At 43.8% G+C, this 72,089-nt stretch overlaps 1 protein-coding gene across 1 annotated transcript; it reads right to left on the minus strand.

Annotated features, from left to right (window-relative positions):
- Positions 1-15,834: 15,834 nt before the first annotated feature.
- On the minus strand, positions 15,835-36,424 carry KCTD18 (potassium channel tetramerization domain containing 18). Its single transcript, XM_082261390.1, has 7 exons — positions 36,418-36,424; positions 32,120-32,286; positions 27,703-27,914; positions 21,777-21,970; positions 17,442-17,536; positions 17,225-17,327; positions 15,835-16,346 (listed from the first exon to the last, which is right to left on the minus strand). The coding sequence occupies exons 2-7, from the start codon at positions 32,274-32,276 to the stop codon at positions 15,884-15,886; spliced, it is 1,224 nt and encodes a 407-aa protein (XP_082117516.1). The 5' UTR covers positions 32,277-32,286; positions 36,418-36,424; the 3' UTR covers positions 15,835-15,883.
- Positions 36,425-72,089: the final 35,665 nt, after the last annotated feature.

The following is a 72,089-nucleotide window of genomic DNA, read 5'->3' on the forward strand; positions in this document are numbered from 1 at the left end:
CACCTGAAATGCTGATCAGTGCTGCCCAACCAGGTGGAAGACAGCAACTGCCTACACTGTTCTGCAGACATAGAGGAAGGACATGGACAGCACACCTCTGCCCCCAGCTAGAAGGTTGAGCACTGGCCAAAGAAAACCACTGTGGGAGCAAGGGTAGCCACTCGCTTCTCACGGAGCACAAACCAGGAAGGGGAGAGCACCACAAGGCATGACGTCATGTGGCAGCATCTGCCCCGCACAGCACTACCCAAGTGGGAGGGCGCCCCAGCACACATCCGCCACTAGCCCAAAGACACAGCCTGGGCACCATCACCTGCCCAGTAGACCACAGTTCCCAACCTAAATTATCAGCCTGCCCGTCTGCACACCCGTGGGCGGCCCCACGCAATCCACACAATGCATCCCTACAGCCACTGGGCCCAAATACATCCCTGGGGGTGGGAGAGAGGCCTACCTAAGGAAAGAGCCAACCCCCCCCCCCCCCAAGTAATCTGGCTGCCACAGCCCATGAGGAGGGTGCAGGGCAAACATGGTCAGCAGGAGCCCAGTAGATGAGGGAAGGGGTTGCAACAAGTCCCCTGACCAGCCATATGCTCTGCGGTCCTATTGGGAGAGACGGCAATAGCTCAAGGGGGAGGGTGTCCAGCAGGGACCAACCAGCCCTGTACCCATAACCACCCAGGGGGAGGCATTCAGGGAGCCCAAGGTCCCCCAAAACGTGGAGGGGATCCCGCAGGGCCAACTACCCCAGGGAGTACCCCCGCCCCACACTGCACCCAGGTAGGGAAAGGGGAGACATCTACTCCTCAACACCAAAGTGGGGGGCTTTCGGCCAGGATAGCCCTGTGGCACTGACGTCAGGTCATATGTGCTCCCGCAAGACATTTAACTTGCTGGTCGCCCTGGTTTAGGATAGGGTTTATCACAGCCAACCCAGGCCAGATTAGGGCAAACACTGGATCTAGTTTATCCAGCCTATCGCCCAGCAATTGAAGATCTCTGCAGGAAAATTTAAATAAATCTATGGAACCAAAGGTTCCAGGAGGGAAATAGGTTCCTAGTCATGAAACACTAAGCAGAAATAACTGGCTTGCCTAGAGCAGAAAGGGGGTTTATAGCAGAAAGGACTGCCCATAGGCGGTGCTGTGTTCTTTTTGTGCCTATTGTCCTACTCCTGTAGGTGGTGCTATAAACCCAATGGTCAAAATTGAACAGAAGTTGTGTCCTTCAATGACAGACATTCAAAGACAAAATAGCTTTTTTCAAGTAGTTATTTGTATAAACATTGCCATGCTCTCCACGTCCCGATGCCTGGGCTACTGAACAAGTTACTCAAGAATTGTATAGCCTGGGCTACTGAACAAGTTACTCAAGAATTGTATAGTGGGGAAAGAGTTAGGTTATGACTAATCTATAATACACACTTGAATGGATGTGCCTTTTTTTCCCTGCAGAAACTAGGGGAGGGGGCACAGACTATTTTTCAAGCCATGGTGCATTTATAAAAAACAAAAGATGCTGCACAAAATTGTAACATTACAGTGCTGTTGTTTTACATGCCACTTACACATAACAACAATACATGAAATTGCGTACATTATTAACAATGTGAACATCAGTGACAACTCTTATCCTCAGCCCATTCAAGCTCCAATTTCTAGACTGTGGGTACACAGCGCTTCCAAGATATATTGTATTCAGCATCCTTCTGTTGCAAGAACTCCAGAAAGCATATACAGTTAGGTCCATATATATTTGGACACAGGCACAATTTTGGAAGAAAAAGTATTCACAATAGTGATACCTCTAGCGCTTGCTAATCCCTAGTGGAAAATTACAATATGTGCTAAAAATTCATAGTGGATATAATTAATAAATAAACATGAAAATAAATCACTTCAAAAATAACTTAAAAATAATAGTCCATCCAATATGTAGTGATAAGTCAATCAACATTAATAATACACCATAAAATTGATAAAGTCCAAATCCAATAATTTTGTAATAAAGTGCTGGTGCTTCTTCCTTAATAACTGGTGCTTCCTTTCCCGTGATAAATAAATAAATAAATTGCCCACTCACCAGATGTTGTGGGTTCTATATGTCTTATGACATTAGAACCTAACTTGCTTCAATAGAAAATCCTTTCCAGGTTCGGGTTCCCTCTCCCTGGGTATGGACAGGCCGTTCGGTTAATACTCCACCATGGGATGAGTCTCCTCCAACCACGGGCCAAAGTATGAGATGTATTCCCTGCAAATCACCAGATGTTGTGGGTTCTATATGTCTTATGACATTAGAACCTAACTTGCTTCAATAGAAAATCCTTTCCAGGTTCGGGTTCCCTCTCCCTGGGTATGGACAGGCCGTTCGGTTAATACTCCACCATGGGATGAGTCTCCTCCAACCACGGGCCAAAGTATGAGATGTATTCCCTGCAAATCACCTCCAATCACAAGCCGTGATGGGGGAATAAATGGATAGTGTGGTATTGCTTTTCAAAGTTTTATTGCACACACCAAAAAACAATATTGCACACTCAACGGTCAAATCCGTAAACTCCAAAAGTGATAAAAGCAGGTGTCATACACTTCCACATCTTCAAAAACAATATTCAGCAAAGTGAAATAGAAGAAAAACCGTGCTCAATCCAAAAAAATGGCAGACAAACAGGACAGGATCGTCATACACGTGTGCTGGAGAGTGGAGAGCGGTAGTTCCGGCTTGCGTTCCACTCAACAACGTACGACGTCACGGCGTGCGTTCCACCTAACGCGTTTCGTCATTGGTTCAGACGTCTTCAGAGGTGGAGTCACACGTCTAGCTCAACCCTTATATGCCGGAGCTGCCGCTCTGCACTGCGCACGACTCCGCCCAGTTAATTACTCTGTCGGAAACAGGAAATTACTCCCGTGTCCCCGCAATAACATTGTGCTATGTAAACCAAGAAAATCATAACAAAATATCTTTGTGCTATTTCAAAATGTAATTGTTAAACCGGCTCTCATTTTCCCCTAGATTAATAGCGCTTGACATTCATAGTGTATGTGTACTATTTTATTTATTATTTCACAATAATACTTTTATTAATATTAAAAATTATCTATAAAAATTATTTTTTAAACTTTATTTGTAAACCTAAAATAACATTATGACCAATCTTTATGAGGTTTTGTGGCATGTAATTACCTTTATAAATGTATAGAGTTTTTTTAAAACTTTCTTTTATTTAAAAGAATATAATTTATTAAATCAATACTTTTACTAATATGTTATGTGGATATATTTAAACATTATATTCTATTATATATTACATATTTGTTGTATAAATTACGTAGATCCAGAAAAGTATATATAAGTATGATTAAAAATTATATTAAAAAATATTTAAAATATTATTATAAAGATTTTTAAAATTTACAAAAATTGAGCGGAAATATAAATATTAAGAGAATCTATGGATTTTATATAAAACAGTTAATATCCATGTCAACGTTCATACCATTGGGTTGCAAGGTGGAAAGTTCATAAATCCACCGAGATTCATTTTGGGAGACAGCAATTCGCATGTTACTGCCCCTCCAGTTCTGCTCAATCTTGTCGATGCCCAGAATAGTAAGAAAGGTGGGGTCCCTATTATGTACCAATCTAAAATGTAGGGAAAGGCTGTGCTTTTTAAATCCTTTCTTAATGTTGGCGATGTGTTCGCCCATACGCACCCTAAGTTCTCTTGTGGTGCGACCAACGTATTGAAGCCCACATGGGCAAGTGAGGAGGTAAGTGACATGGGTACTACGGCATGTGATTAATTTCTTTATATTATATTTATTTTTAGTCACATTTGATTGAAATTCAAGTACTTGTCGTTTTCGGGTTTTCACAGTTCTGCATGATTTGCACCTTCCGCATGAATAAAATCCTTTGTAATCTAAAAAAGTTAAAAGTTTCTTAGGGGATCCGGAACATTTTTCACCAGTTTGTCTCTGAGGTTGGGTCCTCTTCGATAAACAAACTTCGGGCGAGTTGGGATAACCCCCCTCAACTTTTCATCTCTCAAAAGAAGGTGCCAATGCTTTTTTATGATGTCTTCCACTTCCTTAAATCTTACGTTGTATTGTGTGATGAAGTTCAGAGAGTAATCCGAATTTTCTTTTTTCTTATCTTTTAGAAGTGTTTCTCTGTTCATACCTCTTACATCTTCTCTAACTCTTTCCAATATATTTCTTTTGTATCCTTTTTCTTGGAACCTATCCAGTATCATATTCGATTGGGTAATGTAATCCTGTTCATTGCTGCAATTCCTCCTTAGGCGCATCAGTTGTCCCTTAGGGATTCCTTTTATCCAGTTAGGGTGGTGTCCACTATGAGTAGGGATATATCCATTCCTATCTGTTGCTTTAAAGTGCGTCTTAGTGCAGAGTCCATTTTCTCCTTTAAATATGGTAAGGTCCAGGTAGTGTATTTCATTTTTATCCCATGTTCCACTAAATTTTATTTTGTAACGGTGGATGTTCAAATCTTCTATATATTGCCTCAGAGTTTCTTCCGATCCTTTCTAAACGATGATCACATCATCTATATACCTTCGGTACATTACCAGTTCATCTCGTTTTTTACCCCAGATTTCTTCTTTTTCCCACTTACTAAGAAAAAGATTGGCTACACTCGGTGCGTAGCGGACGCCCATAGCAACTCCTTTGTGTTGGCGATAGTATTCACCCTGGTGCCAGAAATAATTCCTCTTCATTGTCATCTTTAGAAGTTTCAAAATGAATTCTTTTTGTTCCGATTCCAACTCTAATTGGTCTTCTATGGCCCATTTTGTGGCTGATAGGGCATCCTCTTGTTCAATGTTCGTGTATAACGATTCCACATCTACTGTGGCTAAGATGATGTCTTCGTTCTCCCACGTGTGTGAATCGATAAGATTGATAAGATGTTTGCTATCTCTGAGGTGTGATGGATATTTTGTAACCAGAGGTTTCAGATAGGTGTCTAGGTACTCTCCTATGCGTGAGAAAAGGGAGTCTATCCCGCTGATTATGGGCCTGCCTGGCGGTTTTTCAGGATTCTTATGGACCTTAGGGAGTTGATAAATGACAGGCGTCCGAGGGGCTTCGGGAAGTAGATACCGATATTCTTTGTTGGTAAGTATTCCCTTTTTGTGTGCCCTCTTCAGGTATTTTTTACATTTCTTTCTATATATATTTAAAGGATTACTCGTGAGTTTTGTGTAGGTTTCTTCATCATGCACTAATTTATTAAGTTCTTCATAGTAGTCCTCTTTCCTTAGGATTACTATGCCCCCACCTTTGTCCGCGGGGCGAATGACAACGTTTTTCCTTTGTTCCAATTCACGTATACCCATATTAATGTTTTCTTTAGGTTTATGCCACTTTTTATTCATCGATTTCAAATCTTGCTCGACCATTGATTTAAACGTATCCACAAAGTGATTATTGGTACATTTTGGGTTAAACGTTGATTTATTCTTTAATCCGCTATTCACATATTTGTTATCATTGGTTAAAATTTTAAAATCAGGTTTATTTAAAAAATGTTTCTTTATATTAATTTTTCTGGTAAATTTCTGAATATCCACAAAAACTTTAAAAGGATCTAGAAGTTGGTCAGGGGCATACTTAAGACCCATATCTAGTACTTGTAGTTCTTTTTCTGAGAATTCAACCCCGCTTAGGTTGAAAATTCCCAGGCCTATTGGGCCCTTTTTCTTTTTGCCCCTGCCCCCTCTGCATCCTCTGCGTCTCTTCCCCCCTCTTGGTCTTTCCGAGGTGGGGGGTGTTGGTTGGGTGGATTCTGGTAGTAAGGTTGGTACCCTTGTTGGGGCGGTGGGGGTTGGGGCTGCCAATGTCCTCCTCTGCCCCCCCTTCCTCTCCCATAATAGGGTTGGTTCCAACCTCTGTTCCAACCTCTGTAACCCCGAGTTGGTCGTTGGTAATATGGTGCCTGATTCACATACCCATTCCACACAGGAGGTTCCCGGTTCTCCCATCCGTGAAAATCCCGATATTGGGGCTTATCAGGGGTGTAATAACCTTGTTGATTGTTCTCAAGAGGTTGGAATGAGTTGTGTGTGGGTAGATTGTATTTTACAGTAGGGTTGGATGATGGTCCAGACCTATGTTTTTCCCTTTGGGTAAATGGTGTCCTTTGTGGTTTTGGACCCCCTGTGGATCTAGGGGTTGGAAGTTGAAAAATTCGTTCCTCTTGCGGGGTAGGGGTTGGAGCCCCTTGAATTACTTCAATATCTCTATCAATAGACGAGGATCTCGATGTAGTGGTATTTTCTATTTTTATCTCTTGACACTTATATACCAGATTCTTATTGTAGTCTCCTATATCTCTTTGATATTTCTTTATTTTCTTTTGTTGCGTATCCCTATCCAGTTTGTCCAAAAAGTCTTTCAGATGTTTATGCTTATCTTTATATTCATTAGAATTATTATATGGCTCTAAATCCTCCTTTAGATTTTTAATATTTTCATTTATTTTATTTAATTTTGCTTTTCTTCTCTTTACAATAAGTTCTAAAAGACTGTGTTCACATCCCTGGAAGAATAAATACCATTCATCCTCCAGGTCTGCGTCCACCATACCATCATTAGGAGCTAATTCCCATCTCAATCTCCTGGGCGTCATTTTATCCTTTATATATTTTTCTAGTGTCAAAATGTCCCACCAGGTACGTATTTGTTTATCCATATTACTGTTTAGGGATTTAAAAAGCTGATCCATAGTTTTATCTATCTTTAGTGGGGCTAATCCTGAAAAAATGCTATCCACATCCACTTTCTTGTTATTAACATAGTTGAAGATATCAAAAGTCTCCATGGCTGCGCAGTATTGTGGTAGAAGTGGCAAAAAAATATACTATGTATATTAGCGCGCCAGAGAGGCAGTGACCGTAGCCTGGTTAAGATTTATGTAAATAAGTAAATTAATTGTGATAATTAAGTGCAGCTGCTAGTAAAGTGCGGGTGCAAATTGGAAGAAAAAGTATTCACAATAGTGATACCTCTAGCGCTTGCTAATCCCTAGTGGAAAATTACAATATGTGCTAAAAATTCATAGTGGATATAATTAATAAATAAACATGAAAATAAATCACTTCAAAAATAACTTAAAAATAATAGTCCATCCAATATGTAGTGATAAGTCAATCAACATTAATAATAAACCATAAAATTGATAAAGTCCAAATCCAATAATTTTGTAATAAAGTGCTGGTGCTTCTTCCTTAATAACTGGTGCTTCCTTTCCCGTGATAAATAAATAAATAAATTGCCCACTCACCAGATGTTGTGGGTTCTATATGTCTTATGACATTAGAACCTAACTTGCTTCAATAGAAAATCCTTTCCAGGTTCGGGTTCCCTCTCCCTGGGTATGGACAGGCCGTTCGGTTAATACTCCACCATGGGATGAGTCTCCTCCAACCACGGGCCAAAGTATGAGATGTATTCCCTGCAAATCACCAGATGTTGTGGGTTCTATATGTCTTATGACATTAGAACCTAACTTGCTTCAATAGAAAATCCTTTCCAGGTTCGGGTTCCCTCTCCCTGGTTCCCTCTCTCTGGTATGCCACCAGAATAAAATTAAAATGACACAATCCAAATGAATTTAAAGTGCAGACTTTCAGCTTTAATTCAAGGGGTTGAACATAAATATCAACTACAAAGTTTAGGAACTGCAACTATTTTTATACACAATCCCCCCATTTTCAGGGGCTCAAATGTAATTGGACAAATGAATATAATCATAAATAAAATGTTCATTTTTAATATTTTGTTAAGAATTCTTTACCGGCAATGACTGCCTTATGTCTGGAACCCGTGGACATTACCAAAGACTGGGTCCTCCTTTCTGATGCTTTACCAGGCTCTTACTGCAGCTGTCTTCAGTTGTTCTTTATGGGTCTTTATGCCTTTAGTTTTGCCTTCAGCAAATAAAATGCATTCTCAATTGCGGTGAGATAAGGTGATTGACACGGCCATTGCAGAATATTCCTCTTTTCCTTCAAAAGCTTCTGGGTTGCTTTTGCAGTGTGTTTTGGGTCATTTCCCATCTATACTGTGAAGCACCATCCAATCAACTTTGCTGCATTTGGCTGAATCTGGGCTGACAGGATCTCTCTAAACACTGCAGAATTAATCCAGCTGCTTCTGTCTTTTTTCACATCATCAATAAACACCAATGACCCAGTGCCACTGGAAGCCATGCAAGCCCATGCCATCACACTGCCTCCACCATGTTTTACAAATGACGTTGTGTGCTTTGGATCATGAGCTGTTCCAAGCCTTTTCCACACTTTTTTCTTCCCATCATTCTGGTACAGATTATTCTTAGTTTCATCCATCCAAAGAATGCTTTTCCGGAACTGGTCTGGCCTTTTTAGATCTGGCTTTTATATTCTTCAGGCTTATGCAGGGTTTGCACCTTGTGATGAACCCTCTGTATTTGCTCTCACAAAGTCTTCTCTTAAATTAAGACTTTGACAATGATGTTGAGAATGGGTTTTTCTTTACCATAGAGAGGATCCTGCGATCATCCACCACGGTTGTCTTCCCTGGACGTCCAGGCCTTTTTTATGTTGCTGAGCTCACCAGTGCGTTCTTCTTTCCCCAGAATGTGCCAAACTGTTGATTTGGCCACTCATAATGTTGCTGCTAAAGGCCCGTACACACGTACCGATCGTCGGCATACAAACGTCGGTGGACGAAGGATCTGCCGATTGTACGCGTGTTAGTATGGTGCCTCCGACAGATGTCTGCGCACAATCCGCGGACAAAAGTCTTTCGTGCAAACATGAAAATATTTGTATGCCGACACCAGAACGGACGATTGTTCGCCTGTCAGTACACAATTCGGCCGACAGACCGCAGATTTGCAAGACTGGGCATGCTCAGAAAATAGAAAACACAGGGAAAGTTAACCATTACATGACATCACTTCTGCAGTCGGCGGACAAAATTCTTGTGCTGTCCTTGTGCTGTCTTTGCACTTTTCAGCAGACACCGACATCCCGGGGAGAAAAGAGGAACATTTGTAAGCCGACCATCGGTACGTGTGTACGGGGCTTAACTCTCAGATGGATTTGTTTTGTTTTTGAAGCCTTATAATGGCCTGTTTCACTTGCATAGACAGCTCCTTTGAACGCATAATGTAGGTTCACAGCAATAGATTGCAAATGCAAATACCACACTTAGAATCAACTCCAGACCTTTTACCTGCTTAATTGATGAAGAAATGATGAAGGAGTAGCCCACACCTGACCATGAAACAGCTTTTGATTCAACTGTCCAATTACTTTTGGTTCCTTCGAAAAATGGGGGATGTCTATTCTTAAGACCTGTAATTCCCAAACCCTTGCATCCAATTTATATATAGATACCCTCAAATAAACCTAAGAGTGTGCACTTTTAGCCCAAATCCATTATATAACTATAGCTTGAATATGTTTTGGTAAATACCTGAAAAAAAACAAAAATTGTGTCCAAATATGTATTGACTTAACTGTACATTTGTGCCAAATGCAAATGTGTGTAAGGACCACCAGCAACTATGTGCAAACCACACCTTGATGCTCACAATCAAGTAGTATATTCAAGGGGCTCCCTGGGGTCATGGGCGGCATTTCTTGGATGCATGGGGAGTGTTCTCCCCTTGCCGTCTAATGCTCAATGGCTTCGCCTACATCTGCGCTGTCAAATGTCCGGATTTCCGGCTGTGTCCTGCGCATGAGCGGCGCACGACGAGGTGGAGCCGCAAGATCAGTCAGGCCGAGTGACATCAGGCGCTGATTCTGGCGTTAGCAAATCACTTGGTCGAGGTGTATCTAAGCCAGACCGGCCCCAGAGCCGGTCTGCCAACTCTAGCGGGGGCTTATTGCCTCAATGTGAGGACCCCTGAGAGTAACCATTCACAAGAAGAGGAAAGCCTGTGGCATGCTACTGCAACTAGGACTCAATCATTAACAGGTAAAAATGGAGGAGGCTACCCTTGAAAACATATTTAACTCTGCATATGATGTTGTTACTCTAACGGCCATAATATTTATTTATTTTTATCCATGAAAGATTTCATAATAATCAGCTTGGTCTCAATCTTGTATTCACTAATGTGATATAAGCTCAACAAGGTAGGACTTAATATGGTCTCTATAGATAAGTTAGTGAATAGTAAAATTAACCAATAACACATGATTATCCACATGTAGGATTAATAGATGGATTGTTATTACAAGTTTACTAAAGCATAGAGTACTAGATCTATTAAGCAACCTACCCTAAAGGATAACACCACATCTATATCCTGGCATCAATAAAGTTGATGGTAAGAACTTTCATATGGGATGATTATACCGTACCCACACCATGTATGTTGCAATTTCTATTTACACATTAATACTCCTTAACCTTTTAGCTATTAAATATCCTGGTAACACGTGGCCATATATTATACAATAATATATTATTACTCTTAGATGCACACCCACCTCCACACTTTTGGGATGAACTCAGCCTTCCACCCGCTCAGCTGAAATAATCTTTTATAAAATACTCTTTTATAAAATATTTTTTATCCCTGTAGAAATAAGACTGTGACTACTGGTAGGTAGAGTGTTAATTGATGAAGTGAAGATAACGTTTATCTAGACAAAAAGTATTGTGTATAAGATTATATTTACTCTTGTTTACCTCTATAGAAAATTGACTAGCCCACTTGACAAATTCCTGAAGAAGCGCAAAAGCGTGAAACATGTAGAATCCAGTGTCATCTATTGAATCCACCTCACCACTATTGGATACAGGTTTCCATCTGTACAACACCCCACCCTTTGGGGTTGGGGTTAGGTACTCGGTAGGTTGTTTCCCAACACCGGGTAGAAAGGTGGTGTTCAGGGTCATTTATATCTTAGAGGATTTTTTGTATATTATGCACACCCTTTAGTGTCCTGTTACTTCACTCAGGAGACCGGGCTGCAGCTACCGCACATTTCATCTGGAGATCCCCGCAAGACCATAACTTGATGCCTATATGTCGTGATTCACATGTGAGTGTAAAATCTACTTCTTATTAAAGTAATATCTTGAACGTATTACACCATGCAAGGTCTCTTTTTCCTACATGTGACTAGACATATGCCGGTTTTCGGTAATTCGATATATCGCGGTATTGCATAGCCACGGTATTGTTATTGTGGCATTTTTAAAATACCGAGTTTCTCTGTCAAGTCTGCCTGACTTGTGAATTGATACATTTCAGTGAGCTGGATGACTCATTCACTCACACAGCTAACCCCTTTCAGCATTAAGTCTCCTAACTATAAACAAAAATGATTACATTTGTATCTTTTCCTTCCCTCTGCCAGGGAGAAAGGAAGTTTAACCTCTTAAAGACTGGATCTTTTTCTGACACTTGTTGCTTGCAAGTTAAAATCAGTTTTTTTTTTGCTAGAAAAGTACTTAGAACCCCCAAACATTTTATATATATTTTTTAGCAGAGACCCTACAGACTAAAATGGCGATTGTTGTAATATTTTATGTCACACTGTATTTGCGCAGCAGTCTTTCAAACGCAATGATTAGACTTTAATGAATAAAAAAAAAAAAAAAAAAAAAAAACGTAACAGTAAAGTTATCCCAATTTTTTTTTTTTGTTACACAGAGAATCGTGATCTTTATTCCAAGCTAAAAAATCGTGATTCTCATTTTGGCCAGAATCGTGCAGCTCTTTATATATATATATATATATATATATATAAAGAGCTGCACGATTCTGGCCAAAATGAGAATCACGATTTTTTAGCTTGGAATAAAGATCACGATTCTCTGTGTAACAAAAAAAAAAATTGGGATAACTTTACTGTTACGTTTTTTTTTTTTTTTTTTATATAATATATATATATATATATATATATATATATATATATATATATACATACACACACACACACACGCATAGCAGCCCACATTACATTATATAGCCATCAAGCAGTGTCTGGCCTACCTGGTGATGACTGGTCCTGGCGCTCTGATCCGATGGCCTGGTCTTTAAAGGGGCAAATCCTTGCGATCCAGAAGTGGTTAAACCTGCAGGAGGACCGGTGTTTTTATCTATTAATGACTTTACTATTGCTTTAGGCCTGGTTCACATGTATGCGGGTTGGGGGCCCACATTTGCACAGGCATAGCAGCCCATTGATGTGAATGGGCTTGAGCTGCTATGCCTGCGTTTTCAGCTGAAAAAAGGTGCATGCAGAATTTAAAAAAATGCAGTGGCCATGAAATCCATCCTTCTTTTGCACCATGCGACTTACCTGCCGTTGCTGCACACGCAAACTGTTTTTAAATGCCGTGCCCACGTATACAAAAAATGCAGAAAGCTTGCCAGAGCAGGAACTGCAGGTTAGTCGCATGGTGCAAAAGCAGGATGGATTTCAAGGCCACTGAATTTTAAAAAAATGCTGCATGCACCTTTTTTCTGCGGAAAATGAGGGCATAGCAGCCCGTTCAAATCAATGGGCTGCTATGCCTGTGTAAATGTGGGCCGCCAACCCGCATACATGTGAACCACCAACCCGCATACATGTGAACCAGGCCTAAAGCAATAGTAAAGTCATTTATAAACAACACCTCCTTCAGGTTTAACCACTTCTTGACCACAAGGATTTGCCCTCTTAATGACCAGGCCATCGGATCGGAGCCGAGCGCCAGGACCAGTTATCACCAGTTAGGCCAGACACTGCTTGATGACCTATTTTAGGCCTGGTTCACAGAGTCTGTACTGACTGACTATATAATAATGTGCATAAGTGAACCAAAGCCCCTAAATTCAGCAATGAAATTGAAGTGAGGTGGAAATTTAATAATTTAAATTTAATAATAGAATACCGTGATAATACCGTATACCGTGGCAAAACCTTAATCAATTAATCGCAGCATGAAAATCTGATACCGTCACAAGCCTACATGTGACATGACTATATGTCCCCACGAGAGGATATTGTTTGATGGTACTAAGGCAGTTCTTTGCTGGAGGTGATCCTTTACATGTACAAGAATCGAGGAGTGCTATGGAGTGTGAGGAGCCCTTGTTGCAAGCGCTATATGATCTCTGTCATGTGGATCATATAAGTCTGGTAAGAGGCTATTACTTTGGGTGTTTTGGTGAAGGTCACATCTATTCAACACACCACCTGAGCTTCCTGTTGGACGTTTTTCCTCTCCACGGACTCTTCTTTCACTGTTTTTCTAGTGTACATTGATATATTGTGACACTATGTATCTAATATAGATTGCTCATTTTTTTGTGTTTTCCACCAAGCGCTGCATACTCTTGTTTTCATTTAATATGATGTTGTATATACATTTTAATGATGAGATATTTCTATATATTTTTTAATAACAAATTTAATAAAATATATTTTTTTACCAAATATGTTGTTAGTCATGGTGTGGCATTAAAGAACCAGAAGTGTGTTCCAGAGCTGGTATCCTTATAGATATAATACCTGTTGTTTTACATGATCTTATTTTATGCATGTAAGTGCATATTTTTTAAAATAAATGAAGGTGATTTAATTTACTCCACTATGGCAGTTCTCTTGTCATCTTGCTAGCTTGTCTGAGTTGGGTGTGCATAGAGCATACATGTGGAGAGGTCCCAGGTCTTAAAGGACCAGATACTGCACTTATATGTTGACATTTGCAGAAGGCCTGGCAAAGTCGGGAGAATGGAAATTGATGCATTTTAACGAATAGTAAGTGCTATATGACCCAAATTGTTTTTTAGGTCATACAGAGAAGGAGAGTGGATTGTGAGCACGTGGGGTGGGGTTTACACATAGTTGGTGGCGTTCCTTCCTGAACCTCTGGCACAAATGTATATGCTTTCTGGATTTCTTGCAACACACGGATGCTGAATACAATATACCTTGGGACCACTGTTTACCCACTGTCTGTCTATAATTTGGAGCTTAGGTGGACTGAACTTATACAGTGTCTTGAAAAGGTATTCATACCCCTTGATATTTTCCACATTTTGTTATGTTACAACCAAAAACAAATTTATTTTTATTGGATTTTATGTGATATACCAACACAAAATGGCACATAATTGTGAAGTGGAAGGAAAATGATAAACGGTTTTCAAAATGTTTTACAAATAAATATCTGAACAGTGGAGTGTGCATTTACATTCAGCCCCCTTTACTCTGATACCCCTAACTAAAATCTAGTGAAACCAATTGCCTTTAGCAGTCACCTAATTAGAAAAATAGAGTCCACCTCTGTATAATTTAATCTCAGTATGAATACAGCTGTTCAGTGAAGCCCTCAGAGGTTTGTTAGAAAAAAAAAACGCATCATGAAGGCCAAGGAGCACACCAGACAGGTAATGGATAAAGTTGTGGAGAAGTTTAAAGCAGCGTTAGGTTATAAAAAAAATATCCCAAACTTTGAACATCTCACGAAGCACTATTCAATCCAGCAAATCCCGAAAATGGAAAGAGTATGGGACAACTGCAACCCTACCAAGACATGGCCATCCACCCAAACTGACAGGCCGGGCAAAGAGAGCATTAATCAGAGAAGCAGCCAAGAGGCCCTTGGTAACTCTGGAAGAGCTGCAGAGATCCACAGAAGAGTGGCAAGGAGAAAGCCATTGTTGAAAGAAAGCCATAAGAAGTCTAGATTGCAGTTTGTGAGGCGCCATGTGGGGGACACAGCAAACATGTGGAAGAAGGTGCTCTAGTCAGATGAGACCAAAATTGAACTTTTTGGCATAAAAACAAAACACTATGTGTGGCAGAAAACTAACACTGCACATCACCCTGAACACACCATCCACATGGTGGTATCATGTTGGGGGGATGCTTTTCTTCAGCAGGGACAGGGAAGCTGGTCAGTGGTGATGGGAAGATGGATGGAGCCAAATACAGGGCAGTCTTAGAAGAAAACCTGTTAGTCTGCAAAATACTTGAGAATGAGGAGGAGGTTCACTTTCCAGTAGGACAACAACCCTACACATACAGCCAGAGCTACAATGGAATGGTATCGATCAAAGCAAATTCATATGTTAGAATGGCCCAGTCAATGTCCAGACCTAAATCCAATTGAGAATCTGTGTCAAGACTTTAAAATTGCTGTTCACAGACACTCTCCGCCCAATCTGACAGAGCTATTTTGCAAAGAATGGGCAAACATTTCACTCTCTAGATGTGCAAAGATGGTAGAGACATCCCTAAAAAGACTTGCAGCTGTAACTGCAGCAAAAAGTGGTTCTACAAAGTATTGACTCAGGGGGCTGAATACAAAGGCACGCCACAATTTTCAGATATTTTGAAAGTGCCACTTTGTGTTGGTCTATCACATAAAACCCAATAAAATAAATTTACATTTTTGGTTTTAACATTACAAAATGTGGAAAATTTCAAGGGGTATGAATACTTTTTCAAGGCACTGTAAGTTGTCACTGATGTTCACATTGTTATTTTACAAAATGTAATGTATTAGTGGAAAAATGCAAGATGCATGTAAAACTACAGCACTGTATTGTTACAGTTTTGTTTTTATGTCATTGAGTCAGCACAGCATCTTTTTTTATTTTTTATTCGGCATCACGCATGTGGGGAACACATGTTGATGTCAGCAGCTGCCTTGTTTAATTTTGTTTCTTGTACTATGTCACTTCATCTCTATAGTGGATTTATAGTTTCTAGCTGATTCACAATTTTTATCCGATTACTTTAGTTAGGGTAACGCAGGAGTTTTTCACACGTTCTTGGTGCATTTATTCCATAAAAAAAGTCACACTTTATATCAATTCATATATATCAATATGGAATCAGTGATTTTTATCAGGGAGGAGTTGTGGGATTTTGTTGTTTTGTTTCATTCAGTGTTGGAAGTTCATTTACAGACATCAGTCCTAGAGATGGTCTCTTTAGACGTATTGCACGACTAAAAGCTGGCTTTCTTGAGCTTGAAGGTTTAGAGTCATCCCGACCTCCTTCTTTGCTACTACTAGACTTAGATTGTGGGGTTAATATTTTTTGCTCAGTACTGTCACTAGTCAACAGTCTAAGTTTTATTTTAGCTCTTTCTGTTTCTTCATGACAGTCACTTGGTCTTTTTGAAACGGTACTGTTTAAAGACTTTGAAACTGTACTGTTTGAAGACCCTGGACAGTTGTCTTGGAAGGTTGATTTCTTTACCCGAATACAAGTGTTGGTAGATGGCCCACAAAACCTGATAGGCTTTATACTAGTTTTGGATGTTATGGCAGTGTCTTCTTTCTCTTCCGTGAAATTGTTACATCTCCTGCAAGGCAATATACACATTTGTCATGATTCTTATTTGCAACATTCTTTATATGCACAGAAAAAAATGAGATTACATCAAAAAGGAGCTCAAGAAAAATAACATGGAGGTTGCCATAGCTGGCCTCTCTTAAAAAGAGAAGTATGGGATTCAGAAAAAAAACATTATATACTCACCTAGGTGGATGCAACATCAATCCGAGGAGTCACAGGAGTATGAGCGAACAGCACTCCTGTGATCCATAGCAGAAATATAGCCATAATAGCTGTGGCTATACTTCTTTAAATAATACTTTCCTGATTGTCATGATAGCCCTCTTTGATACTTTTGCTCACTGAATCAGAAGAAGTATGCAATAGATCATTTCTAATATTATATTTTCTGAACTGCATAGTTGTTTTGAGTTAGTGACCCAGATGGTATTGAAAACAGATGTTCTGGATAACTGCCAGACAACTTAGCATTTTCAGGAGACCAACAATGGCAGCAAATTCAACTTCAAGCTGTAGGAAACCATGGCAGTTGGGAAAAAAAAAAATCTGTAAGGTAATTGCATAAATGTGCTAGTATGCATCGCCCTCGGGTTCCGGCACAAAGTTTTGAAGGAAGAACTACATGTGCCGATGACGTCACCAGCTGCATCCAGGGTGAATAACTCCTGAACGGTGCACATTTAGGAGATATTAATTTTGCCTACAAATAAGCCTTATTATAGGTTGCTATCAAGTGAGACACCTGCCAATCTAAGGGCAATTTTGCCCAACATAATATAACACAGTGATATCTGGACGACACTGGAACATCTTATGGACTGGTCCTGGTATGCTGGCCCTCAAACTTAAGCTCTTAAATGGCTTAGAGAATGCAACATCCTTTACCTAGTTCTCACTGGTGTTATATTGCCTGTATCGCCTTGTATTGATCGTTCTTCTAGGGTCCAGCACTCAATTAATTCTTGAGGAACCCTCCAGTAGCTGAATCCTGCAAAAAATCTACATGTGTTATATCACAGCAGAACACAAAAAAAGAGCAAGATACAGTGTAATGTGCAATGTGAAGGTTCCAACCATTTAATCGTTTTCCAGCATGTTTTACCTCTTCCTTCCCAGGTTTCAAAAGCATCCATCATGGCTTTCAGCTCAGATACACTGTAGTAGCTCAAAATGTACTGAATATTACCACCAGCCTCCCTGTCAGGGTGAAAAGAGAACAGTTTATATCACTTCCGGTTCCGATACTCGCGTGGAGCGCATTGCATTCCAAGGATCTGAATTTCGCTTGTTGTATATTGCACAAATGTAAGTACCCATCTGTATATATTTTTTTATGAATAAAGGCTTTGTTATACAGTATCACACTATTAGCCTTTTCTTGCCCTACATGATCTACTTGCCCATACCTTGTCCCGCTACGTTTGGCTGATACTGGAGCATATAACCCATGTGAGAGCAGACCCCCTCGGGACCCAGGCTTTCCTATAGGATCCTCTGCTCACTCCGGAGCCCTACAGGGCATTCCCGATACATCCTCATCCTAGGACCACCAGAGGGGACCAGGATCCATCAGAGGGATTATTACCTTTATTAATATACCCGCTCTTTACCCCTGTGTGGGGTGGGTATTTCCGGTGAGTTGACTACCTACCCTAGGGGTCACCGAGCACCTCACCTTATTACCCACCACGGGTCACCTCCAGTATTTATATACGAAGAATTTGTCACCTTTACCCATTTATGGACTAATTACGCCACTTAATCTGACTACACTGATGGTGACTGCACCTTTACTGCTTTTTACTAATTTTGTATATATATATATATATATATATATATATATATATATATATATATATATATATATATATATATATATATATATATATATATATATATATATATACACATATACATACACACTTCTTGTATGAACTTGGTCACTTTTATCAATTGATTTATTGCCACTAATTATTCATTTTAGCACGTTATTTGAATCTATTGCACTTCTATTTCACCACACATGATAAAGCCCATTGTATTTTTATTTATTGTTCATCTTTGTGTTTATAGGGTAATGCTAAATGTCTGAAGTATTTACACAGTTTTTTTTTTTTTTTTTACCATAGTCTTTAAAAAAAATTTAAACAAAATAGGTGTCTCAGGAAAACTTATTTTTTTAGTATAGATCACATTTTATGTCCAACGGCTCAGTTAAAGTGTATGTAAACCCAATTACTAAAATCCAATATAATCTTTATCTTGTTATCGTAAATAGAGTACAGGCTGGTCCAGCTGTAGGAAGATTAAGAATCACAAAGCATATTGCTATATCTGAAATATGGGTCCCAAAGGAGATATTTTAGTGCACTTATCCTTTAACCCTTGCATGGTTGTAAAACTGAGATGTGAAAAATGAATAAAGCACACCCCTCTATGGTGTGTGGGAGCCTGAATCTAAAAGCACTGAGTGTGGTTCTTATCTGATCTCTCTGCATGAGTCACTGAAAAGACTCTAAGACAACACAACAACCTTAAGGGAGACAGCCTGCCCTCCCTTAATCACATAGTAGAGGACTCATAGCTTCAGCTCTGTATGTTCTGTGTGTGTGTGTCCCTTCATTCTACCCAGTTATCAGATTTAAAAGAGCTCTGTTTTGTAGTGACAACCTGATCCCTGCCTGCTAGAGCTGAGAAAAAAACCTTGAGTCTGTGTTATTTTAGAAGGCTTTACAAGGGAAATGGTTGCAGATAAACAGGTACAACTTATGTAGGAGGATTTGTTTTTATCTGTGTTTATTACCTGAGACTAGTCACTTCACTGAGTATATGTAAGTGTTTATAACCATTTTAACATACAAATTTGAGTGTGAAGATTAGTGAAAGCAGAGACCCTGGAGAATGAAAATGGTTGCAACATTTTTACTTATACTATTATAGTCAGTTCACACTGAGGCGACACGACTCCTTACTACTTCGGGGGCGACTTGTGCATTACAATGCACCACGACTTCGGAGCGACTTGCAGGGACTTCATATAATGGAAGTCTATGCAAGTCGCTCCGAGGTCGCCCCGAAGTAGTACAGGACCCTTTTTCTAAGTCGGAGCGACTCGTGTCGCTCCTATTATAACAGGTCCTGTAGCGGTCAATGGACCGCGAAGGTGCGCGACTTGTCAGGCTGACAAATCGCCTGACAAGTCGCGCTAGTGTGAACCGGCTCTGTAACTGTTTATCAAACTGTTTATCAAACACATTTTCAGTAAACAAATTACACTGTTTTAGTACATCCTAAAACAATTTAACCAGTGCTTTACTACTGTGGGGGAGGTGCTTGTACTAGGGGGAAGGCATGCATCAATGCCCCTGCTTAGCAGAGACACAGGATCTATGCCTGCTGTACTGACAGAATGGTGATCTGTCTTGTTTGCGTTCTGCCTGTTTACCGAAGCATCGGCAGGTGCCAGCGGACATGGAGTCCACCATATTCACAGCAGGAACAGGCCGCTGGCGGTGCGCGCACGCCCCCCCAGACCCGGAAGTGCAGGATCACGTACGAGGTACTTGATCCTGCGCAGCAGAGCCACCTTGCCGCCATATTTATACAGTCGGCAAGCGATTAAAAATAAATTGGTGCAGTTTACTATCGCTTTAAACAGAAGTTCAGCTTTGGGAACACGTTACAAGTTCCACCTGTTTTTAGGGTGCAACATGTAACATGTTCCCAAAGCTGCAGTTGCTCCCAACTTCCCTCTGTCCCTGTGACAGCAGTACGGGGAGAAATCCCCCATACTAGCTATCACTTTTTGAAAACAGCGAAGTGTTGCGAGGCTCCACCCACACGGCGCTTCATTCAGTTCCTTTGCGGCTGTCAACTTGTAGCTTTCAATGAACTACCACGGTGCTGTTGAGCACTTTGGTAGTTCCTTGAGTCTTCCTGTCAGTGTGAAACTGCCTGACGTCTGATGTACAGGCAGACAGCTTACACTGACAGTATGCAGGAGACCTGCATGGCATCAGCAATCTGCTGATCACTGGTGCAATGCTTTCCAGGCGTCTAAAAAAAAAAAAAAAAAAAAAAATAGTAAGTGCACTTTTTTTACCTGCAAAAAAATGTGCATTTATTATTATTATTTTTTAAAGTGAACTTATCCTTTAATATTTTTACTTGGTATCATATAGGAGGCTGATAACCTGCTATATGACAGGTCCATTTTAAGGAGATATTAGGGGTTCATTAGACCCATAATGTAACCTCTGGACCCCACTGAAGCTGATCAAATATGGATTATGAATAATCAACTTCTTCCCTGGCCAAAGTAGCAGGGGAATGACAGAGCTGAAACTGGATGTGAAAAAATTCTCTGTTCGTGTACTGTAGGGACAATTGGTAAATTAACGTTCACTGATCATTTCCCCCAGTCTACTCACTGACAGCTGCCATGTTTGTTCTGGGCATGCTGGAGAGACTGCAGAGCTTGGGATACATGGCAGAAGAAGTTGTGTGGAGGCAGTACTTGTGTGGAAGTGATCAGGCAGCTTTACAACAATCCAAATCAATTCCAACAGAAATCCAACAATCAGATTGACAGCCAGGAGTGTGTTTAAAAGCCCATGCTACTGCAGATGTAAGCCTTGCATAAGTGGCAGCAAAAGGATTAAGATTTATTAGTCAAGTACTTTGGACAGACATGGGAAGAGCAAAAAAACCTCTGTAAATTATTTTATTGCTGGAGATATTTCATCTCACTTCCTAACCATGTGACAAAAGGGCGAGAAATTAGAAGAGTTTGGAGGTCGTTACTGGAACAGAAAGACACAGACAGTAACAACCTGACAGAGCTCCTAACCCTTGCCATTTCACTGAAAAAAGGTTTATTGTCTATGCCTAATATTGGAGAGACTACCCTCCACTTTTTCAAAAATGTGCACATAAAAACTTGACAGAGGTTTTAACCCTTCCTCACTCAAAATGAAGAAAAAAAAATATTTGGGTGGAGTTGGCTTCAATAATCCTACTTATTTGATATCCTCTCTGCACTCTGTAATCTTTGTATATGTATACATTTTCAGCTACATAGAGGCACCAAATAAAAGCTGCCAAGCAAAAGGCCCCTTTCACATAGGCTGGATGCAATTTTGCTCAGCAGGGCATATGTCTGCTAATCCCCTACTAAGCTGAGTAGGAGCTGCCAGGTCTGTGTCTGCTCCACTTATACGTTTACACCTGACTGCTCTCAAACCCAGCCAGGAGGGGGAACGGATCAGAAGTAGCTAGGTGTAAATGGACACGAGTCCATTTACATCCAACTGCCCATAGAGAATAGAGGGTCTGATCCTAAGAAAACGGACAGGAGGACCTGATCGAATGGTCCATGTGAAAGGCGCCTTACTGCTAAAGACATACCATTAAAACCTCTGCTGTCACATAGCGTTACCTTTTGTACATGTGTTTATGATCGATTCGCTTCCCCAGTTGATTCCGTAGAGCTGAATCTCCATCTTCTCTGGTTGCATAGATGCCAATGATCCTACTCTCACAGCTGGAGCCACACGTGTGCAAGTAATGTAACACCCACACTGTAGGCTTTGTACATATAAGACCATAAGAATCACAGAAGTCAAACAAAACCTGAAAGAAGCATTGATGGGAAGAAAGTAAACCCAAATTCACCTATTTCATATTCCTCTCTGTAACATATTAGTTGTGTATTTATTTTATCAGTTAATTCCATTTTCCACTTTGCATACTTCATTTTGCTGCACCTGTAAAGTCCCCCCCCCCCCCCAATATTTGCTGGTGCAGCAATTATTATTGTACACATGGCAGCCCCTATGTACATAAACTGGAGATCAAGATCATACCAGTTGACTGTAACTGCAGATCAACCAAAGTAAGGATCCAATCAATGTACAGAAGTCTGAAAAAGCTTTCCTGGATCATTCTTCAGGTTGGTTGACCCCTTGGATGGCTGGGTTCTCCTGTGCTCTGTTAAGTCATCAGAAGCTGTTCTATGCAGCAGAACTCTTCTGGTCCCTGGTCAGCAGTGCTTCCTTGAGGGCCCAGGACTGGGCCAAGCCACTCTTGGTGTCATCATTTCACTGTGCTGCAGGATTCCTGGAAAAGGAGTTATCAGGTATTCCAAAATCTTCCACCAGGACAGTTGTTGGAGAATGATATGGGTAAAACATTAGTTATTACCTGATAACTCATTTTCCAGGAATCCCCCAGGATGGTGGAGTTATGACACTGAGTGGTGTAGTTCAGTCCAAGGTAGCACATATGCCCGGGATGCAGATGAGATATGCCCCACAAAACAAAATTCTGGACACTTTTTAGAGCATTTGAGATTCCAGCCACCCAAGTAAAGGATAACTGTTTTGCAGGACTTCTGGAAAAGGAAATGGTTAGGTAATATGGTTAGGTTTTTTAAGGGCTTGTTCACACCAGCGAGCCACTCTAAAATTCACATCGGTTTCTGTGTGCTCATAGACATGATCCTAGTACATCGCACAGTTCAATATCTTTCAAAGAATTGAACTGAAATGAATTGCTACAAAAGACATTTCTAAACTGCTCTAATCACCACAGTGGTATTGTTAGAATTGGTTGGTGTTGCAAGCAGCCGCTGCACTGAAAAAATGTACTGCGTGCAGTACTTTTGTTCAGCACACACCAAAGCAACACTGCCAGCGTAGCCCCAAAACATCTGGGGTAAACAAGCCCTAAGGGCCCATTCACACTACTCGCAGCTGTGTGCATTTTCCTCAAGAATAAATATAGGTAACTGCAATGGCCAGGGTATTAAAAAAAATAAAAAAAATAAAATAAAAAATTAAATTTATTTGATTTAAATCAGATTTTTTGGATTTCTATCAAATTTATTTTAATAAAATGTTTTTGGAGTAAAAATCTATCTAAAAGATAATTTTCTATTTAAGATACATTAATAATTTAGTTTATTCAGTATGAAATTGAGATTAGTTATGTAGCATGAGGCTGTATATTCTGCAATATTTAAATTTTTGATAAACTCATTCAATGAATCCAAGCTCTGCAAGCTGAGATAACATGCACTGCATTGATTGATTTACATAATTTCACACTAATTACCAGCAAGGATGAGTCCTTACATTTAAAGAGCACCTGTCATTTCAGATCCTTTATGGCAGCCCCTGTTAGCGGGCATCCACTAACCTGCTGCCGCCACGTCCCTCACCCTGTTGTGTCACTGCCACATCACCAGCTGTCCTATTAAAGTGAATGGAACTGTCGGTGAGTCAACAGCGGGTCAAAGATGACAGTTGCTCTTTAAAAATTATGATTTAAACCGAGTTAATTTAAATCAAGCCTTTTTACTCAAATCAAATCCACCCTGACAATGATGCATAGAAACAATAGTTTTTATGTGTTATTCTCACACCAGAACGTAGTGTTTCACTGCATGCCAGACATGTGTGATATTATGCAACATGTTTGTATACCGCACCTCTCTGGATTGCTCTGCCTGACACCACGCTGCTGTGTGAAGGTGCACCGAGGCCACATAATAGAATATGGGTGATACAGATTCACAAGGGTTGGCATAAAAAAGAAGACATTTTAAGCTGTACTCTATGTACATGAAAATGACAAAACAGACAACCACTGAATCCGGTTAAGGTTCTACTCCAAACACTAGAATTAAACCTGAAAAAAAGAAAAGAAAATGTCTGACAGGCAAGATTTTTTATGACAAATGAGATCCTATTGGTCTTATTTTGTAAACTCTTCTCCCTGCCTGATGGGTCCAGCACAGTGGAGGGGATCGCTTGCAGGAAAGTCAGTCAGAATGTGCTAATATGCAGGGCATACTAATGCATTATGGCTAAAAGCTCATGGAGCCCAATAAAAAAGAATAAAAATAAAAAAATTGCAGAGGTTTAGTTCAACTGTAAAGCCGAACGCAAGCCAATGTCTAATTTCATGTTGGACTGAGCAGCGAAGGGATAAAGCGTTTTCTAGGTTTTTATACTGTTTTGTATCTAAAGGACAAAGTTCTACCCACTTCCTGTGCTTATAATCACTGTCATTAGGACAGGCGGTAAAGCCCCCCCAGCAGTAATTTAGAGAGAAAAAAAAAAAAAAAAACAGACAGATGTTCTAATGCTTTCCCACATTACTAAAAAATGTGTTTCTATTGCTGGCTGTGTCTCTATTGGAGACTTCCGATTACTTGCTTGCTTAGGGACTACCATAACTGGGACAGGAAGTGAGGAAAATCCTCTCTGATGGGGGTAAAGAAAGCACTGAGAGTTTGGCAGATGTTCAAACTCTGCTTTACTGTGTCCAAAGAAGTTGGCTCTATAGCGGACCTTAGATGGATAGAATTTTGAACAAAAATGCTTAGTAAGAGCCCATTCACACTAGCACGACTTGTGAGGCGACTTGTGTATCCCCAGGTCGCTTGACATAACAAAAGCAATGTTAATCTATCAGTGCCGTCTTAATTGGCACTACTGAAGTCGCTCCGACTTCAGAAAAGGGTCCTGTACTACTTTGAGACGACCTGTGATCCGACTGTCCCATATACTTCAATGGGAGTTGCCTCCTTATCTTAATTGAAGCGACTTGTTATCAGACTTTCCAGGAAGAAGAAAGAGATTAGCCAGGCATTCCCCACAGACAAAGTCGCCTGTCTCTTCCAAGTCTCTTCCAAGTCTCTAAACAAGTCTCTTCAAGTCACGGGGCAACTTTCTGGTCGTGGTAGTGTGAACCGGCTCTAAAGTCTTAGAAAAGTTTGTAGAAAATTGTCAAAACCTTTGAGTGTCATTCAAAAGAGTTAAACAAACAAAACAAATATCCTGTTCTTTTAGAGCCGGTTCACACTACCACGACCAGAAAGTCGCCCCGTGACTTGAAGAGACTTGTTTAGCCCCTGTTCACACTAAGGCGACCTGTGAGGCGACCTGGTCGCCTCACAGGTCGCCGTAGGTCGCCTCCCATAGGGAAGCTGCGGACCCGTTCTAATAGGAGCGACACAAGTCGCTCCGACTTAGAAAAAGGGTCCGGAGCTTCTTTGGGGCGACCAGGAGGCGACCGCCATAGACTTCAATGTTATGAAGTCCGTGGCGGCCGCTCCGAGGTCGCGGCGCGCTGCTCGCACCGCGACCTCGGAGGTCGCGGTGCGAAGTAGCGTCGCTTGCATGTGAACGGGGCCTTAGAGACTTGTTTAGAGACTTGTTTAGAGACTTGGAAGAGACTTGGAAGAGAAGAGACTTGGAAGAGACTTGGAAGAGACTTGGAAGAGACTTGAAAGAGAAGAGACTTGGAAAAGACTTGTGCACTACTTTGAAGAGACAGGCGACTTTGTCTGTGGGGAATGCCTGGCTAATCTCTTTCTTCTTCCTGGAAAGTCTGATAACAAGTCGCTTCAATTAAGATAAGGAGGCGACTCCCATTGAAGTATATGGGACAAGTCGGATCACAGGTCGCCTCAAGTAGTACAGGACCCTTTTCTGAAGTCGGAGCAACTTCAGTAGTGCCAATTAAGACGGCACTGATTGATTAACATTGCTTTTGTTATGTCAAGCGACCTGGGGCTACACAAGTCGCCTCACAAGTCGTGCTAGTGTGAATGGGCTCTTAAGGCTGGGTTCACACCTAAATCAGATGGAGCTCATAGAAGGAGTCCGGTGGGTCCCTGTTCTCAGTTTCAGGGACGAATCAGGCCCAATTTTTTGCCTGAATTCAGACCTGAAACAGAGCCAAAGACACACAGGACCCTTGTGCAATCCGCTCTGCAGCAGCCACAGATATGTGTGAACTGGCTCTATTGAGAGCCAGAAACCCTCTCCTGTCATGCGAATTGGATGCCCTTTCTATGATCTAAAATACCTGGCTGATCCTGCCTGGATCTGTCCTCCCCTTTGTAAACTGACCACGTTGGCTGCTGAGCCATGATGCAGTAGTCAGTTTACATGCCTCTGTTATCCTGCTGTCCCTCCTTGCTCCTGCTCTCCCCCCATTCCCTCCCTGCCATTCAGTGCCTGCCCTTTCCCTCCTGCTGCTGTAATAACTTTGTTATTTTCCTCCAATCACCTGTGTCCAATTACTTTATGTGCCCCAGTGTATGTTCTATATAAAAAATATGCTGCTGTATACCTTATTTCAGGGCACTGCTCGGTGCTCACGTGTCCGCCCAAAGCTCTCCTCCTGGCTGATGTCAGTGGAGGATACTCAGCCCTTCCCGCTGTAGTTGTCAGTTTGGGAGAGGCGCTATGAAATAAGGTATAAAGCAGCATATTTTTTTATATAGAACGTACACTGGGGCACATAACTTTATCTAACACAAGGGATTGTAGGAAAATAACGTGGCTTTACAACTACTTTAATTTTCTATTAACATTTGATTTTGGCTGAGTGGACTTTACAAAATGGAAGCCACATATACTGTTAAAAATTCATTATTTCAAGAAAAAAATTCCATCCTGCTTCTTCAAATTTTCTCCTCACTGCGGTCAAAAGCAAATATCGATTTGACCCACTAATGATTTGAAAAACAAACATTCTTACAACATTCTTTTCGTAAGAATTTTCGTTTGAAATTCTACCCATCTATGGCAAGCTTAAAGGAGTTGTAAAGTCTCAAGGTTTTTCACCTAAATGCATTAAGGTGAAAAACCTTTTTGGTTGCTGCTGCCCCCCAGATCCCCGTTATTCTTATCTGAACCCGAAAGTTACAGCAACGAGCACTAGCCCAGCCGCTGTCTCGGGTCCTCATTGTATAGATTGATAGCAGCTCCTGTTGTCTGTGTCAATGGGCACAGCAGCGGGACTTGTGAGCATGCCCGCACAAGTGCCCCCATGGAAAGTGGCTCTCCGTGGGTGCATCTGATAAAGCGGAAGAGCCAGAAGCGATGACAGGGCACCCCAGAAGAGGAGAATCAGGGCTGCTCTGTGCAAAACCCTTGCACAGAGCAGGGAAGTATAACATGTCTGTTATATGAAGAAAAAAAAATCTTTACAATCACTTTAAGCCATAGAGCCTGCACATTGTTATGGAAAAAGGTTTTATGCAGTTTGCAGATTACCACCTTGTATGTGCTAGGAGACAGGGCCAAATTCATGTTTCCTGCTTGTCAAAGTTGCACATAATTTCATCCTGTGAACAAGCTTTCTAACATATTTCATTAATAACGTAATGCAGAAATACAAGAAAATGGTCACAGAAAAAAAAAAAAAAAAAAAAGCCTAACAGAGGTTCAAAACCATCCCTACCCTACCTAAAACCTGGCATTCCACTAAATACTGTAGATTATACAGCTGAATGTTTTACCATTTAGCAGATGAACCAACAGAAATGAAAGGATGGAATCACACACCTTTTTTAGTTCTAAATTTGAGTCAGAAGAATAAGTCTCCATTTCATTGGCTAAATGTTCAGTGAGACTGTAAGGGAAAGGAATTCCAAAGTAATCCGCCTCCTCTTGTAGAGAAATTCTGGTTTGTTCATCACTAGGAATTCGTATTTCCCCATGTAAGTAGTCAAGGATGTATCTAAACAGTTCACCGTTCCTATCAATAAGGCAAAAACCTGCAGTTAAGGGGAAGACAAATAATCTTTGCTTAAAAATACTTTAAACACTAAAAAAGCAAATATAATTTACAGAATTCAAACAATCCTAAAATACATTGTTTAAAAAATATACGGTGCCTTGCAAAAGTATTCGGCCCCCTGGAACTTTGCAACCTTTTGCCACATTTCAGGCTTCAAACATAAAGATATAAAACTGTAATTTTTTGTGAAGAATCAACAAGTGGGACACAATCATGAAGTGGAACAAAATTTATTGGATATTTCAAACTTTAACAAATAACAAAAAAAAGAAAAATTGGGCGTGCAAAATTATTCAGTCCCCTTAAGTCAATACTTTGTAGCGCCACCTTTTGCTGCGATTACAGCTGTAAGTCGCTTGTGGTATGTCTCTATCAGTTTTGCACATCGAGAGACAGAAATTTTTGCCCATTCCTCCTTGCAAAACAGCTCGAGCTCAGTGAGGTTGGATCGAGAGCGTTTGTGAACAGCAGTTTTCAGTTCTTTCCACAAATTCTCAATTGGATTCAGGTCTGGACTTTGACTTGGCCATTCTAACACCTGGATATGTTTATTGGTGAACCATTCCATTGTAGATTTTGCTTTATGTTTTGGATCATTGTCTTGTTGGAAGACAAATCTCTGTCCCAGTCTCAGGTCTTTTGCAGACTCCATCAGGTTTTCTTCCAGAATGGTCCTGCATTTGGCTCCATCCATCTTCCCATCAATTTTAACCATCTTCCCTGTCCCTGCGAAGAGAAGCAGGCCCAAACCATGATGCTGCCACCACCATGTTTGACAGTGGGGATGGTGTGTTCAGGGTGATGAGCTGTGTTGCTTTTAAGCCAAAAATAACGTTTTGCATTGTTGCCAAAAAGTTTGATTTTGGTTTCATCTGACCAGAGCACCTTCTTCCACATGTTTGGTGTGTCTCCCAAGTGGCTTGTGGCAAACCTTAAAGGACACTTTTTATGGATATCTTTAAGAAATGGCTTTCTTCTTGCCACTCTTCCATAAAGGCCAGATTTGTGCAGTATACGACTGATTGTTGTCCTATGGACAGAGTCTCCCACCTCAGCTGTAGATCTCTGCAGTTAATCCAGAGTGATCATGGGCCTATTGGCTGCATCTCTGATCAGTCTTCTCCTTGTATGAGCTGAAAGTTTAGAGGGACGGCCAGGTCTTCGTAGATTTGCAGTGGTCTGATACTCCTTCCATTTCAATATTATCGCTTGCACAGTGCTCCTTGGGATGTTTAAAGCTTGGGAAATCTTTTTGTATCCAAATCCAGCTTTAAACTTCTCCACAACAGTATCTCGGACCTGCCTGGTGTGTTCCTTGTTCTTCATAATGCTCTCTGCGCTTTAAACGGACCTCTGAGACTATCACAGTGCAGGTGCATTTATACGGAGACTTGATTACACACAGGTGGATTCTATTTATCATCATTAGTCATTTAGGTCAACATTGGATCATTCAGAGATCCTCTCTGAACTTCTGGAGAGTTTGCTGCACTGAAAGTAAAGGGGCTGGATAAATTTGCACGCCCAATTGTTCAGTTTTTTATTTGTTAACAAAGTTTGAAATATCCAATAAATTTCGTTCCACTTCATGATTGTGTCCCACTTGTTGTTGATTCGTCACAAAAAAATACAGTTTTATATCTTTAAGCCTGAAATGTGGCAAAAGGTTGCAAAGTTCAAGGGGGCCGAATACTTTCGCAAGGCACTGTATATATATCTGCTCCTATATTACCATTACCTTGCAGCTGCAATAAGACTACGGATGCATTTATGAAAACTTGGCAAAGCTATTTGTCCTGTGAAAGTACATGTACATTCCTTCTGTGCAAATGTGGGCAAAATGTAATGTTGCAAGGCTATTTTTTTTCCAGGTGGAATGTTATTCAGTCATACAGAAACAAGTGAATCAGGAAAATACTGCCTTAATGGACCACAACTTCATCTAGTGACCATATGCGGTATTTGCCCCACTATTCTATTTTTAAAGAATGAGTATATTTGATTTCACCCCTATTCACACAGAATGATTGTACTGTACATGCATTTGTAGGACAAACAGTTCTGCAAATTTCAATACACCCTTAGGTGTTGAATTTTGCTAGGAACCTGTTTAACCCCGTCGCTGCCAGGTCTGTACGTCATACAGATCTGACAGCAGGGCGTTTCACAGTAAATCTGGCAAGCAGACTCCTGCCTGTCAGAAGCATTTCAGTGGCTGCGCTGTTACCCAATTGCTTCCAGACACCCCCAGCAACATCTCTCCTTAAAGAGAACTGGTCACCAAAAATTCATCACATAAGGGACTTTTGCATACAATTCTTTTTTTTTTTTAAATTGCAAAATATTAAAGTTACACCCAAGCACATAAAATACCCCCCCCCCAAAAATGTTTGAGGACCCCTCCCCACCCCTACATGCGCACATAAAAACACATTCAACGGGGGGCATTTAGACATTAAAACACTGATTTCGAAAAATGTTACATATTCCTGGGCATGCCGGAGTGGGAGCAATATTTAAAGCTCCAGACCTCCTCCGTAATGCTAAATTGATTATCTATAGGGGGCTTTTAAAACATCGCCTTTGGAAAATATAGGGTACTGAAGTTTGTCACCATTTTACGGGCGCATGCACATTTAAGGTACACATGTTATCTAATTACGCAGTGCAACCTCGTTTTCTATAATTTACAAAACAATTGGGCAATTTATTGTGTTTGTATACCCTAATACAGTGAGGGAAAAAAGTATTTGATCCCGTGCTGATTTTGTACGTTTGCCCACTGACAAAAAAAATGATCAGTTTATCATTTTATTAGGTTTATTTTAACAGTAAGAGGCAGAATAACAACCAAAAAAAATCAGAAAACTGCATTTCAAAAAAGTTATAAAATTGATTTGCATTTTAATGAGTGAGATATGTATTTGACCCCTTCGCAAAACCTGACTTAGTACTTGGTGGCAAAACCCTTGTTGGCAATTACAGAGGTCAGACATTTCTTGTAGTTGGCCACCAGGTTTGCACACATCTCCGGAGGGATTTTGTCCCACTCCTCTTTGCAGATCCTTTCCAAGTCACTCCAGGACCTTAATGAGCTTCTTCTTGAGCCACTCCTTTGTTGCCTTGGCCGTGTGTTTTGGGTCATTGTCATGCTTGAATGCCCATCCACGACCTATTGCCCAATCTCTGTTTAACATTTCTGTTGGCTCCTTCAAGGTTTTACAGTGCCTCCCAGTGCACAGACGCAGCAGCTGCTCCCAATCTGACATGGGTGCTGGTGAGTGTCCCCAAACTCACACTATCTATGTTCAGGGCTATGCACCCACACCCATATGGATGTCAGACTGGGAGATGTGGTTGTGTCCATGCAGCTGCTACGAACAAAGGATAGGTCACCAGCACACCAAGAACTGGAATTCCACTTTAATGCCAGAAGATCAAAATAACAGCAAAGGAACTAGTATTTTGAAAAGACAGGCAGACTCCTTATTTCTGTTTCACCTGAACTCCAGGAATTATATGAATTGTCAACTAACCCCAGCTGTCCACCACGTATGAGATATGCACACTTGTATTGTAAAAAGATTGACAAATGTAAGTATGCAATAATGATTATACCTGGAGTTCAGCTTTAAAGTGGAGTTCCACCCAAAAGTGGAACTTCCGCTTTAGGCAGTTCTAACCCCCTGACATGCCACATTTGGCATGTCATTTTTTCATGTCTAGTTTTGACAGGTACCCACTCCCACTTCCGCTTGGAGCGCCGCGGCCCCCTGAGCGGAAGTTCTCCTCTCCCCCTCCCTCCCTGCAATCTTCAGGGACATGTCAGAGGTCCCAGAAGACTGTAGGCCAATCACGTCGCGTAGCGCAACTCGTGCATGCGCAGTGCGTACCCGGCTGTGAAGCCGAAAACTGTCACAGCCGGGTGCCCACACCAGTGATGCCGGCGCCGCAGACAGAGAGGGAGAAGAACAAGGCTTCGGGCGGCCGCATCACTGGACGGTTGGACAGGTGAGTGTGTGTTTAGGCTGGAACTCCGCTTTAATGTCATCTATGTACAGCCTAAAATAATATGAATGCCACAGGAGCTAGAATATTGGACTTTCTTTAGGTGGAGGCAATGCTACTTCAATGTATTTATTTCATTTACATCTGCTATTTATACTAACTTAAAAAAATTACCGGATTCATCACGATTTAAAGGAAATCGGCCACTGAACATAGCTGCCAACATTGAATCTTTGAAGCGGCAGAGAGATTGTCGTCTAGCAGTGAACAAGCAGCCCCCCACATTGAGACGGAGCAGATCAGACACGTCCTCTGCGGTTTGTTCCTCCATTGTAATGTCTCTAAAAAGTAAAAAAAATAATCAGAAACAAACTACTGAATTTCCTTTTTTTTTTTTTTTTTTTTTTGTACTTTGCAGCAACAGTTAGCGATGAATCACTGCCCCTTTAAGAGAGAATGGCATCATGTAAAGATCTGGGTGAAACGAGGCCAAGGAATTTCCTAACACGCTACCCTCAAAACTAGGGCATTCAAACAAAAGTGGAGAGTCAGATGGCTCCTGGTGCAGAGAGCTTGAACATGAGAGCAGAGCGTGAACATTTATCAGTGAGGAAAAGCACTCTGGGGTTGATTTACTACTGCATGGTGCATCTGCTGCAGCTCTGCGTAGAAACCAATCAGCTTCCAGGATTTTTTGTCAAACTTTAATTGAACAAGTTGAAATTAAAAGCGGATTGGCTACCATGTTAATCAGATTTTGCACTCTCCAGTTTTAATAAATCAACCCCTCTGTCCTGAGCTGTGTGCCTATGTCACAGCTCCATGCATCCCCTACTTTTTGGGAGGCAGAATCCAGATAAAGAGAGCACATCTGAGGAAGATGGCTGCACTGCTGTATGCAGGACTACTTAAACCCCCATTTTTCACCTTAAAAGATCCACAGAAGAGGTTCCCTGCCTTATCAGACCCTATAGCATCTCAAAGTCAGGGACTGCACTACTGGAGATGCCGAACCTGTGTGGACAACCGCCAAAGGTGGCAGGCAAGGGTTTCTTCTCTTCACACTGGTTGTGAGTAGGGATCGGGTTCAGGCGTGTTCGAGTCCTAGTCCAAACCCACCACTGCACACCACTGAGACATTTCCCGGCCCACAGCTGCACATACACACGCTGCTCATGATTGGTGGTGTGCAGTGATGACTTCCTGGCCCGATTTGCTCAGGAGGTTTGGGACTAGGATCTGAACACGCCTGAGCCCATTCCTATTTGTGAGTTTCAAAAATGGGACCTAAAAGAGGTCAAGCCAAGGATTATGTTTTCATGGACAGTCCAGGCAATCAAGTAGGCCTATGTGGCTGCAGGCAATTTCCCTCCAGAGGAAATTTTAGCACATTCTCCAAGATCGACCGCAGCTTTGTAAACAAGTTATGCCAAGGTGGCAGCAGAAGTGGTCTGTAAAGCTGCCAGATGGAAGTTCTTTAAGACTCCTTTTGCATGGAGCATAGTCCGCTGTGATTACCAGGGGATCTGTAAGCAAATCCCCTACTAAACAGGAGCTGAACGGATGTCAGTGTTTTCACATCTGTACCCATGGACATGTGACAGCTCTATAGGAGGCTGCATTTCAATTACTCCGCTGTTTTTTAATCAGGCTACCTCAGATCCGGTCCATGAAAACAGGATAGAATGCAGTCCATTTCCGTTTATTTTCCACACTTAGAGGTATCGGACTCCAGTAAATGGGCAAAAGTCTGTTTATAACCGCCTGTCCATAGGACAGCATGCAGTTTTTGATCAAATCCACCTGAAAAACTAACAGGTGGGCCTGATCGGAATGGCATGTGAAAGGGGCCTAACATTTCTATCCACCATTACTAGCACGAGGTAGCGTACGGTCCTTCTTGGTCTTTGGGCAGATCAGTGGTTTCCTCTGCTGTCCATTAAAGTTAATATAATTTCATTGCAGCCTTCCCTGTTCTCTTGTGCGTGAAACATCCTGTTAGCTGACTGACATGATGAGCTCCAGAAATACAGAAAATGAGATCTATACTTCCTGTCCTGGAGGTTCATCATGTCAGCCCAAGATGGATAACCATTTTCTGTGCAAAACGAAGGCAGTCCGGTCACTTCAATGAGCTGCCCTACATGTGACAAATATGCCAAAGTGGCTCATGTACCTTTTCTGGTGATGAGCTTCATGTGAAAATATGCATCTGCTCACTGCATTTGGTTGCCATTAAAGTGATTGTAATGTCTCATTTTTTTCCAATAAAAATAACAAACGTCATACTTACCTCCTCTGTGCAGTGGGTTTTGCACAGAGCAGCCCAGATCCTCCTTTTCTTGAGTCCCTCTCCAGCGCTCCTGGCCCCTCCTTCCCTTTAAGTGCCCCCACAGCAAGCAGTTTGCTGTGGGGGCACCCAAGCTGAGTCAAGCGGTTTGGCCCCGCCCCCTCTCACTGCTCATTGGCTGACTTTGATTGACAGTCGCAGGAGCCAATGGCGCCACTGCTGTGTCAACCAATAAGGAGGGGAGTCCTGGACGGCTGAGACAGTCATGGACATCGCTGGATCAAGAGGGGGGATCAGGTAAGCATTAGGGGGGGCTCCTGCACACAGGTTTTTTTTTAATCTTAAAGTGATTGTAAAGTGTCGTTTTGTTTTCAATAAAAATACCAAACATGTTATACTTACCCGTTCTGTTGCAGTGGATTTGCACAAAGCAGCACTGATCCTCCTCTTCTGTGAACCTGGCCCCTCCCTCCAGGTAATTGCCCCCACAGAAAGCAGCTTGCTATGGGGGCACCCAAGCTGAGTCACAGCTCCCTGTGTCCATTCAGACACGGCGCTACGATCTACCCCCACCCCTCTCTCTCCTGATTGGCTGACTGACTTACTTTGACAGCAGCGGGAGCCAATGGCACTACGGCTGTGTCTCAGGAGGGATAGTCCCAGACAGCCGAGACACTCATGGACATCGCTGGACAGAGATGGGGCTAAGTTAATGGGCCATACACACTATAAGATTTTCTGAAGACTTTTTCCTGCAGATTTACCAAAACCATATAATATGAGGTCAAACCTAAACACTTTCAATTTGTATGCAATCTGGCAGGCCCTTGCACTACATAGAAAAGGTAAATCTGAAGGAAAAAGTCTTCAGAAAATCTTATAGTGTGTATGGCCCTTTAGTATTAGGGGTGCTGAAGAGGACTGCTGCTCACAGAAGTCTTTTTATCTTAATGCATCAAGATAAAAAACCTTCTGACTTTACGACTCCTTTAAAGAACTAAAGACAAAACTTTTGTTTTAGCTTTGAATAGAGGGGAAAGAGATTAGAGAACCCATCAGTGTTTATTGCTGTCTGTGCCCTCCGTTAGGGAGATTCACCCTCTCTGATTGTCATGTTTACCATTAACATTGAAAGTAAATGAAAATCCCAAATTTTGACTTGTCCCCAGAAAAGTAATAGAGGGGAAATCTTCCAATGGGGACACTAGTTCTTGTGACATGGGGGTCCCCAAAAGATTCCTAGAACTTGCAGAGATTTCCTCTCACTTCCTGTTTAGCTATGGGACAGGAAGTGAAGGTAAATGTCAGCAATGGGACACAGACAGTGAAAAAATCTGGCAGGGGTTATAACACTCCCTAATGATATCCAAAAAAAAAGTTTTGCCTATAGTTCTACTTTAACAATAAATGGCAGCACAAGCAAAACACAGGTTTCTTTGGTAAACATGCACATTAGGAAAGGCTGAGCTGTAAACACGGCCTTCCAAGGGACATTAAAAAGGATAAGTCAACCCTAAAACTAAAATCCTGGCATCTACAGATCTCCATATTCTAACACTAACCTATCTAGCCCTGTAAAGAAGAAATCAGCATGCATACCTTTTTTGAAGCCGATCCGACCCAATCCCACACTGAGCTGTCAGCGGCTGCACTGTGGAGGTGGGTCCAGAAGACACAGCCGACAACGGAAGCCCCACAGAAACTCTATGGGTGATGTCACTTCCCAATCATTTCACACCCGTTGTCAGCTGTCTCTTCTGCAAAGCTTCCGCCGCTGGCAACCGGGTGGGCTTAAAAAAAGGTTTATATATATATATATATACGGATTTCTTCTTTACAGGGCTACATAGGTTAGTGTTAGATCGTGGAGGTCTATAGATGCAGGGGTTTTAGTTTTAGGGTGGACTTATCCTTTAAGAATGAATAGCACTGCACAGCATCTGCTATAAGGCAGCACATTTCTGTGCCTGCTGGGAAAGGACACAGTAATGCACACGGTCCTGGCCTCTACTAGTGTGAGCCCAGCCTTAGCATGGCATATTGATCGCCATGTTGCTTCCACTGATGATGAATGGCACTGCGTGGGGTTTTGTTTTTCCCACGCTTCCTGACCGCGCATGACCGCTGGGTAAACGGTGGGGGGGGGGCAGTAATAGGTGTTGCACATTCACGCTCTTCATACCCGACTCTTCCTTTCCAGAATTACCGGAAACCCCGAGTACACTTCTCTTGTATCCGCTCAAAACATTGGCTGAGATCTCTATTCTCACTGCAGGAAGTGAGGCTGGTGGGCGGAGACTGTATCCTGCCCAGCGTCCAACCGGAGAGCGTCTACACAGCTGACTACAAGTCCCAGAAGCCCCTACGCTCTGCGCACTTTCTACACTCAGTACAGTGTAACATGAAAATCAGCTCGCCGTTCTATTGTGCACCCCCATCTACAGCAACTGCGCATGTGCCGGCTCCAGATCAAAGGGTGCCTTCTAACCTGTTAACCTAATGTATTCTGTTGTCGGGGTTATTTGCTTTATGCATTGCATTTGCTTACAATTCAATAATACATTTATCTCAGTTCTTATTTTCTGTGTACCATCATAGAGTGATAGGATAGTGCTTAACCGCTTGCTGACCGTGTAACTTTATATATAAGGCGGCTCTGCTGCGCAGGATCATGTACCTAGTAGTGCGTGATCCCGTACTTTGGGGTCAGGGGCGCGCATGCATGCTGTTGGTGACCCGCTCAGCGGGAGCTGATCTTCTAATACTGGATGTCCGCCCAGACTGCCAGCACCCACCGATCATTAGGCAGATAACTGATCATTGTATTAGTGTCACTGGTCCCCAAAAAATGTCACAGATCTCAGTGTCCGATTTGTCCACCGTAATATCGGTCGCAGTCCCACTATAAGCCGCTGATCGTCGCCATTACTAGTAAAAAAAGAAAAATAAATAAAAATTCCATAAATATATCCCATAGTTTGTAGACGCTATAAGTTTTGCACAAACCAATTAATACTCGCTTATTGGGATTTTTATTTTACTAAAGATTTGTAGCAGAATACATATTGGCCTAAATTGATTTTATTGGATATGATTTATAGCAGAAAGTAAAAAAATAAATATTTTTTAAATTGTCGACATTGTTTTGTTTATAGCGCAAAAAAATAAAAAAGTGCAGAGGTGATCAAATGCCACCAAAAGAAAGCTCTATTTGTGAGAAAAAAGGACATCAATTTTATTTGGGTACAGCGTTGCACGACTAAGCAATTGTCAGTTAAAGTAACGCAGTGCCGTATCGCAAAAAATGGCCTGGTCACGGAGGGGGGTAAATCGAGGAACAAGGAGGTCAAGTGGTTAAAGTGGAACTACACTTTATCTGAGCACCACAAACCAAAAATGCTAAATAAATCATAATTTTAACGGTAAAGCAAGCTCACCCATCCATTCATGTTTCCATGCTTTATTTTGCTGAGAAATCACTTTGAAAAACACCCCTATTATTTCTGGCCATGGCCATCTTGAGTAAGGTCAGATGATTCATGAAGCATTTACTTCCTTGAATCCATCTGCCCTTAGCTCAGGCATGCAAGCAGAAGAGGGTGTGCTTAGCTGAGAAAGCCCCTCCTCCCCTACTGAAGACTCCTGGGATTTATGACATAATTTAGGATAAAGTAAACAGGAGAAGGGCGCACTGACCTAGTGCAATTCTATTAAACATTTATTGAAAGATAAAACAAACAGTGTCATACATCATACTCACAAACGCATGTAATCAATATGCATGTCAAAGCACTGCATGGAAATATATCCTCCAGGACATGGACTCTTCCAATGCTGCAAGCGGGTTGGATGGCATCTATATAGGTTGACTGACGCGTTTCAAGGGAGAACCCTATATATACATATATACCCCTACAAATTGGACTGCCCTCATATGACACCCATGGTCTTGAGAGGGCAGCAAAACTATAGACGCTAAAATTGAAATACCAGATACACTTCCTTCTCTTAAAAGAATAACACCTAAACGCAGGAGAGTAACTTTTTGTATGGCATCATTTGCCTAGGCCTGGAAACCAGGAAGTAACTGAAGAAATGTTAAAAAAAAAGTTTAAAACAAGCAAATATGATATACTTTCCTATCCATTCACTAATGCAAGCAGAATAAGGATTTTAAATAGTCAATGTTGATTGAGAGAGTGAAGTTCCACTTTAAGCTACAAGGGTGCGAGTATCCAGGTGTGTCAGTGGGGACAGAGCAGGTTAAAGAGTGGCAGAGAACAGAGGCCCCATCATCACCAGCGGCTCCTTTGGGGATAGCACTACAAAAATAAAGATCATTTTACAAGTAATAGTATGAAGACGCTCCTGAGGTCCCAAAGTAATTCTGTCACACAAAATAAAACACAATTACCCTTTAAAAGAAGTTTGATACCTTTCCAGAGAACAGTAAGTCAAATCTTCACTACCTTTAAAGCGGAATTCCAGCCACATACACATTTTTGAGATAAAAATACGCCCCTAATCCTAAGCTAACACCACATTACAGTACAGGACAGTAATTGAATTAAGATAAAATCTTACCTTTAAAATTGATTGCAGAGCGTGTCCATCTCCGGTGTGGGCGTCTGAAGCCGCTGTGTCCCCCGCTGCGTCCTTCCTGTTTTTTGGCTCCCAGAATGCAGATCGCAATCTCGCGCATGCGCTGTAGATTGCGATCGGCAATCAGAGTAGCGACCGACCATTCCCATTGCATCCTGGGATTGATGACTCACATCTCCCAGGACTCAATTCGAAACCGGAAGTGACGTCCGGGGCCTTGGCCGCAGAAGGTGGAAGTCGGACAGAGATGCCCCTAAAATAAGGTAAGTGACCCCCCCCCAAAAAAAAAAAAATGTCCAATTCTTTTTTAACCTGCTTTTCCCCACAGTATTCCAGAAAGAAGAAAAAGAGGGTGGAACACTGCTTTAAAAGCTATGGGGGCCACTGGTATCTAGTACTTACAGGTGTGAGGGATATTTGGTCCCCCAATAGGTGTTTTGGTTCCTACCGCTAACTGCTGTGACACCACAGAACACAGTAGTCACATAGCAGCCAGCAGGATGAACCACAGCACCCAGCAGGGGTGACAATATTGTACACACATGAAAATAATGCCAAATAATGCCAATTTGAGCTCTTCAAGAGCACAAAAAATTTGCTTATATGCTCTCTCGAAATGTAATCTTTAAACTTCTTTCACGGGATGATTGTGTTTTATTTTAGTCACCAGGTACAGTAAAGAGGATATGACCAGCAAACCAGGATAAACCAAATATTTTATTCATATTGCAAAGCAAGGTTTATGAACCTCAGGGGCCCTTTTTTAAGTCATCCAGGCTTACCATGTCCTATAAAACATGTTCAATTTTAAGCCATCTTGTGTGTGTTTTTACAGTTAAAATTCAGACTTTGTGGGGAAAGGATTAGATCATCTGATGATATTTTACCAACTTCCATGTGAGACATGGAGATATCACAGACAGCAATCTGATTGGGGCTTTAAAAAAAATATATAGTTTTGGTTATACAAAAAAAAAAAACCTGACAAATGATCAAATGATTGAACCCTTCCGCTAGACCAGGGGTTAGAGGTCTTCAGACTTTTCAGTACAAGACCATGTCATACATCTTACAAATATTTGCAGGTCAAAAAAAGTCTGGTAAACAATTGAATGAATAAAATTTAAATGAATGAATACTTTTTTTTCACTTGGCATGATATGATTCGAAACAAAAGAGAAAAACATCAGTAATGCAAAGAAATTCCAAATAAAATTCAGCCATTAAAAAAGGTCAAACTTCATATTTCTAGCCAGTCCCCCCTTACATCAGGATCTTCTCTGAGTTTCCCTTACATCAGGGTCCCCATCAAAGCTCCCTTTCATTAGGGTCCCCATCAGAGTTTTCCTTACAACTGGGTCCTCAAAAGTGTCCTCCCCTACATTAGAGTCCCCCTTTCATCAGGGTTCCCCTTTATATCAGCGTTCCCCTTATGTTAGCGTCCCCCAGAATACCCCCTCACTTCAGGGTCCCTATTAAAGCCCCCACTTTCATTTGCATCGTGATCAAGTCCACCCTACATCAGGGTCCCCATTACATCAGAGTCCCCCTTACATAAGAGTCCCCATCAAAGCCCCCCTTTCATTGGGGTCCCCATATGTGCCCCCCTTACATCAAGCTCCCTATCAGTGTCCCCAGGATTGGTTTTATAAGTGGAGACAACTGAAATTTATTTTCCCTACTCATTTATCCTGACTGTTTTTCACTAGTTTTGCATTTGGCTAGGGTCAGTGTTACTACTGGTAGCATGAGGCGATACCTGGACCCTGTAGAGGTTGCACAGGCAGTCCAACTCCTCCAGGATGGCACATTAATACGTGCCATTGCCCGAAGGTTTGCTGTGTCTCCCAGCAAGGTCTCAAGAGCATGGAGGAGATTCCAGGAGACAGGCAGTTTCTCTAGGAGAGTTGGACAGGGCCATAGAAGGTCCTTAACCCATGAGCAGGACTTTGATCTGTTTCTTTGTGCACATTGGAAGAGGATGAGCACTGCCAGAGCCCTACAAAATGACCTCCAGCAGGCCACTGGTGTGAATGTCTCTGACCAAACAGTCAGAAACAGGCTTCATGAGGGTGGCCTGCGGGCCCAACGTCCTCTAGTGGGCCCTGTGCTCACTGCCTGGCACCATGGAGCTCAATTGGCATTTGCCATTGAACACCGGTTGGCAGGTCCGTCACTGGCGCCCTGTGCTTTTCTCAGATGACAGCAGGTTCACCCTGAGAACATGTGAAAGACATGGAAGGGTCAGTAGAAGCCGTGGAGAATGTTATGTTACCTGTAACATCGTTCAGCATGACTGGTTTGGTGGTGGGTCAGTGATGGTCTGGGGAGGCATATCCATGAAGGGTGAGTATCCCTCACCAATTGTGAGGCTGCTTACCAAAAGATAAACATAAACGTGTGTTTCTATCCCAGTGATAGGAAAGGAGGAGAAACCACCACCAAACATAGAGCCTCTTACCAGATTAAAGTAAAAAATCAGCAGAGTTCAGATAGGTCCAAATACACCAAATGCCAGCGAGACACCCAAAGACACCTTAAGCCTCTTACCAGACCACAGATATAATGCACAATGTAGTCACTTGATGCATTTCCCCAACGTGTAGATAGGTAGCCTCAGGGACCCAATGACACCGATGGATAAGGCACTGTAGGGTTCTCAGTAACCAGGGTAAGCCAGCAGACCAGCCCAAACAAAGAGAAAGGCGCCAATAGTGTAAAATCTTCTAACACTCTCGCTCCGCTTGCCAAGGGGTGCAACTTTAAACCTTAGAAATCCTCCTTAGCAGTCATCTTCCATGAGGTCCTGCTGGCATGCGACATGTGGAATATAATTTGATTATTGCAAATTTATTTTCCTGTACGGTATCACGCTATGGAGTGTTTTTTTCTTTTTTATTTGATATATGGTAATATACATCGAGTATCCAACGCACGAACTCCATGAGATCTCCTTGGCATGTGAATTTACCTCAGCATATGAATCTCGCTTCTGGTAAGCACATTTCCTAAGAGACTTTGGAGGCTGTTCAAGATTTTCAACATTATCTCTCGACATTTTTCACTTATTCACGTTCACATTTTGGGACATTCATTTCTTGAACATTTATTTGTTTTTTATCACTCAGCGTGACTTATTGTATTAGTATTGTTTAAGGGTGTGGTCACACTTGAAGTCGCTGCTTTTCAATTTTCTGTCACCTTTAGCGCGGTCACCTTCTTTCTATATCCATGAAGGGACGCACAGACCTCTACAGGCTAGACAATGGCACCTTGACTTCCATGAGGTATTGGGATCAAATCCTTGGACCCATTGTCAGACCCTATGCTGGTGCAGTGGGTCCTGGGTTCCTCCTGGTGCACGACAATGCCTGGCCTTATGGGGCGAGAGTATGCAGCCAGTTCCTGGAGAATGAAGGAATTGATACCTATGAATGGCTCCCACGCTTGCCTGACATAAATCCAATAGAACACCTCTGGGACATTATGTTTTGGTCCATCGGACGCCGCCAGGTTGCACCTTAGTCTGTTCAGGAACTCAGTGATGCTCTGGTCCAGATCTGGGAGGAAATACCCCAGGACGACATCTGTCATCTCATTGGGAGCATGCCCCAACATTGTCAGGCATGCATACAAGCATGTGGGGGCCATACAAACTACTGAGTACCATTCTGAGTTGCTGCAATAACATTTCAGAAAAATGGACTAGCCTGCTGCATAATTTTTTCACTTTGATTTTCAAGGTGTCTTTGAGTTCAGCCCTCAGTAGGTTGATCATTTTCATTTCCATCAATATCCATTCCATTAATTTCCATTCATATCAATCATATGTGGCATCCTTTCATTCCTAACATATTACAGTTCATATCAGTATAGATATCCAGCATGATATTTTCCCCCTTGAGATCTGATGTGTTTTCATAGTGTTCCTTTAACTTTTTTGAGCAGTGTAAATTATTCAAGAGTTTTCAGAGAAGTACTAGTAAATGAACAGAATGTTGGGAGTGTAGACATGTTTCTCAGTGTAGTCATTTTGTCAGTGAGTGGACCTTGGGTAGGTGGAGACTGCAGTATGGGGACCAGTGGAGACCAATAGGTAATGGTAGAGGGGGCTGCACAAGGATTATCACAGGTTATCAAAATGTGGACAAAGCCATTAATTGAACCCAGTTGACCTGTATTTGGCAGCACACCGCAACGACAGGGGTCACCTGCTTGTTGTAACCAGTTGGACAATAATCACCAAGGATTTTTCATTTGGCGCTCTCTTTGACTTATTACAAGCGGAGACCAATAAGCAGCACAGAGGCTGAAAAATGGTGAGCAGTGGGAAGATGGAGAACAGTCACCAGCAAAAGAACCTGCTGGATTCACTGACAGTTTATTATATTATAAACATTTTCCTCACATTCTTTGTAAGTCCTTTTGTAAGAAAAACTTTTGCTAGCCAGGAAGCCAATACCTTTGGAAAAGTGTCTCATTTTGGCAAGCCATTCCAGCCTCTGCTAGTTAATGAGATCACTCTGCTGCTTTCTGGTTTGGCTTTACATCTAGCTCAGTGGGCAAAGGTGATGATGTTGATTAACTATTCATTTAGGACCCTGGAGAAGGAGTGGTGATATAGAAAGTTGAATTGCTGAACGAGGAATAGTAATTAGTGTTGAGCGAACACGGACTGTATTATTCGTGTTCGTACCGAATAATTGGATTTTTTGTACCCGAACACGGACACGGACACTTTACTGTATGTTCGGGTAAAAATCCGTGTTCGGTCGTTTTATTTCCGGGTTTTGCATGCTTTGGCGCTCTTTTCATGGCGGGCTTTCAACAGCCAATCAACAATCGTTTAACTGGTGTGCCTTAAGCCATCCCAGCCATGCCTGCAAATGTCTCAGTAGCTGTGATTGGCCGTCTGAAGCATGTGACCAAGTCTTTATAAGTTCGAGGCAGCCGCAGCGGCGTCATTATGCTGCTTAGATTCAGGGACAGAGCACACATCAACGTGCTGGCTGCTGATTAGGGAAAGATAGGCAGGAAAAAACCATTTGTGTCCGGATAGAATTGAGGGACAGGTCGGAGTGTTTAGGCAGGGCGAGTTGTAGGCATTTTAGGGATAGAGTCTGCTGAATTATATAGGGTCAGTGTCTTCTACAAACTACAATCGATATTGCTGTGTGGGGGGTGGGGTGAATCTGCACTCAATCCTGATCTACGATCTCTTCTCAATCCTGTTAGGGACAGAGTCTGCTGAATTTTAGGGAAACTGTGTTCTACAAACTACAATCGATATTGCTGTGTGGGGGGTGGGGTGAATCTGCACTCAATCCTGATCTACGATCTCTTCTCAATCCTGTTAGGGACAGAGTCTGCTGAATTTTAGGGAAACTGTGTTCTACAAACTACAATCGATATTGCTGTGTGGGGGGTGGGGTGAATCTGCACTCAATCCTGATCTACGATCTCTTCTCAATCCTGTTAGGGACAGAGTCTGCTGAATTTTAGGGAAACTGTGTTCTACAAACTACAATCGATATTGCTGTGTGGTGTGGGATTGGAGATAGGCAGGTGTCAGTGATCCACATCCATTTTTCTGTGTGTGAGCTGCAGTGAACACAATCTTTTTGGGCTGCAGTGAACACAATCTTTTTGGGCTGCAGTGAACACAATCTTTTTGGGCTGCAGTGAACACAATCTTTTTGGGCTGCAGTGAACACAATCTTTTTGGGCTGCAGTGAACACAATCTTTTTGGGGTGCAGTGAACAAAATCTTTTTGGGGTGCAGTGAACACAATCCTTTTTGGTGTGCAGTGAACACAATCTTTGTGGGGTGCAGTGAACAAAATCCTTTGTGGGGTGCAGTGAACACAATCTTTTTGGGGTGCAGTGAACAAAATCCTTTTTGGGGTGCAGTGAACAACATCCTTTTTGGGGTGCAGTGAACACAATCTTTTTGGGGTGCAGTGAACAAAATCCTTTGTGGGGTGCAGTGAACACAATCTTTTTGGGGTGCAGTGAACACAATCTTTTTGGGGTGGAGTGAACAACATCCTTTTTGGGGTGCAGTGAACAAAATCCTTTTTGGGGTGCAGTGAACAAAATCATTTTTGGGGTGCAGTGAACACAATCTTTTTGGGGTGCAGTGAACACAATCTTTGTGGGGTGCAGTGAACACAATCTTTTTGGGGTGGAGTGAACAACATCCTTTTTGGGGTGCAGTGAACAACATCCTTTTTGGGGTGCAGTGAACACAATCTTTTTGGGGTGCAGTGAACACAATCTTTGTGGGGTACAGTGAACAGAATCTTTGTGGGGTGCAGTGAACACAATCTTTGGGGGGTACAGTGAACACAATCTTTGTGAGGTGCAGTGAACACAATCTTTGTGGGGTGCAGTGAACACAATCATTGTGGGGTGCAGTGAACTCAATCTTTGTGGGGTACAGTGAACACAATCTCATACTGAAGGTTTGAGGGTGCTGCCTGTTCCATACTCCCCCTACTCCTCATCTAGCCTTTTAGGGGTACAAACAATAGTAATTGGGGCCTAGTGTGGTTGTGTACGTGTGATATACATACACTTTTTTGGGATCATATTTTCTATTCCGCTATTTAATCAAAAACCTTTGGGGATCAGTTAAATTGGGGGATAGTCTGTGTTGGTACGTGTGAGAGAGATCCACCTTTCCAAGTTGTTGGGGTTCATCTCATACTTCTGAAGGTTTGAGGGTGCTGCCTGTTCCATACTCCCCCTACTCCTAGCCTTTTAGGGGTACAAACAATAGTAATTGGGGCCTAGTGTGGTTGTGTACGTGTGATATACATACACTTTTTTGGGATCATATTTTCTATTCCGCTATTTAATCAAAAACCTTTGGGGATCAGTTAAATTGGGGGATAGTCTGTGTTGGTACGTGTGAGAGAGATCCACCTTTCCAAGTTGTTGGGGTTCATCTCATACTTCTGAAGGTTTGAGGGTGCTGCCTGTTCCATACTCCCCCTACTCCTAGCCTTTTAGGGGTACAAACAATAGTAATTGGGGCCTAGTGTGGTTGTGTACGTGTGATATACATACACTTTTTTGGGATCATATTTTCTATTCCGCTATTTAATCAAAAACCTTTGGGGATCAGTTAAATTGGGGGATAGTCTGTGTTGGTACGTGTGAGAGAGATCCACCTTTCCAAGTTGTTGGGGTTCATCTCATACTTCTGAAGGTTTGAGGGTGCTGCCTGTTCCATACTCCCCCTACTCCTAGCCTTTTAGGGGTACAAACAATAGTAATTGGGGCCTAGTGTGGTTGTGTACGTGTGATATACATACACTTTTTTGGGATCATATTTTCTATTCCGCTATTTAATCAAAAACCTCTGGGGATCAGTTAAATTGGGGGATAGTCTGTGTTGGTACGTGTGAGAGAGATCCACCTTTCCAAGTTGTTGGGGTTCATCTCATACTTCTGAAGGTTTGAGGGTGCTGCCTGTTCCATACTCCCCCTACTCCTAGCCTTTTAGGGGTACAAACAATAGTAATTGGGGCCTAGTGTGGTTGTGTACGTGTGATATACATACACTTTTTTGGGATCATATTTTCTATTCCGCTATTTAATCAAAAACCTTTGGGGATCAGTTAAATTGGGGGATAGTCTGTGTTGGTACGTGTGAGAGAGATCCACCTTTCCAAGTTGTTGGGGTTCATCTCATACTTCTGAAGGTTTGAGGGTGCTGCCTGTTCCATACTCCCCCTACTCCTAGCCTTTTAGGGGTACAAACAATAGTAATTGGGGCCTAGTGTGGTTGTGTACGTGTGATATACATACACTTTTTTGGGATCATATTTTCTATTCCGCTATTTAATCAAAAACCTCTGGGGATCAGTTAAATTGGGGGATAGTCTGTGTTGGTACGTGTGAGAGAGATCCACCTTTCCAAGTTGTTGGGGTTCATCTCATACTTCTGAAGGTTTGAGGGTGCTGCCTGTTCCATACTCCCCCCTACTCCTAGCCTTTTAGGGGTACAAACAATAGTAATTGGGGCCTAGTGTGGTTGTGTACGTGTGATATACATACACTTTTTTGGGATCATATTTTCTATTCCGCTATTTAATCAAAAACCTCTGGGGATCAGTTAAATTGGGGGATAGTCTGTGTTGGTACGTGTGAGAGAGATCCACCTTTCCAAGTTGTTGGGGTTCATCTCATACTTCTGAAGGTTTGAGGGTGCTGCCTGTTCCATACTCCCCCCTACTCCTAGCCTTTTAGGGGTACAAACAATAGTAATTGGGGCCTAGTGTGGTTGTGTACGTGTGATATACATACACTTTTTTGGGATCATATTTTCTATTCCGCTATTTAATCAAAAACCTCTGGGGATCAGTTAAATTGGGGGATAGTCTGTGTTGGTACGTGTGAGAGAGATCCACCTTTCCAAGTTGTTGGGGTTCATCTCATACTTCTGAAGGTTTGAGGGTGCTGCCTGTTCCATACTCCCCCTACTCCTAGCCTTTTAGGGGTACAAACAATAGTAATTGGGGCCTAGTGTGGTTGTGTACGTGTGATATACATACACTTTTTTGGGATCATATTTTCTATTCCGCTATTTAATCAAAAACCTCTGGGGATCAGTTAAATTGGGGGATAGTCTGTGTTGGTACGTGTGAGAGAGATCCACCTTTCCAAGTTGTTGGGGTTCATCTCATACTTCTGAAGGTTTGAGGGTGCTGCCTGTTCCATACTCCCCCTACTCCTAGCCTTTTAGGGGTACAAACAATAGTAATTGGGGCCTAGTGTGGTTGTGTACGTGTGATATACATACACTTTTTTGGGATCATATTTTCTATTCCGCTATTTAATCAAAAACCTCTGGGGATCAGTTAAATTGGGGGATAGTCTGTGTTGGTACGTGTGAGAGAGATCCACCTTTCCAAGTTGTTGGGGTTCATCTCATACTTCTGAAGGTTTGAGGGTGCTGCCTGTTCCATACTCCCCCTACTCCTAGCCTTTTAGGGGTACAAACAATAGTAATTGGGGCCTAGTGTGGTTGTGTACGTGCGAGATACATACACTTTTTTTGATCATATTTCCTATTCCGCTATTCAATAAAAACCTTTGAGGATCAATTGAATTGCGGGATAGTCTGTGTCGGTACGTGTGAGAGAGATCCACCTTTCCAAGTTGTTGGGGTTCATCTCATACTTCTGAAGGTTTGAGGGTGCTGCCTGTTCCATACTCCCCCTACTCCTCATCTAGCCTTTTAGGGGTACAAACAATAGTAATTGGGGCCTAGTGTGGTTGTGTACGTGTGATATACATACACTTTTTTTGGATCATATTTTCTATTCCGCTATTCAATAAAAACCTTTCTAGGGCAAGATCTTAAATTACAGAAATATGAGGAGACCGTCAAATAAGGGCCGTGGCCTGGGTCGTGGTGCTGCTGGTAGAGCTCCTGTTGCAAGGAGAGGACATGGTCGATCTGTGCCAGCTACACGCACAAGTGAAACACCTTCCTCAAGTGTGAGTAGGCGACAGAACCTGCATCAGTATTTGGTAGGGCATCAAACGCCCCTAGAAGTGATGAGGCCAGAACAAGTTGAGGCGATAGTAGATTGGTTTGCTGCTGACAGTGCCTCCAGTTCCTTCACATTGTCTCCCACCCAGTCTACTGCAGAAAGGTCAGAGTTGGCACCTGCAGCCAATGTCCAACCGTCTTTCACCTCACCCCCTTGCAAATCAGGCCAGCAGTCTGAGCCCCAAGCCATACAGCAGTCTCTTATTCTTTTTGAGGACTCTGTCAGCAGGGTTTCCCAGGGCCATCCACCTAGCCCTGCCCCAGAAGTGGAAGAGATTGAGTGCAGCGATGCCCAACCACTTATTCCTCAAGATGAGTACATGCAAGGATCATCGCAGCACGTCTCCGATGATGACGAAACGCAGGTGCCAACTGCTGCGGCGTTCAGCATTGTGGAGACCGACAAGGAGGGCAGGGGTGAAGACTGGGTGGAAGATGATGTGGAGGACGATGAGGTCCTCGACCCCACATGGAATGAACGTCATGCAGGTGAACTGAGTAGTTTGGAGGAAGAGGCGGTGGTCGCACAGAGCCACCAGCACAGCAGAAGAGGGAGCAGGGTGCAGAAGCGGAGCGGCCGTGCCCTAGACACTACGCCCGCTACTGCCCAACGCAGCAAGGGAACGAGCGCACCAAAGTCAGCTCAAAGGAGTTCTCTAGCGTGGAAGTTCTTTAGAAAATGTGCTGATGACAGGACACGAGTGGTTTGCACCCTGTGCAATCAGAGCTTGAAGCGAGGCATGAACCTTCTCAACCTGAGCACAACCTGCATGATCAGGCATCTAAGTGCAAAGCACGAGCTGCAGTGGAGTACACACCTTCAAAACCAAGAAACGTCTCTGGCTCATCCTGCTTCCTCTTCTGCTGCAGTCTCGGCCGCTCCAGCCACATCTGTAGTGATACCGGCACCTGCCACCCCGCAAACAGACGATCTGTCAGCAACACCACCACCTGGGTCACCAACAACCATCTCCACAATGTCCCGTGGAAGCGTTCAGCTTTCCATCTCCCAAACACTTGAGAGGAAGAGGAAGTACCCCCCTACCCACCCGCGATCCCTGGCCCTGAATGCCAGCATTTCAAAATTATTGGCCTTTGAAATGCTGTCATTCCGTCTGGTGGAGACGCACAGTTTTAAAAACCTTATGTCGGTGGCTGTCCCACAGTACGTCGTGCCCAGCCGCCACTACTTTTCCAGGCAAGCCATCCCTTCCCTGCACAACCAAGTGGGGGAAAAAATCAGGTGTGCACTGCGCAACGCCATCTGTGCCAAGGTCCACCTAACTACGGATACGTGGACCAGTAAGCACGGTCAGGGGCGTTATATCTCCCTAACGGCACACTGGGTAAATGCAGTGGCGGATGGGCCTGAGGCGGATAGCAATTTGGCGCATGTCCTTCCACCACCGAGGATTGCAGGGCGCTTCAGTTTGCCTCCTGTTCCTAACTCCTCCTACTCCGCTTCCTCATCCTCTACCGCCTCCTCATCCGGACAGCGTAACACCTTCACCACCAACTTCAGCACGGCCAGGGGTAAACGACAGCAGGCAGTTTTACAACTTGCCTGTTTGGGGGACAAACCACACACCGCGCAGGAGTTGTGGAGGAGCATGGAACAGCAGACAAATGAGTGGTTGCTGCCAGCGAGCCTCAAGCCCGGCCTGGTGGTGTGCGATAACGGGCGAAATCTCATAGCAGCTCTGGGCCTAGCCGGTTTGACGCACATCCCTTGCCTGGCGCATGTGCTGAATTTGGTGGTGCAGAGGTTCCTTAAAAACTACCCCGATATGTCAGAGCTGCTGCAGAAAGTGCGGGCCGTTTGTGCGCACTTTCGGCGTTCTCACCCTGCTGCTGCTCGCCTGGCAGCGCTGCAGCGTAACTTCGACCTTCCCGCTCACCGCCTCATATGTGACGTGCCCACAAGGTGGAACTCCACCTTGCACATGCTGGAAAGACTGTGCGAGCAGCAGCAGGCCATAGTGGAGTTTCAGCTGCAGCACGCACGCGTGAGTCGCTCTGCGGAACAGCACCACTTCACCACCAATAACTGGGCCTCCATGCGAGACCTGTGTGCCTTGTTGCGCTGTTTTGAGTACTCCACCAACATGGCCAGTGGCAATGACGCCGTTCTCAGCTTAACTATCCCACTTCTATGCCTCCTTGAAAAAACAATTCGGGCGATGATGGAAGAGGATGTGGCACAGGATGAGGAGGAGGAGGAGGATGAAGAGGTAACATTTCCAAGGCTTTCAGGGCAGTCATTCGCAAGGGGCTCCGAGGGTGGGTTCCTGCACACGCAAACGCCAGGGACGCAATTGTCCAGCAGGGGCACAGTTCTGGAGGATGAGGAGGATGAGGAGGAGGAGGAGCTGGAGGAGGAGATGGAACCATGTTCACAGCAGGGTGGCACCCAGGCCAGCTCATGGCCATCACTGGTGCGTGGCTGGGGGGATACAGAGGACACGGACCATACACCTCCCACAGAGGACAGCCTTTCGTTGCCTCTGGGCAGCCTGGCACACATGAGCGATTACATGCTGCAGTGTCTCCACAACGACCGCCGAGTTGCCCACATTCTAACTTGTGCTGATTACTGGGTGGCCACGCTGCTGGATCCCCGTTACAAGGACAACGTACCGTCCTTAATTCACTCACTGGAGCGCGATCGCAAGATGCGCGAGTACAAGCGCACGCTGGTAGACGCCATGCTGCTGGCATTCCCATCTGACAGCGGGGCCACAGTGGAAGCACAAGGCAGAGGAGGAGGAGGAGGAGGTCGCCAACGCAACCAGGGCACCGCCAGCACCTCAGAAGGCAGGGTTAGCATGGCCGAAATGTGGAAAAGCTTTGTCAGCACGCCACAACAAACAGCAGCACCAGCAGCTCAGATGGAACGTCTTAGCAGGAGGCAGCATTTTACCAACATGGTGGAGCAGTATGTGTGCACACGCCTACATGTAGTGAATGACGGGTCTGCCCCCTTCAACTTCTGGGTCTCCAAATTGGGCACATGGCCTGAGCTTGCCCTTTACGCCTTGGAGGTGCTGGCGTGCCCTGCAGCCAGTGTATTATCTGAACGGGTATTTAGCACGGCTGGGGGCGTTATAACAGACAAGCGCAGCCGCCTGTCCAGAGACAATGTGGACAAGCTCACGTTCATTAAAATGAACCAGGCATGGATCCCACGGGACTTTTCCGTACCTTATGCAGAATAGCAATGGATACCGACCTTACCCACCCATTGTTCCATTTTTGCTCTTTCTCACTCTTTTGGGGTGTACCCTCATTTAAAATTTGTGAAAAGAAGCAGTGTTGGCTACCTCGTCCTCCTCCTCAGGGCCAGATTAATGTAGGGTCTATTGGAGCTGCAGCTCCAGGCCCCTACCTTTTATATAGGCCCCGGGTTGGCCATATTCACTGTTACCACTCTTCTGTCACTTGTAAACACAGAAGTCTGGCTTCTATGCTCGCTTCCCCAGGCAGCACCCTCAGAACCTCCCCACACAGCGTGAAGGCCGGACAAGGAGGGACAGTTGGCGATGCATGGATGTGTTTATGGGCTTCAGAGACAGCATCCCATGTTGAATTAGGCATGCATGGCTGCACCCTTCCTCCTCTGGGTGCATGGCAAGGCACGGCCCTAAGGCCCTTCAAAATCCTCAGCACCAAGCCCATGATGCTGTTAATCCGGCCCTGGTCCTCCTCCACCGCCGCTTCCACCTACACCGCCCATAGGTGTGCGCAGCCTATTGCATTAAGGTGTGCACCCCAAAGTTGAAATACACATGCATGTGTTTGCCAGCAGGGAGAGTAATGTATCGGGGCCATGTACCTGTAGGCAAGGAGAAATAGAGCAGAGCAGGTCCCAGGGAGATCTTTCCCATCTCCTCACTGGCAATGCTATGTGCCCTAGGTGATTAGGGTGTGCCCAGGCACACCCAGCACACCCTGTGCGCACGCCTATGTCACCGCCACATCCACCACCACCTCAACCTCCCTCCTACTCCATATGGGCCTCGTCCTTCAGAGATGAAGAAGAACATTGTTTTATTTTTCTGTTTTTTTTTGTTGTTTTAAGTTATTTCCCTATCCACATTTGTTTGCAGAGCACTTGCCATGCTCTTAATTACGTTTTGCTGCCATTTGCAGCACTCTAGCCCTTTCCTTTGGTGTTTTAGAGCCATTTTAGTGCCTTAAAGTTCGGGTCCCCATTGACTTCAATGGGGTTCGGTGTCCGGGAAAAGTTCGGTAAAAGTCCGGGACACGGACCCGGACTTTTTTTTAAAGTTCGGCCGAACCCGTCGAACACGGACATCTAGGTGTCCGCTCAACCCTAATAGTAATTGCTTAGGCAGCTCATAGATTAAGTTATTTTCTTCCTTCCACCACCGGTGGATGATGGGTGATGATGAGCTACATTTTCTGTGAAGACAGCCCCAATCATCTATCAGGGGCTGAGTTCCATACACAATTTAATACACTTTAATAATCCTGCAGTCTAAAGGCAATATTCCATCAGAGTGCTATATGGGAATATGAAAGCAATATACACTTTTACCTCCATAATAAAGGAATTCACTATTTTGATTTGGAATACACCTTTCAAATTCTTCATTTCGGTCAGCCATGGGAAGACCATGGGAGGAAGGTCATACTATCTTACTTGCGAAAGCAAGCCTTCTCCCTGAGTTGTCAAAAACACAAGAGTGGAAAAGAAGAAGGCAAGAAAGACAACAAAAATGGAGGGAGAAAAAAGCAAAAGGTGGGGGGGGGGGGGATAAAGAACTCCTTGATCCAGCCCTCACCTTCCAGAGAGTATCCTAATCGGGTATAGTCCAAAGATCCCATATTTGTCCAAACCTTTTTATTTTATCATTTAAGATTGCCGATAGACGTTCATTAATCATAATCCAGGAAAGTTAATGCTTGAGCTGAGCTGAAGGAATAACAGTTGACTTCCAAAACTTAGCAATGGGAATCTTTGCAGATATAAATATAAAGGTGATAAGCCTTCTCTAATTTCTTGGGGCATTCTCTACTATGCAACCCAATAGAACGTGTTTTGGAGACTTGGTCAAATGAACTTGGGTAAGGCTTTAAATAAAATTGTACATTGTAATTGATCCAAAATTGACTTACCTTGGGGCACTGCCACCATATATGGAACGCCGCCCATTTCAATCCTTGTGCGGCATAAGGAATAGTCACAGGAACAACTTTTCTAACTTTTTCAAACAATCAGTTCCCACTAGCCATCTGCTAGACCAACTGACATGAGCTTGTTTTCGCTAGGATTGGGTCATTTTGCATCTAAGGATACCATTACCTTCATCACTCAAAGTCTTCCAAGAGGTACTTCTTAGCATAGACAAAAAGAAAAGGTCTCTGTGTGGCAGCTGTAAAAGGGCAATCTTTAGTCTTAACTCTCCAGCCTGCTAGCATTGGGGACCAATTGTACCATTGGTGCACATGAGACTAGTCCCAGTCAAGCCTGCAGGCAGAAATAGGGCTAGTAGATGGCTGTATGGGCAGTTCCTAAAGGGCTTAGTCTCTCTAGCAGCAGCTGGTAAATCACTACAGCAGCTGATTACCAGTCCCAGTGATATTGCAGCTCACCATCTGGTCACACACAGCGATTAGACCACTCTTTGCTCTGCACTGAGGTGACTCTGGCTGTCAGCACTTCCAAACTCCGCACTCTGGATCCCACTTATGGCTCCAATATTCAGAAGTGGTGGTGCACACTGGACAGCGATGTGCACTCTCCAGTTTTCCTCACGGCAAAAGGAAGCTGTATCCTGTACACCCTGAGAAAATGCAGCTCTTTGCCCTCCTGCTGGCAATCTCCCTCTGGGAAATGCAGCTCAAAAGCGCTTGATTATAGTATAGCCTCCCTCCTCTGGATTACAGATCCCACAGTGGATTGCTAGCTGACTCAGTATATTTAACGCTCAGCAACTCCCTCCTCATGCTGATATAGCTGTTAACTAGTTCAGCACCTCAGGGCAGCAGCTACAGAGAGCAGCTGCAGCCAGTGTTTCTCTCACTCTCTGTTCTTAGCCAAGCATCTGGCTACTTTTTCAGCCACTTTATTCACTACTGAGTATGCAGCATCCTTTTCATTTACTTGCCTGTGTTGCTGTTTAAATCACCCTTGCATGCAGTGACTGGAGTTGTGTCCCCCTAATTGTGTGTATCAATAGAAACACACAGCCACATAGCCTAGGATGGCAAGGCATACCTCCCAACAGTCCCGTATTGGGCGGGACTTTCCCGCATTTACACCTCTGCCCGGCTGCACAGAGGCTTTGTCCCGCATTATTCTGTTGATTATACCTTAACTTCTAGCTCAGAAGGACCTGCAGCAGTGTGAACATACAGCGCAGCCAGGGATTGCCGAGCACGCCTGGCTGGGTGTGCACTGTGCAGTTTCAGTGAGAGACTGCACCTGTCAAATCCAAGCTGTGATGTCAGGGATGGGCGGGACTGCTACCCAGACCAACCCCCTTTGTCAAGCAACAAGTGCATAGGGAAAGAGGAGTCTGTACATTGCTGGGGAAAAGGTGCCAGGACAGGATTTTGTTTTAGCCTTCTGCAGCTGAACCCAGTACATAACAAACTCCAAAACCCAGTACATAATGCACTCCAGAACCCAGTATATAATACACTCCAGAACCCACCTTCCTGTACATAACGCACTCCAGAACCCAGTACATAATGCACTTCAGAACCCAGTACATAATGAATAGGGTTGAGCGGACACCTAGATGTCCGTGTTCGACGGGTTCGGCCGAACTTTAAAAAAAAGTCCGGGTCCGTGTCCCGGACTTTTACCGAACTTTTCCCGGACACCGAACCCCATTGAAGTCAATGGGGACCCGAACTTTAAGGCACTAAAATGGCTCTAAAACACCAAAGGAAAGGGCTAGAGTGCTGCAAATGGCAGCAAAACGTAATTAAGAGCATGGCAAGTGCTCTGCAAACAAATGTGGATAGGGAAATAACTTAAAACAACAAAAAAAAACAGAAAAATAAAACAATGTTCTTCTTCATCTCTGAAGGACGAGGCCCATATGGAGTAGGAGGGAGGTTGAGGTGGTGGTGGATGTGGCGGTGACATAGGCGTGCGCACAGGGTGTGCTGGGTGTGCCTGGGCACACCCTAATCACCTAGGGCACATAGCATTGCCAGTGAGGAGATGGGAAAGATCTCCCTGGGACCTGCTCTGCTCTATTTCTCCTTGCCTACAGGTACATGGCCCCGATACATTACTCTCCCTGCTGGCAAACACATGCATGTGTATTTCAACTTTGGGGTGCACACCTTAATGCAATAGGCTGCGCACACCTATGGGCGGTGTAGGTGGAAGCGGCGGTGGAGGAGGACCAGGGCCGGATTAACAGCATCATGGGCTTGGTGCTGAGGATTTTGAAGGGCCTTAAGGGCCGTGCCTTGCCATGCACCCAGAGGAGGAAGGGTGCAGCCATGCATGCCTAATTCAACATGGGATGCTGTCTCTGAAGCCCATAAACACATCCATGCATCGCCAACTGTCCCTCCTTGTCCGGCCTTCACGCTGTGTGGGGAGGTTCTGAGGGTGCTGCCTGGGGAAGCGAGCATAGAAGCCAGACTTCTGTGTTTACAAGTGACAGAAGAGCGGTAACAGTGAATATGGCCAACCCGGGGCCTATATAAAAGGTAGGGGCCTGGAGCTGCAGCTCCAATAGCCCCTACATTAATCTGGCCCTGAGGAGGAGGACGAGGTAGCCAACACTGCTTCTTTTCAAAAATTTTAAATGAGGGTACACCCCAAAAGAGTGAGAAAGAGCAAAAATGGAACAATGGGTGGGTAAGGTCGGTATCCATTGCTATTCTGCATAAGGTACGGAAAAGTCCCGTGGGATCCATGCCTGGTTCATTTTAATGAACGTGAGCTTGTCCACATTGTCTCTGGACAGGCGGCTGCGCTTGTCTGTTATAACGCCCCCAGCCGTGCTAAATACCCGTTCAGATAATACACTGGCTGCAGGGCACGCCAGCACCTCCAAGGCGTAAAGGGCAAGCTCAGGCCATGTGCCCAATTTGGAGACCCAGAAGTTGAAGGGGGCAGACCCGTCATTCACTACATGTAGGCGTGTGCACACATACTGCTCCACCATGTTGGTAAAATGCTGCCTCCTGCTAAGACGTTCCATCTGAGCTGCTGGTGCTGCTGTTTGTTGTGGCGTGCTGACAAAGCTTTTCCACATTTCGGCCATGCTAACCCTGCCTTCTGAGGTGCTGGCGGTGCCCTGGTTGCGTTGGCGACCTCCTCCTCCTCCTCCTCTGCCTTGTGCTTCCACTGTGGCCCCGCTGTCAGATGGGAATGCCAGCAGCATGGCGTCTACCAGCGTGCGCTTGTACTCGCGCATCTTGCGATCGCGCTCCAGTGAGTGAATTAAGGACGGTACGTTGTCCTTGTAACGGGGATCCAGCAGCGTGGCCACCCAGTAATCAGCACAAGTTAGAATGTGGGCAACTCGGCGGTCGTTGTGGAGACACTGCAGCATGTAATCGCTCATGTGTGCCAGGCTGCCCAGAGGCAACGAAAGGCTGTCCTCTGTGGGAGGTGTATCGTCCGTGTCCTCTGTATCCCCCCAGCCACGCACCAGTGATGGCCATGAGCTGGCCTGGGTGCCACCCTGCTGTGAACATGGTTCCATCTCCTCCTCCAGCTCCTCCTCCTCCTCATCCTCCTCATCCTCCAGAACTGTGCCCCTGCTGGACAATTGCGTCCCTGGCGTTTGCGTGTGCAGGAACCCACCCTCGGAGCCCCTTGCGAATGACTGCCCTGAAAGCCTTGGAAATGTTACCTCTTCATCCTCCTCCTCCTCCTCATCCTGTGCCACATCCTCTTCCATCATCGCCCGAATTGTTTTTTCAAGGAGGCATAGAAGTGGGATAGTTAAGCTGAGAACGGCGTCATTGCCACTGGCCATGTTGGTGGAGTACTCAAAACAGCGCAACAAGGCACACAGGTCTCGCATGGAGGCCCAGTTATTGGTGGTGAAGTGGTGCTGTTCCGCAGAGCGACTCACGCGTGCGTGCTGCAGCTGAAACTCCACTATGGCCTGCTGCTGCTCGCACAGTCTTTCCAGCATGTGCAAGGTGGAGTTCCACCTTGTGGGCACGTCACATATGAGGCGGTGAGCGGGAAGGCCGAAGTTACGCTGCAGCGCTGCCAGGCGAGCAGCAGCAGGGTGAGAACGCCGAAAGTGCGCACAAACGGCCCGCACTTTCTGCAGCAGCTCTGACATATCGGGGTAGTTTTTAAGGAACCTCTGCACCACCAAATTCAGCACATGCGCCAGGCAAGGGATGTGCGTCAAACCGGCTAGGCCCAGAGCTGCTATGAGATTTCGCCCGTTATCGCACACCACCAGGCCGGGCTTGAGGCTCGCTGGCAGCAACCACTCATTTGTCTGCTGTTCCATGCTCCTCCACAACTCCTGCGCGGTGTGTGGTTTGTCCCCCAAACAGGCAAGTTGTAAAACTGCCTGCTGTCGTTTACCCCTGGCCGTGCTGAAGTTGGTGGTGAAGGTGTTACGCTGTCCGGATGAGGAGGCGGTAGAGGATGAGGAAGCGGAGTAGGAGGAGTTAGGAACAGGAGGCAAACTGAAGCGCCCTGCAATCCTCGGTGGTGGAAGGACATGCGCCAAATTGCTATCCGCCTCAGGCCCATCCGCCACTGCATTTACCCAGTGTGCCGTTAGGGAGATATAACGCCCCTGACCGTGCTTACTGGTCCACGTATCCGTAGTTAGGTGGACCTTGGCACAGATGGCGTTGCGCAGTGCACACCTGATATTTTCCCCCACTTGGTTGTGCAGGGAAGGGATGGCTTGCCTGGAAAAGTAGTGGCGGCTGGGCACGACGTACTGTGGGACAGCCACCGACATAAGGTTTTTAAAACTGTGCGTCTCCACCAGACGGAATGACAGCATTTCAAAGGCCAATAATTTTGAAATGCTGGCATTCAGGGCCAGGGATCGCGGGTGGGTAGGGGGGTACTTCCTCTTCCTCTCAAGTGTTTGGGAGATGGAAAGCTGAACGCTTCCACGGGACATTGTGGAGATGGTTGTTGGTGACCCAGGTGGTGGTGTTGCTGACAGATCGTCTGTTTGCGGGGTGGCAGGTGCCGGTATCACTACAGATGTGGCTGGAGCGGCCGAGACTGCAGCAGAAGAGGAAGCAGGATGAGCCAGAGACGTTTCTTGGTTTTGAAGGTGTGTACTCCACTGCAGCTCGTGCTTTGCACTTAGATGCCTGATCATGCAGGTTGTGCTCAGGTTGAGAAGGTTTATGCCTCGCTTCAAGCTCTGATTGCACAGGGTGCAAACCACTCGTGTCCTGTCATCAGCACATTTTCTAAAGAACTTCCACGCTAGAGAACTCCTTTGAGCTGACTTTGGTGCGCTCGTTCCCTTGCTGCGTTGGGCAGTAGCGGGCGTAGTGTCTAGGGCACGGCCGCTCCGCTTCTGCACCCTGCTCCCTCTTCTGCTGTGCTGGTGGCTCTGTGCGACCACCGCCTCTTCCTCCAAACTACTCAGGTCACCTGCATGACGTTCATTCCATGTGGGGTCGAGGACCTCATCGTCCTCCACATCATCTTCCACCCAGTCTTCACCCCTGCCCTCCTTGTCGGTCTCCACAATGCTGAACGCCGCAGCAGTTGGCACCTGCGTTTCGTCATCATCTGAGACGTGCTGCGATGATCCTTGCATGTACTCATCTTGAGAAATAAGTGGTTGGGCATCGCTGCACTCAATCTCTTCCACTTCTGGGGCAGGGCTAGGTGGATGGCCCTGGGAAACCCTGCTGACAGAGTCCTCAAAAAGAATAAGAGACTGCTGTATGGCTTGGGGCTCAGACTGCTGGCCTGATTTGCAAGGGGGTGAGGTGAAAGACGGTTGGACATTGGCTGCAGGTGCCAACTCTGACCTTTCTGCAGTAGACTGGGTGGGAGACAATGTGAAGGAACTGGAGGCACTGTCAGCAGCAAACCAATCTACTATCGCCTCAACTTGTTCTGGCCTCATCACTTCTAGGGGCGTTTGATGCCCTACCAAATACTGATGCAGGTTCTGTCGCCTACTCACACTTGAGGAAGGTGTTTCACTTGTGCGTGTAGCTGGCACAGATCGACCACGTCCTCTCCTTGCAACAGGAGCTCTACCAGCAGCACCACGACCCAGGCCACGGCCCTTATTTGACGGTCTCCTCATATTTCTGTAATTTAAGATCTTGCCCTAGAAAGGTTTTTATTGAATAGCGGAATAGGAAATATGATCCAAAAAAGTGTATGTATCTCGCACGTACAAAACCACACTAGGCCCCAATTACTATTGTTTCTACCCCTAAAAGGATGGATGAGGAGTAGGAGGAGTATGGAACAGACAGCACCCTCAAATCTTCAGAAGTATGAGATGAACCCCAAAAACTTGGAAAGGTGGATCTCACACGTACCGACACAGACTATCCCGCAATTCAATTGATCCTCAAAGGTTTTTATTGAATAGCGGAATAGGAAATATGATCAAAAAAAGTGTATGTATCTTGCACGTACACAACCACACTAGGCCCCAATTACTATTGTTTGTACCCCTAAAAGGATGGATGAGGAGTAGGAGGAGGAGTATGGAACAGGCAGCACCCTCAAATCTTCAGAAGTATGAGATGAACCCCAAAAACTTGGAAAGGTGGATCTCACACGTACCGACACAGACTATCCCGCAATTCAATTGATCCTCAAAGGTTTTTATTGAATAGCGGAATAGGAAATATGATCAAAAAAAGTGTATGTATCTCGCACGTACACAACCACACTAGGCCCCAATTACTATTGTTTGTACCCCTAAAAGGATGGTTGAGCAGTAGGAGCAGGAGTATGGAACAGGCAGCACCCTCAAATCTTCAGAAGTATGAGATGAACCCCAACAACTTGGAAAGGTGGATCTCACACGTACCGACACAGACTATCTCGCAATTGAATTGATCCCCAAAGGTTTTAATTGAATAGCGGAATAGAAAATATGATCAAAAAGAAAGTGTATGTATCTCGCACGTACACCACCACACTAGGCCCCAACTACTATTGTTTGTACCCCTAAAAGGATGGTTGAGCAGTAGGAGGAGGAGTATGGAACAGGCAGCACCCTCAAATCTTCAGAAGTATGAGATGAACCCCAAAAACTTGGAAAGGTGGATCTCTCTCACACGTACCAACACAGACTATCCCCCAATTTAACTGATCCCCAAAGGTTTTTGATTAAATAGCGGAATAGAAAATATGATCCAAAAAAAGTGTATGTATATCACACGTACACAACCACACTAGGCCCCAATTACTATTGTTTGTACCCCTAAAAGGCTAGGAGTAGGGGGAGTATGGAACAGGCAGCACCCTCAAACCTTCAGAAGTATGAGATGAACCCCAACAACTTGGAAAGGTGGATCTCTCTCACACGTACCAACACAGACTATCCCCCAATTTAACTGATCCCCAAAGGTTTTTGATTAAATAGCGGAATAGAAAATATGATCCAAAAAAAGTGTATGTATATCACACGTACACAACCACACTAGGCCCCAATTACTATTGTTTGTACCCCTAAAAGGCTAGATGAGGAGTAGGGGGAGTATGGAACAGGCAGCACCCTCAAACCTTCAGAAGTATGAGATGAACCCCAACAACTTGGAAAGGTGGATCTCTCTCACACGTACCAACACAGACTATCCCCCAATTTAACTGATCCCCAAAGGTTTTTGATTAAATAGCGGAATAGAAAATATGATCCAAAAAAAGTGTATGTATATCACACGTACACAACCACACTAGGCCCCAATTACTATTGTTTGTACCCCTAAAAGGCTAGATGAGGAGTAGGGGGGGTATGGAACAGGCAGCACCCTCAAACCTTCAGAAGTATGAGATGAACCCCAACAACTTGGAAAGGTGGATCTCTCTCACACGTACCAACACAGACTATCCCCCAATTTAACTGATCCCCAAAGGTTTTTGATTAAATAGCGGAATAGAAAATATGATCCAAAAAAAGTGTATGTATATCACACGTACACAACCACACTAGGCCCCAATTACTATTGTTTGTACCCCTAAAAGGCTAGATGAGGAGTAGGGGGGGTATGGAACAGGCAGCACCCTCAAATCTTCAGAAGTATGAGATGAACCCCAAAAACTTGGAAAGGTGGATCTCTCTCACACGTACCAACACAGACTATCCCCCAATTTAACTGATCCCCAAAGGTTTTTGATTAAATAGCGGAATAGAAAATATGATCCAAAAAAAGTGTATGTATATCACACGTACACAACCACACTAGGCCCCAATTACTATTGTTTGTACCCCTAAAAGGCTAGATGAGGAGTAGGGGGGGTATGGAACAGGCAGCACCCTCAAACCTTCAGAAGTATGAGATGAACCCCAACAACTTGGAAAGGTGGATCTCTCTCACACGTACCAACACAGACTATCCCCCAATTTAACTGATCCCCAAAGGTTTTTGATTAAATAGCGGAATAGAAAATATGATCCAAAAAAAGTGTATGTATATCACACGTACACAACCACACTAGGCCCCAATTACTATTGTTTGTACCCCTAAAAGGCTAGATGAGGAGTAGGGGGGGTATGGAACAGGCAGCACCCTCAAACCTTCAGAAGTATGAGATGAACCCCAACAACTTGGAAAGGTGGATCTCTCTCACACGTACCAACACAGACTATCCCCCAATTTAACTGATCCCCAAAGGTTTTTGATTAAATAGCGGAATAGAAAATATGATCCAAAAAAAGTGTATGTATATCACACGTACACAACCACACTAGGCCCCAATTACTATTGTTTGTACCCCTAAAAGGCTAGATGAGGAGTAGGGGGGGTATGGAACAGGCAGCACCCTCAAACCTTCAGAAGTATGAGATGAACCCCAACAACTTGGAAAGGTGGATCTCTCTCACACGTACCTACACAGACTATCCCCCAATTTAACTGATCCCCAAAGGTTTTTGATTAAATAGCGGAATAGAAAATATGATCCAAAAAAAGTGTATGTATATCACACGTACACAACCACACTAGGCCCCAATTACTATTGTTTGTACCCCTAAAAGGCTAGATGAGGAGTAGGGGGGGTATGGAACAGGCAGCACCCTCAAACCTTCAGAAGTATGAGATGAACCCCAACAACTTGGAAAGGTGGATCTCTCTCACACGTACCAACACAGACTATCCCCCAATTTAACTGATCCCCAAAGGTTTTTGATTAAATAGCGGAATAGAAAATATGATCCAAAAAAAGTGTATGTATATCACACGTACACAACCACACTAGGCCCCAATTACTATTGTTTGTACCCCTAAAAGGCTAGATGAGGAGTAGGGGGGGTATGGAACAGGCAGCACCCTCAAATCTTCAGAAGTATGAGATGAACCCCAAAAACTTGGAAAGGTGGATCTCTCTCACACGTACCAACACAGACTATCCCCCAATTTAACTGATCCCCAAAGGTTTTTGATTAAATAGCGGAATAGAAAATATGATCCAAAAAAAGTGTATGTATATCACACGTACACAACCACACTAGGCCCCAATTACTATTGTTTGTACCCCTAAAAGGCTAGATGAGGAGTAGGGGGGTATGGAACAGGCAGCACCCTCAAACCTTCAGAAGTATGAGATGAACCCCAACAACTTGGAAAGGTGGATCTCTCTCACACGTACCAACACAGACTATCCCCCAATTTAACTGATCCCCAAAGGTTTTTGATTAAATAGCGGAATAGAAAATATGATCCAAAAAAAGTGTATGTATATCACACGTACACAACCACACTAGGCCCCAATTACTATTGTTTGTACCCCTAAAAGGCTAGATGAGGAGTAGGGGGGGTATGGAACAGGCAGCACCCTCAAACCTTCAGAAGTATGAGATGAACCCCAACAACTTGGAAAGGTGGATCTCTCTCACACGTACCAACACAGACTATCCCCCAATTTAACTGATCCCCAAAGGTTTTTGATTAAATAGCGGAATAGAAAATATGATCCAAAAAAAGTGTATGTATATCACACGTACACAACCACACTAGGCCCCAATTACTATTGTTTGTACCCCTAAAAGGCTAGATGAGGAGTAGGGGGGGTATGGAACAGGCAGCACCCTCAAACCTTCAGAAGTATGAGATGAACCCCAACAACTTGGAAAGGTGGATCTCTCTCACACGTACCAACACAGACTATCCCCCAATTTAACTGATCCCCAAAGGTTTTTGATTAAATAGCGGAATAGAAAATATGATCCAAAAAAAGTGTATGTATATCACACGTACACAACCACACTAGGCCCCAATTACTATTGTTTGTACCCCTAAAAGGCTAGATGAGGAGTAGGGGGGGTATGGAACAGGCAGCACCCTCAAATCTTCAGAAGTATGAGATGAACCCCAAAAACTTGGAAAGGTGGATCTCTCTCACACGTACCAACACAGACTATCCCCCAATTTAACTGATCCCCAAAGGTTTTTGATTAAATAGCGGAATAGAAAATATGATCCAAAAAAAGTGTATGTATATCACACGTACACAACCACACTAGGCCCCAATTACTATTGTTTGTACCCCTAAAAGGCTAGATGAGGAGTAGGGGGGGTATGGAACAGGCAGCACCCTCAAACCTTCAGAAGTATGAGATGAACCCCAACAACTTGGAAAGGTGGATCTCTCTCACACGTACCAACACAGACTATCCCCCAATTTAACTGATCCCCAAAGGTTTTTGATTAAATAGCGGAATAGAAAATATGATCCAAAAAAAGTGTATGTATATCACACGTACACAACCACACTAGGCCCCAATTACTATTGTTTGTACCCCTAAAAGGCTAGATGAGGAGTAGGGGGGGTATGGAACAGGCAGCACCCTCAAATCTTCAGAAGTATGAGATGAACCCCAAAAACTTGGAAAGGTGGATCTCTCTCACACGTACCAACACAGACTATCCCCCAATTTAACTGATCCCCAAAGGTTTTTGATTAAATAGCGGAATAGAAAATATGATCCAAAAAAAGTGTATGTATATCACACGTACACAACCACACTAGGCCCCAATTACTATTGTTTGTACCCCTAAAAGGCTAGATGAGGAGTAGGGGGGGTATGGAACAGGCAGCACCCTCAAACCTTCAGAAGTATGAGATGAACCCCAACAATTTGGAAAGGTGGATCTCTCTCACACGTACCAACACAGACTATCCCCCAATTTAACTGATCCCCAAAGGTTTTTGATTAAATAGCGGAATAGAAAATATGATCCAAAAAAAGTGTATGTATATCACACGTACACAACCACACTAGGCCCCAATTACTATTGTTTGTACCCCTAAAAGGCTAGATGAGGAGTAGGGGGGGTATGGAACAGGCAGCACCCTCAAACCTTCAGAAGTATGAGATGAACCCCAACAACTTGGAAAGGTGGATCTCTCTCACACGTACCAACACAGACTATCCCCCAATTTAACTGATCCCCAAAGGTTTTTGATTAAATAGCGGAATAGAAAATATGATCCAAAAAAAGTGTATGTATATCACACGTACACAACCACACTGGGCCCCAATTACTATTGTTTGTACCCCTAAAAGGCTAGATGAGGAGTAGGGGGAGTATGGAACAGGCAGCACCCTCAAACCTTCAGAAGTATGAGATGAACCCCAACAACTTGGAAAGGTGGATCTCTCTCACACGTACCAACACAGACTATCCCCCAATTTAACTGATCCCCAAAGGTTTTTGATTAAATAGCGGAATAGAAAATATGATCCAAAAAAAGTGTATGTATATCACACGTACACAACCACACTGGGCCCCAATTACTATTGTTTGTACCCCTAAAAGGCTAGATGAGGAGTAGGGGGGGTATGGAACAGGCAGCACCCTCAAACCTTCAGAAGTATGAGATGAACCCCAACAACTTGGAAAGGTGGATCTCTCTCACACGTACCAACACAGACTATCCCCCAATTTAACTGATCCCCAAAGGTTTTTGATTAAATAGCGGAATAGAAAATATGATCCAAAAAAAGTGTATGTATATCACACGTACACAACCACACTAGGCCCCAATTACTATTGTTTGTACCCCTAAAAGGCTAGATGAGGAGTAGGGGGGGTATGGAACAGGCAGCACCCTCAAACCTTCAGAAGTATGAGATGAACCCCAACAACTTGGAAAGGTGGATCTCTCTCACACGTACCAACACAGACTATCCCCCAATTTAACTGATCCCCAAAGGTTTTTGATTAAATAGCGGAATAGAAAATATGATCCAAAAAAAGTGTATGTATATCACACGTACACAACCACACTAGGCCCCAATTACTATTGTTTGTACCCCTAAAAGGCTAGATGAGGAGTAGGGGGGGTATGGAACAGGCAGCACCCTCAAACCTTCAGAAGTATGAGATGAACCCCAACAACTTGGAAAGGTGGATCTCTCTCACACGTACCAACACAGACTATCCCCCAATTTAACTGATCCCCAAAGGTTTTTGATTAAATAGCGGAATAGAAAATATGATCCAAAAAAAGTGTATGTATATCACACGTACACAACCACACTAGGCCCCAATTACTATTGTTTGTACCCCTAAAAGGCTAGATGAGGAGTAGGGGGGGTATGGAACAGGCAGCACCCTCAAATCTTCAGAAGTATGAGATGAACCCCAAAAACTGGGAAAGGTGGATCTCTCTCACACGTACCAACACAGACTATCCCCCAATTTAACTGATCCCCAAAGGTTTTTGATTAAATAGCGGAATAGAAAATATGATCCAAAAAAAGTGTATGTATATCACACGTACACAACCACACTAGGCCCCAATTACTATTGTTTGTACCCCTAAAAGGCTAGATGAGGAGTAGGGGGGGTATGGAACAGGCAGCACCCTCAAACCTTCAGAAGTATGAGATGAACCCCAACAACTTGGAAAGGTGGATCTCTCTCACACGTACCAACACAGACTATCCCCCAATTTAACTGATCCCCAAAGGTTTTTGATTAAATAGCAGAATAGAAAATATGATCCAAAAAAAGTGTATGTATATCACACGTACACAACCACACTAGGCCCCAATTACTATTGTTTGTACCCCTAAAAGGCTAGATGAGGAGTAGGGGGGGTATGGAACAGGCAGCACCCTCAAACCTTCAGAAGTATGAGATGAACCCCAACAACTTGGAAAGGTGGATCTCTCTCACACGTACCAACACAGACTATCCCCCAATTTAACTGATCCCCAAAGGTTTTTGATTAAATAGCGGAATAGAAAATATGATCCAAAAAAAGTGTATGTATATCACACGTACACAACCACACTAGGCCCCAATTACTATTGTTTGTACCCCTAAAAGGCTAGATGAGGAGTAGGGGGGGTATGGAACAGGCAGCACCCTCAAACCTTCAGAAGTATGAGATGAACCCCAACAACTTGGAAAGGTGGATCTCTCTCACACGTACCAACACAGACTATCCCCCAATTTAACTGATCCCCAAAGGTTTTTGATTAAATAGCGGAATAGAAAATATGATCCAAAAAAAGTGTATGTATATCACACGTACACAACCACACTAGGCCCCAATTACTATTGTTTGTACCCCTAAAAGGCTAGATGAGGAGTAGGGGGGGTATGGAACAGGCAGCACCCTCAAACCTTCAGAAGTATGAGATGAACCCCAAAAACTTGGAAAGGTGGATCTCTCTCACACGTACCAACACAGACTATCCCCCAATTTAACTGATCCCCAAAGGTTTTTGATTAAATAGCGGAATAGAAAATATGATCCAAAAAAAGTGTATGTATATCACACGTACACAACCACACTAGGCCCCAATTACTATTGTTTGTACCCCTAAAAGGCTAGATGAGGAGTAGGGGGGGTATGGAACAGGCAGCACCCTCAAACCTTCAGAAGTATGAGATGAACCCCAACAACTTGGAAAGGTGGATCTCTCTCACACGTACCAACACAGACTATCCCCCAATTTAACTGATCCCCAAAGGTTTTTGATTAAATAGCGGAATAGAAAATATGATCCAAAAAAAGTGTATGTATATCACACGTACACAACCACACTGGGCCCCAATTACTATTGTTTGTACCCCTAAAAGGCTAGATGAGGAGTAGGGGGAGTATGGAACAGGCAGCACCCTCAAACCTTCAGAAGTATGAGATGAACCCCAACAACTTGGAAAGGTGGATCTCTCTCACACGTACCAACACAGACTATCCCCCAATTTAACTGATCCCCAAAGGTTTTTGATTAAATAGCGGAATAGAAAATATGATCCAAAAAAAGTGTATGTATATCACACGTACACAACCACACTGGGCCCCAATTACTATTGTTTGTACCCCTAAAAGGCTAGATGAGGAGTAGGGGGAGTATGGAACAGGCAGCACCCTCAAACCTTCAGAAGTATGAGATGAACCCCAACAACTTGGAAAGGTGGATCTCTCTCACACGTACCAACACAGACTATCCCCCAATTTAACTGATCCCCAAAGGTTTTTGATTAAATAGCGGAATAGAAAATATGATCCAAAAAAAGTGTATGTATATCACACGTACACAACCACACTAGGCCCCAATTACTATTGTTTGTACCCCTAAAAGGCTAGATGAGGAGTAGGGGGGGTATGGAACAGGCAGCACCCTCAAACCTTCAGAAGTATGAGATGAACCCCAACAACTTGGAAAGGTGGATCTCTCTCACACGTACCAACACAGACTATCCCCCAATTTAACTGATCCCCAAAGGTTTTTGATTAAATAGCGGAATAGAAAATATGATCCAAAAAAAGTGTATGTATATCACACGTACACAACCACACTAGGCCCCAATTACTATTGTTTGTACCCCTAAAAGGCTAGGAGTAGGGGGAGTATGGAACAGGCAGCACCCTCAAACCTTCAGAAGTATGAGATGAACCCCAACAACTTGGAAAGGTGGATCTCTCTCACACGTACCAACACAGACTATCCCCCAATTTAACTGATCCCCAAAGGTTTTTGATTAAATAGCGGAATAGAAAATATGATCCAAAAAAAGTGTATGTATATCACACGTACACAACCACACTAGGCCCCAATTACTATTGTTTGTACCCCTAAAAGGCTAGATGAGGAGTAGGGGGAGTATGGAACAGGCAGCACCCTCAAATCTTCAGAAGTATGAGATTGTGTTCACTGTACCCCACAAAGATTGAGTTCACTGCACCCCACAATGATTGTGTTCACTGCACCCCACAAAGATTGTGTTCACTGCACCTCACAAAGATTGTGTTCACTGTACCCCCCAAAGATTGTGTTCACTGCACCCCACAAAGATTCTGTTCACTGTACCCCACAAAGATTGTGTTCACTGCACCCTAAAAGGATGTTGTTCACTGCACCCCACAAAGATTGTGTTCACTGCACCCTAAAAGGATGTTGTTCACTGCACCCCAAAAAGATTGTGTTCACTGTACCCCCCCAAAGATTGTGTTCACTGCACCCCACAAAGATTGTGTTCACTGCACCCCAAAAAGATTGTGTTCACTGTACCCCCCAAAGATTGTGTTCACTGCACCCCAAAAAGATTGTGTTCACTGTACCCCCCAAAGATTGTGTTCACTGCACCCCACAAAGATTCTGTTCACTGTACCCCACAAAGATTGTGTTCACTGCACCCCAAAAAGATTGTGTTCACTGTACCCCCCCAAAGATTGTGTTCACTGCACCCCACAAAGATTCTGTTCACTGCAGCCCACAAAGGATTTTGTTCACTGCACCCCAAAAAGATTGTGTTCACTGCACCCCAAAAAGGATTTTGATCACTGCACCCCAAAAAGGATGTTGTTCACTGCACCCCAAAAATGATTTTGTTCACTCCACCCCAAAAAGATTGTGTTCACTGCACCCCACAAAGATTGTGTTCACTGCACCCCAAAAAGATTGTGTTCACTGTACCCCCCAAAGATTGTGTTCACTGCACCCCACAAAGATTCTGTTCACTGTACCCCACAAAGATTGTGTTCACTGCACCCCAAAAAGATTGTGTTCACTGCACCCCAAAAAGGATGTTGTTCACTGCACCCCAAAAAGGATGTTGTTCACTCCACCCCAAAAAGATTGTGTTCACTGCACCCCACAAAGATTGTGTTCACTGCACCCCAAAAAGATTGTGTTCACTGCACCCCAAAAATGATTTTGTTCACTGCACCCCAAAAAGGATTTTGTTCACTGCACCCCAAAAAGGATGTTGTTCACTCCACCCCAAAAAGATTGTGTTCACTGCACCCCAAAAAGATTGTGTTCACTGCACCCCACAAAGGATTTTGTTCACTGCACCCCAAAAAGATTGTGTTCACTGCACCCCAAAAATTATGTTGTTCACTGCACCCCAAAAAGGATTTTGTTCACTGCACCCCAAAAAGATTGTGTTCACTGCACCCCACAAAGGATTTTGTTCACTGCACCCCACAAAGATTGTGTTCACTGCACACCAAAAAGGATTGTGTTCACTGCACCCCAAAAAGATTTTGTTCACTGCACCCCAAAAAGATTGTGTTCACTGCAGCCCAAAAAGATTGTGTTCACTGCAGCCCAAAAAGATTGTGTTCACTGCAGCCCAAAAAGATTGTGTTCACTGCAGCCCAAAAAGATTGTGTTCACTGCAGCTCACACACAGAAAAATGGATGTGGATCACTGACACCTGCCTATCTCCAATCCCACACCACACAGCAATATCGATTGTAGTTTGTAGAACACAGTTTCCCTAAAATTCAGCAGACTCTGTCCCTAACAGGATTGAGAAGAGATCGTAGATCAGGATTGAGTGCAGATTCACCCCACCCCCCACACAGCAATATCGATTGTAGTTTGTAGAAGACACTGACCCTATAATTCAGCAGACTCTATCCCTAAAATGCCTACAACTCGCCCTGCCTAAACACTCCGACCTGTCCCTCAATTCTATCCGGACACAAATGGTTTTTTCCTGCCTATCTTTCCCTAATCAGCAGCCAGCACATTGATGTGTGCTCTGTCCCTTAGCTAAGCAGCAGAATGACGCTGCTGCGGCGGCTGCCTCGAACTTATAAAGACTTGGTCACATGCTTCAGACGGCCAATCACAGCTACTAAGACATTTGCAGGCATGGCTGGGATGGCTTAAGGCACACCAGTTAAACGATTGTTGATTGGCTGTTGAAAGCCCGCCATGAAAAGAGCGCCAAAGCATGCAAAACCCGGAAATAAAACGACCGAACACGGATTTTTACCCGAACATACAGTAAAGTGTCCGTGTCCGTGTTCGGGTAAAAAAAATCCAATTATTCGGTACGAACACGAATAATACAGTCCGTGTTCGCTCAACACTAATAATGAATACCAGAACCCAGTACATAATGCACCCCAGGACGCAGTACATAATGCATTCCAGGACCCAGTACATAACGCACTCTAGAACCCAGTACATAACGCACTCCAGCACCCAGTACATAGCGCACTCCAGAACCCAGTACATAATGCACTCCAGAACCCAGTACATAACGCACTCCAGAACCCAGTACATAACGCACTCCAGAAACCACCTTCCTGTACATAACGCACTCCAGAACCCAGTACATAACGCACTCCAGAACCCAGTACATATTGCACTCCAGAAACCACCTTTCTGTAAATAACGCACTCCAGAACCCCCCCTTCCTGTACATAACGCACTCCAGAACCCACCTTCCTGTACATAATGCACTCCAGAACCCACCTTCCTGTACATAACGCACTCCAGAACCTAGTACGTAATGCACTCCAGAATCCACCTACCTGTACATAACACACTCTAGAACCCAGTACATTACACACTCCAGAACCCAACTACCTGTACATAGCACACTCCAGAACCCTGCGCTCTGTACCTAGCACTCTCCTGAACCCTGCATTCAATGCATAATGCACTGTATGTAAAACACTCCAAAAACTTGCTCCCTGTGCATATTGGACTCCAGAACTCTGCACTCTGTATGTAAAGCATTCCTGAACCCTGTACTCTGTACGTAATGCATTCCTGAACCCTGCAATCTGTACGTAACGTATTTCTGAACCCTGCACTCTGTATGTGAATGTGTACGTGAACCCTGCATTCCTGAATCCTGCACTCTATACATAACGGATTCCTGAACCCTGCACTCTGTACGTAACGCATTACTGAGCCCTGCACTCTATACGTAACGCGTTCCTGAACCCTGCATTCTGTATGTAACGCATTCCTGAACCCTGCACTCTGTACATAATGCATTCCTGAACCCTGTACTCTGTGTGTAATGGACTCCTGAATCCTTCCACACTTCCTGTAACGCATTCCTGAACCCTGCACTCTGTACGTAACGCATTCCTGAACCCTGTGCTCTGTACGAAACGCATTCCTGAACCCTGCACTCTGTACATAATGGATTCCTGAATCCTTCCACACTTTGTGTAACACACACTTCCAAAGATTATGAAAAACCATTTGCAATGAAAGCTTTTTTTTTTTTTTTTTTTTAATGATTATGCTGAGGTTTGTATGTATCCCTGTAACTC

Source organism: Pelophylax lessonae, assembly GCF_965119305.1.
Source record: "Pelophylax lessonae genome assembly, chromosome: 6".
Lineage (NCBI taxonomy): Eukaryota > Metazoa > Chordata > Amphibia > Anura > Ranidae > Pelophylax > Pelophylax lessonae.

What these genes read in the sequence shown, in the direction of transcription:
- KCTD18 (XM_082261390.1), bottom strand. Translation starts at nt 32,276, where the DNA reads ATGGAGGAACAAACCGCAGAGGACGTGTCTGATCTGCTCCGTCTCAAT. An exon ending in TTTAAATCGTGATGAATCCG is followed by an intron (nt 27,915 to 32,119) that starts GTAATTTTTTTA and finishes CCTTAACTGCAG; the next exon opens with GTTTTTGCCTTATTGATAGG. An exon ending in CAAATTTAGAACTAAAAAAG is followed by an intron (nt 21,971 to 27,702) that starts GTGTGTGATTCC and finishes TGCTTCTTTCAG; the next exon opens with GTTTTGTTTGACTTCTGTGA.